The sequence below is a fragment of the Culex pipiens genome, chromosome 3, assembly GCF_016801865.2.
Source record: "Culex pipiens pallens isolate TS chromosome 3, TS_CPP_V2, whole genome shotgun sequence".
Taxonomy (NCBI): Eukaryota; Metazoa; Arthropoda; class Insecta; order Diptera; family Culicidae; genus Culex; species Culex pipiens.
In genome coordinates this window covers 146,284,153-146,355,510 of record NC_068939.1, presented here as the reverse complement: position 1 = coordinate 146,355,510, position 71,358 = coordinate 146,284,153, and the positions used below count along the sequence as shown (strand labels likewise).

The 71,358-nt window shown below is 40.7% G+C and overlaps 4 protein-coding genes across 6 annotated transcripts; all 4 read left to right on the top strand.

Moving 5' to 3' along the window:
* The first annotated feature begins 30,913 nt into the window (after nt 1–30,913).
* Nucleotides 30,914–46,819, top strand: LOC120419100 (dynein axonemal heavy chain 3). Of its 2 annotated transcripts, XM_052709854.1 has the most exons (17): nt 30,914–31,046; nt 31,112–31,626; nt 31,697–31,815; nt 33,093–33,816; nt 33,876–34,846; nt 34,907–35,426; nt 35,491–37,030; nt 37,099–37,470; nt 37,548–38,146; nt 38,204–38,642; nt 38,698–38,812; nt 38,874–39,078; nt 39,138–41,868; nt 41,934–42,063; nt 42,128–44,999; nt 45,057–45,683; nt 46,341–46,819. In XM_052709854.1, the coding sequence occupies exons 1-17, from the start codon at nt 30,914–30,916 to the stop codon at nt 46,641–46,643; spliced, it is 12,915 nt and encodes a 4,304-aa protein (XP_052565814.1). In that variant the 3' UTR covers nt 46,644–46,819. The 2 variants fall into 2 exon arrangements, with proteins under 2 accessions (XP_052565814.1, XP_052565815.1); XM_052709855.1 differs by lacking the exons at nt 30,914–31,046; nt 31,697–31,815 and having other exon boundaries at nt 31,487–31,626.
* Nucleotides 46,820–47,047: 228 nt separating this feature from the next.
* Nucleotides 47,048–47,698, top strand: LOC120419112 (uncharacterized). Its single transcript, XM_039581708.2, has 3 exons — nt 47,048–47,206; nt 47,327–47,410; nt 47,469–47,698. The coding sequence occupies exons 1-3, from the start codon at nt 47,161–47,163 to the stop codon at nt 47,627–47,629; spliced, it is 291 nt and encodes a 96-aa protein (XP_039437642.1). The 5' UTR covers nt 47,048–47,160; the 3' UTR covers nt 47,630–47,698.
* Nucleotides 47,699–55,346: 7,648 nt separating this feature from the next.
* Nucleotides 55,347–68,963, top strand: LOC120419110 (ammonium transporter Rh type A). 2 transcript variants are annotated; one of them, XM_052710264.1, is made up of 4 exons: nt 55,347–55,809; nt 67,095–68,101; nt 68,161–68,254; nt 68,321–68,562. In XM_052710264.1, the coding sequence occupies exons 1-4, from the start codon at nt 55,626–55,628 to the stop codon at nt 68,545–68,547; spliced, it is 1,512 nt and encodes a 503-aa protein (XP_052566224.1). In that variant the 5' UTR covers nt 55,347–55,625; the 3' UTR covers nt 68,548–68,562. The 2 variants fall into 2 exon arrangements, with proteins under 2 accessions (XP_052566224.1, XP_039437640.1); XM_039581706.2 differs by lacking the exon at nt 68,321–68,562 and adding an exon at nt 68,658–68,963 and having other exon boundaries at nt 55,398–55,809.
* On the top strand, nt 60,806–62,953 carry LOC120419109 (tigger transposable element-derived protein 4-like). Its single transcript, XM_039581703.2, has 2 exons — nt 60,806–62,126; nt 62,183–62,953. Exons 1-2 carry the CDS (start codon nt 61,116–61,118, stop codon nt 62,663–62,665), a joined length of 1,494 nt encoding a protein of 497 aa, XP_039437637.1. The 5' UTR covers nt 60,806–61,115; the 3' UTR covers nt 62,666–62,953.
* Nucleotides 68,964–71,358: the final 2,395 nt, after the last annotated feature.

Here is a 71,358-nt window from a genome sequence, read left to right as displayed (position 1 = left end):
TTGGTTTGTCAAAGGTCTCTGGTTCGATTCCCGTTGTCGACACTTTTGGTTTTTTGTTTGACGGATGAACTTTTTTTGCAAATGAACCTCGAGAGAATAGTTCTATCGCCCATCTCGAGCTGTGTTCTCTGCGTCCGTGAATGGTACCACTATTCTCTCGACTCGAGACCATCATTCTCTCGGACTAGCGCTACCAGTTTTGGGTGTAGGGGCCTTTAAAAAGTTGCGAAGCGAGGAAAGATAGCTCCCACTCATCTTCCACGGCTCGTGGATGTAACTTCTGGAGGTCCTGGTCAATAACGTAGTAGCAACTGCGAGTTCAATTTCAGCAACTGCAGATTCAATTTCAATCATGTTTATGGGACCCATACACATCACTACGAACTTTTTGGACCACTTTTGGGATATTCTGGGTCCTCCAAAGCGTCCTGGAATACAGATCTTGGAGTCTACGGCCGTTACGTTACGACTCTACGAATGAATTCGATAAGGGTTGATATTAGAGCGTCCAATTTCCCGTACCGGGAAAAAAATTCCCGGGAATTCCCGGGATTTCCCGAAAAAAATATTTCCCGTTTCCCGGGAAATTTGATTTTTTTGTTCACCGTGACCAAATCGGATGAAAATTGCACTGATATTTTTCAAAAACGGATTTTTTTTAATAGTATTTGAAAAAATAACAGTCTGTAAGAGCGGGGGAGAGTTCATTATGAAAAACTTGTAATTTAAACCAGTTTTTGCAATAAAAAATTATTTTTAGCTAAGCCATTTATTAGCCTGAATACCATGTGACAAAAACTATACTATAAAAAAATAATTCAAAAATACAATTTCGTATCATATGAAAGGTGCCCAAAAAATTTGCAAATTTGTTAAAATATTCGTAGAACTCTTTTAAATCCTTGTGACCCACTGTTCCGGACATCCTCCAAAGAGGCAAGGGGCTCCCCTTCGGCAGCAAGTTGACATTGCCGTAAATTTCTCTCTCGATATACGCTGTCATACAACGTTCCTCCACACAAGGATTGTCGGAACACGTCTGAAAGATGCTGCTGCCTGTCGCCATCACAAGCCAGACCAGACCAGGTACTGTACCTCAGTACAAAATCGTTCTAGTGCTGAATGTAGCAGCAGCCATATGTTTGTGTGTGTGTGTGTGTGTGTGTGTGTGTGTGTGTGTGCCCAGAACGAGACCAGAGTGCACGAATTCGGTTGACGACGATGACAACAGTCGTTTCATTTGGATAAAAACGTTTTCATACGAATTGGTTGTGGGAGTGGGACGGGGACGGACGGGAAATTGGGAGCTCTTAGTGATGGTTTTGGCAAATGGGGGGAAAACTTTTGTTGGCTACGATGATGGCGGGAGCACACGTGCCGGTATAGCAGCGACACGTGGAATCGAGGGAAGTGCTTTTCACTCAGCTTTTCCCGATTACCTCCGGATGGTCTCAGCACTAGTTTGTTGTCTGTCGATCCGCCGGCAGAGGTAATTCTGACAGGGGAAGATTTGTCCAAAGGGACACACCGCCACTTGGTTGGGACTAAATCCATTGCAATCTAACCGAATTGGAGCATTAATTTGGATGTGGTGTGTTTCAAAGTTACAATTTTCTTTGCAACTAGATTTTACAGAGTTTTCGACGTAATGATACTTTTGAAAACATTTTGTAAATTTAAAATATGTCGTATTCCTTTACGTCTTTTTATAAAAAAAAAAATCAAGCGATTCTAAAAAATCTCAAGTGCCATTCTATTTTTTTTTTTGTGATGCATTTCAATCGAGTTTTCAAAGCTCGGATCATTCAATCCACCATTTTTCAAGTGGCCATATTCCCATGTTGGGATCAATCTATTCAACGCTCAAGAGCCGGTCCTGTGGTAAAGAAATTTGGTTGGTGGCTAGGTAAGTATCATCACGTTGGATGAGGTCATCAACAGTTTCGAAGGCTCTCCACAATGCAGATACCAACAAGAATTCGACTCCCAACAGTTGCACGAATGCAGTCAATACGATATGAGGCAAATATGCAATACCACCTGTATGGTCTTTTTCACAGGGAAGGCATAACTTCTGATATCTATTTTTCGGTTTTTCGACAACCTTTGAACCGAGTTTCAAAAGTTCAGTTTGTTGGATCCAGCTATTTTGCAAGTGGTCAGGTTATCGGTTTTAGAGACCTCTCCAAACCAACCGAGCAATTGAAAGGATGCATCAAATGTAGCGATGCGATGTTATTTGCTCAAAAAAATCCACGATTTGGAACAAGGCTGGCACGCTAGATGTTGATTGATTCTATTGAGCATTTCTACCTGGGTCATTCTAGGCCAACTCTCACAAAATAGGAACCCTCTAATTTTTGAACACGCGACAAAACACTTGTTCATATTACATCCTGAAATGTTGATGATTTCGAAATTTAGATCTCGAAGTAACTTTTATGTAAAATTAAACCCCCAATGGCGATGGCGTATTCAGAATTCCGGAAAAACGTATTATTCATTGAAATAATACAAAAATAGTTTCAAAATTCTGCCTTTGTTTGTTACTCAACTGTAATTTTTTATTTTTTTTGGCATTAGACATTTTATGCGAAATTTAATAACTTTTTAAATCTGCAATAACCCAGAAGGGAATAGAATAGATCTTCAAATTTCAAGTTTTTTGTAACTTTGCAGGGTTATTTTTAAGAGTGTAACAATGTTCTACAAAGTTCAAGAGAAGACAATAACAAAAAAATGTGTTTAAACCAAAGTTGTTAACGATAAAATTATCGTCGATAATATTATCGTCTGACGATAATGATAATGGTTATCGTGATCGTTATTTCGATAATTCTATCGGCGATACTCTAATCGCCGATAATGGACGATAACTCATTTTTAAAATCTTTCTTAAATCGATTAATTCAATCATATTTTGTTAAATTTTCAATACTTTTACTAAGAATATATTTTTGAAAATCTAGTAAGTTTCAATGTAAAAAATGTACTCAAAATTGCTCACAAAATACCGTATTTTTTCGAAAGTATTCGAAGCGAAATTTGGTTTGGTTTTTATAAAATGTTTCACAAAATACCGTATTTTTTCGAAAGTACTAAAATTTTCATAATTTGCAATATGGGTATCAAACGAAGCGAAATTTTAAATGCTTTTTCACTTTATTAGAGATTTTTTGAAAGTACTATAATTTTCACAAATTAGCATATTTTTCGAACAAGCTCAAATTTTCAAAATATGCAATATGGGTATCAAACGAAGCGAAATTTGGTATGCTATTTCACTGTATTCATGCTTTTTTTTTTGTAAAAAACTGAAATTTTCATAAAATTCCGTATAGCAAATTATTAAAATTTTAGCATTTTCAAAAAATGTCTGGTGCCAAAAAAAATGTCTAGTGCCAAAAAAAAAATAACAGTTGAGTAACAAACAATGGCAGAATTTTGAAAATATTTTTGTATTATTTATTTGTTACATATACATATTTGTTTAATTTGCTTCGACTTGACGACTTGTCGATCTTTCGTGCGAGAACGAGCCGGGACTTCAAATTTGATGTTCAGTATATGATTCTGTATAAAACCAAAAATTTAATGGGAAAAATAGGGTAAAAATAAGACGAAAAACACTAATATGGCTATATCTCTGGAAATAAATTTTGGAAAAGCTTCAAATTTTGGGCCCAAGCAGTTTATGGCGCATGTTTTCCAATGGATTTTTGTTTGAAACTGAATTCTTTTAATTTGATAGTGTTATCTGTAAAATTGTCCAAAAAATACCTCTAAAAATGGCTTTGACCACATTTATTGGTCGAAAATTGTGAATCGAAAAATAAAATGTTCGTCTCCGACCCCATGGCTACAAATCTGAAATATAAAAATTGTGGGTTTTACGAGCGGTTTTCCAATGATGGAAGACACAAATTTTTAAGAGCGGATACAGACATCGCTCAAGTATTTCAGAAAAAGAGCTCTCAAAAATCAGACTTTGAGTTCCGGGTTTCGGGCCAAAATTCAATCGAAAGAGCGCATTTAAACCTTCAATTTAGTAATAGGATTTTTTTGTGGGACGATTCCTCGCCACGCACGATTTTTATAAGATTTCTGAGAAAAGCGTTTTTCCAAAAGCAAACCTTAAACAAACCTTTCTTTTGTAAGAAAGGCAAAAAGTTTTGAAAACTTGGTAGTCATTGTTCATGGCCATGAGCTAAGCAGGTCCTCGTGAAAAATACAGCTCAAAAAATCATAATTTTGTAACTTGTTGCACAAACTACTATTATATCACAACAAACATGTTCTACCTTTAAGCACTCTTTAAAGGCTGTAAAAGGCATCATTCCCAATATGCCATTTGTCGGCCTTGGTTGTTCAATAAACTTGAGTCCACAAATTGTCCTTAAAACATATATGCCAACTCGTCGCCGTCGTGCTAACTTGTCGTACGTGCATTTTGGGCCAAATTGAGTTAAGAACGCCATTTTGTGCAGCTCACAATGCCTCACCTTTTGACCTTCACAGATCCCCAAAATTCGATTTCAATCCTGAGATATTCAATAAAAACCACAAAAGCACCGCGGATTTTTGTCACTTTTCATATGAAAGAAGTTTGAATCTTGTCGTGCTATCTTGTCACTCCCTGAAAATTTAGGTAAGTGCGACAATTGGCCAAAGGGATTTAAGGTCAGGATGCGTTTGACGCACGTACAAGTGAGACTATCGTAAATATTTGTAATTATAACTCGGGACTCCGGCAACCAAATGCAACCAAACTATGGGACAATGCACAGAATGGTCAACCAAACAAAACGTGTTTTTTATTGTTTACATTGTGTGCTCTCGTTTTTGTTTATTCAAGGTCAAACATTAAAACGCGTTTTTCTCGGAACGTCGAAATGGCGGGTGCGACATGATAGCACGACAGCGTCGAACTAACAAAACATCGCGAAACATCCCGTAAATGCTTGTCCAACTGCTGGAAGCAATTACGTTAATTAATTTCGTTTTAATCACATTCCAAACCGTCGTATTAATAAAGTTCCTCCTGCACAATCAATGTCTATACGCTTGTCCCACGGACCCGGCATTGTTAATGTCACATGGTCATTGTTTTCCAGCAGCCCGTACTCACCTGCTGCTGCCATGTCACGGGGCCCTGTCAGGTCGTGTTGCAAACTTTTCCAATCTAGCCCCGGCAGTTCAAACACGGATAATTTGACGTTCCGTTTCCAATTTTCAACTGTCCGACTCAAGCGTGTCCGGTCCGGACTCAGGTGTACGGGTCCGCTATTGATGTCCGAGGCCACTAACAATGGCCGTGGCGCCGGATCATGTCAAACGGGTGGACTTCATAGAGGAGATGAGTGGTTACCCGCGGCCGAAGGTATACTTTGGCGCAATGGATATTTGACCGCAAGTGCTGGCCGTTTGGGTGATTTCCCAGTGAGTCCGGGCGCGCGCTATATCAATGGACTCTCATAGCAGGTTGGCTTGCGGAAAAACAACGTCATTACTATCGTTCCGTTTCGCGTTTCCGGCGGAGAGTTATACCGCGATGCGGTACCGCGTCTGGAGTCAGGTTCCGAGGGCACTCTCATCCTGGCTATTTGATTTCGGCTCCGTTGTTTGTTATGGTTGTTATTGGTTCATTCGGACCGGTGCTGAATACTTCATGAAAGCTGGTTCGCTGGCAGCGGTAGAACGTGTAACTTGCAATTTCCGACCAGCTGTGTGGGTCATAGTGGGAGGAATCGTGACCATTAATTGGTCAAAATAAGTTATTTTCAATTTGTTATTGATTGTTCAATTTACGAATATTATCATATTATTTCAAAACATTATTAACACAGCTAAAAAAGTAGTAATCCAGCTGCGTGTAAAAGGCCTGGGTGTAAAATAAATATTGCATTATTTTATGCAATCTTATGTGATTTTACACCCTGAAATATGTAGCCCATCAGTATGGGAAACCTACTTGACCGAAATGTCAGGCTCATATATGCGTTTATCCATACAGCTATTCATCGGTCTGATGGCCGAGCGGGCTAAGGCGCCAGTCCTTACTGTTGGTGCTGGGTTTGAATCCCGTCGGTTGCAACTTTTTTTTTTGTGTTTGCAAAAAATGTACATGCAGTGTGTAATATTAAGTGTTTATTTTGACGAAGGTGATGTGCATGCTTTTGCATGCGATTTTACCATCGGACTTTTTGCTGTGAACCGAAACCTCAAACATTCGACCACAGTTCAATTCTCCACTTATCGTTCAGCAACATTGCCAACGGAGAGAGCAAAATTGTTTCGGCAAATCCTGGCGCGCAACGATCTGCAAGCCACGTGTAACCAGCACCCGCAGCCGTAAATCCGTTGCGATTTAGCAGTACCTTCGTGTGGGGAGGAAGAGGTCGGATTCCCCACCATGAGGCCAGAAGCCAAAGCCCAGAAAAGAGAAACGCACATACATTATTTCGAGCAAACCGATATGTGTTGTATGTTGCGTGGAATTAAGCCAACGGGCGGTGTCCTCGCGGCATGGCCCCTCAACCCTCGCGAAAAAGCGCACACTTTTCGTGGCCGGTTTTGGCGCGCATTTCGAGGTTGGCAGAGTAACCTGTGGGGCCAATTGTAACATGGATGGGTTGGGTACTCAAATTAGACGTTAGATTTATGTTACATTTTGGCTTTTTTTTTGGTTGACTACGACAAAATTTGAAAAGCTCGAAAAAAAAATCGAATCAAGAAAAAAAAATCGAATCATGTATAGCAATTCTCTGCATACATGTTAAATTTTTTGAAATATAGTGACTTTTGCAAAAATTCTAAATCATGGTCAAAATACTATTTGGATGTGATATTTACCAAAACCTGAGTGTTTAGTGTTTAGTGGAGTTATGCCCGAGAACCAGCGAATTGAAGTTACATGCGTTGGGCGTTCCAGTGTTAAAGAACATTTAAGGTTGCCAAATCATAATTCAAGGATTTCTTTAATTATTTTTTTCAATTTCGGGGTGATTTATTGCTAGAAAATAAAGTATTAAAAATTATAAGCCAATTGATAAGATAAACATAAAAAACGCCAGCAAATATTTTCAAGATTTTCAAAATTGATAAGATGTTGCAGTGAATTAAAAGCTTTACAAAATAACTTTTCTTACATTGCTTAAATTTTCACCGGAGTACCGCGAACCGGTCCCAAAATGGCCAGATCGGTCTAAAAGTGGTTTTGGGGATCATGGATTAGCACGATTTTGAAAATGATGAAATTTAACATCCATATTGCCCTGTCAAAAATAATTCGGAAATATTCCCGTAATTTGCCATAATCCGGGATTAACCGGCGTACCGGGAACCGGTCTCAAAGTGGCCAGATCGATCCAAAAGTGGTTTTGGGGATCATGTATGAGCTAAATTTGAACATGATGAACTTTGACATCCATATTGCCCTGTCAAAAATTATTCAGAAATAATCCCGTAATTTGCCATATTCCGGGTGTCACCGGAGAATCCGGGACCGGTTTCAAAGTGGCCAGATTGGTCCTAAAAAGGGCTTGGGAATCACCAATGAGCTTAATTTTGAAAATGATGAACTTTGATATGCATGTTGCCTCGACCAAAATATTCCCGAAAATGCTCCACAATAGAGCGTAATCCGGGTTTCACCGGTGTACCTGGGACCGGTTCCAAAGTGGCCACATTGGACCAAAAATGGTCTAGAGTATAATAAATGAGCTTTATCTATTCTTCTGGCATTGATTTGACATAGATTATCATTGAATTTTTACAACTGCATGTAAAACAGATAGTAAAAAGAGGGCTGAAAAAAAGTTGCTCCTATGGTTTCGGGAATAACTTAGGGTAAAAGCCTCTACTTTTGACTTTTCAAAAAAGCAACATTATCTAGAGATCTGTCCGCATCTTTTGCTTTTTAGATATCGAAAATCCGTCCACAGGGAGCCGAGATATACATGTTCAAAGTTGGAGTTCCACCTTTTTTCGCTTGCTTGGTAGTCCGCGGGATAATTTTATGGATGGGAGTTTAGGTGTTAATAATTAGGTAAAAACCGCACCACATCAACTGATTCGGAGCGTTTGGTACGGTATGTCCACGCATCCTTCCTCCCCTGTAGATTTTGTGAAATGTGATCCGTTCACAGAATCCTCTTTGCGGTAAACACAACGCAGTAGGGCTGGCCGCTTTAATTTTTGTATTACATTTTCGGGTGTTCTCGGATGTACTACAATTATTAACAGTGACCAAAAAAAGTGCTTGGTGCGTGATCTAATCACAAGACTTTCTATTGGCAGAACACGTCTTGCAGGGGCAACGAACAGAACAAGAATGATTTATTTAACAAATTACATTTAGTCAATATCAAGTCAAGGCATACTTATGCGTATCCTCAACACTCCTCCTCGCATGAGTATCCCTAACGGCTTCAGGCTTCGTTTTTGCGAGTTCCAATGGTCAGGATCTTCATCTCCTCCTGAATCCTGGACAGTTTGTTTTCGTCTTCATCTGGATCAGCCAATCGACGTGATTTTGGCACGGTTCCACTCCGCTCCACTGGACCCTTTCGTTTGGTTCGACCACTCACACGCCGTTTGGATGATGCTCGAAAGAAGTAAACCGGTTGTACCACATCCTCGTGATACTGGACGGGATCCTCCATTTTCCGTTGACCCAAACTTGGAGCACCGCTCAATGTATACTCAAATACTTCCCTTCTCTTCGTCTTCTTGCTCCGACGTTTGCTTTCGATCAGGACTCCCACAAACTGCGTACCGATCTCCTTCTGTTGTCCGGAGCGCCACCGACGTTGCTTGAGCCGGTACAGTCCGTCGCGCAAAACTGCCACCGCTGCTGTCTCTCCTCGTGACATTATCCGGCAGCCATGTTTGCCGAACCGGATATCCGCTCCCTTCACTATCAGCTTAGCCACCGAAATGAGGTTCATCTCGAGTCCCTGGATGTACAACACGTCCGTCAGCTTGATCACCGTTTGCTCTCCATTGTTGTCCACGCTATTCAACGACACCGTTCCAATCCCTTGGACATCCACCTCCTTACCGTTCGCCAATAGCACTTGTCCTCTGGGGGCAGGTTTCAGCGAATCGAAACAAGCCTTCACGCAGCACACGTGGGAGCTGGCTCCCGAATCCACGATCCATTCTTGCCGTTTGCTGGTGTCCAATACAAAAGCATACGATTTCTTGACACTAGCGCTGGCGTTGACTTCCACGTCGTCATCACTCATCTCGGCTGGACAATCCACTTTCCTATGGCCTTCCTTACCGCATCCGTAGCAGATCAGCTTCCTCTTGAATGCCACCTTATACGCAACTGGCGTGTCACCCGCTTCACCTTCGTTCATCTTGCGCTCCTGGTCCAGAATTTTCCCTTTCACGTAATCCAGCTTAAGATCCTCGTCCTTCATGATCAGCAAAGCAGTCCGGACTTGATCGTAACTCATCGGCAAGCTTCGCAAGAGCATCGCAACCTGTACATCCTCTCCCAGGTCCTTTCCAGCACTCCGTAGCTTCGCAAACAGTTCCTCAAGATCGTAAATGTGTGTTGCAACGTCTCCTCCTTCCGGCAACTTCCGGTCGCAGATCTGGCAGATCAAGGACACACGGGAACACATCGATGTCTTCTGGTGCTCGTTTTTCAGCTTGAGCCACACCTCTTTCGCCGTTCTGAGCTCTCGGATTAGCGGGTGCTGGCGCCTCTCGACCAGCAGCGAAATCGTTGCGCGTGCTCTCTGGACTCCATCCGTCCACTCTTCATTTTCTGGAACCGGGGCCTGCGCGTACTCGACGTACTTCCACAGCTTCTCGCGAATCAGCAGCATTTCCGTTTCGAACGCCCATTGCGCGTAGTTTTCGTTGTTCAGCTTCTCAACTCCAAGCTTCGCTTCCATTCTTCTCGAGAAAATTTTCTTCAAACTTCCGATTCCGATTCCGTTATCGCCTTGGTTACTGGGCCCATAACCTATTGGCAGAACACGTCTTGCAGGGGCAACGAACAGAACAAGAATGATTTATTTAACAAATTACATTTAGTCAATATCAAGTCAAGGCATACTTATGCGTATCCTCAACACTTTCCAGCATGCTTTCATCGGACTGGCTGCGTTTGTGTTAGATTAGGTTAGTTATGAATGATTATGTTAGTTTCGGCAATCCACAATTTTAAATAAAAGTGATCTGTTTTATGAAAAGACAACACATGGAGAATTATGGTGGTTCGTCACTATTGCACAAAACTCAGAAATTGCATGCAATTTATACGAGAGCCGAACTGCACGACGTACCGAACTCTCCATTCAAACTTTGGAACATAAAAACCATTGATGTTTCCATTAATTTGTTTCTGGGGTTCTTCTTGTTTATGCTTCTGCAGGGATTAGGAACGTGCAGAAAAAATGCGATCAGTTAATTGTTTTGATCGCATAAAAAAACCTTTTAATAATTTCAAAAGTATCACAGTTTTATGATGAATTTGATAAGTTTATTTGAAAAGTTGGCATTTTGCCTAAAAGTTGCACAAAGTGCCAACTCAGGACTGCCAACTAGTTAGGGAAACTATACAGTAAAAAACGACGGGAAATAAAATTTTATGAGGTAAATATTTCTTTCTAATTTTTTTTTATGATTATTTGCATATATTGGCAATTTTTTTTATTCATTTGTCAACCAAACTGAAAAAATTGGCTTATTTTTCAAGTACCCCAATTATAATCATTTTGTACAGTGCAAAACCGTAGAATCGCACTTACGCCTCAAAACGACCAGGGGACTTGGTTTAATTGCTTTTCGAACACGAAACCGGCCCCTCTTGTTTCCATTAGTGGAGGATTAAACTCATTTCTCGGAACTATTACTACCAGTGCGACTGCTGGTAAGGGGGGTAGATCTCTCTGGCTCAGCCCGTTCGTTCCCCCCCCCCCTCCACCCCTCCCCTGAATTGCTGCAACACACGCGCCCGATTAGTCCCTGGAGGCGCCATCTAGGCAGCATTTTTTGCGCAAAAGGGAGACGCCGCGTTGCATAAATTTAGGGGAGAATGCTTTAATTGAAACACATTGCCGCGACTTCTTCTCTCTCCAGCGGAGTTGTGTAGAACTCGGCCGACGATTTTCGGGCGGCTTCTAATGAAGAGGCTCTCTCCTTCTGTTGCTGCTGTTTTTCCTAATATAACGAGAAATTATGGTTTTCGACAGCATTTTCATTAAGTTAGCGAGCCGCGCGTTGCTTCTGTTGGAGATAAGTTGCGCAAATTAGCCTTTCTCCACGTTGAATGTTGAGGGGCCATCGACGGCCGTCCATTTGTCTAGTTCGGAACGCGCGGTACGTGTCACTGGCACACACACACCACTCAGGAGAACCACCGACTTCGGAGGGGAAAGGTCAAACACGAATGAACGGGAGCCACGGAATGGCTATTTTTCTTGTTCTACAACTAAATGATTAGTGTTTGAGGAGAAGAGGTTCAATAGATCACGCGATCGCAATGGGGGAAATAAATAGGGTGAGAAGTTTTAACATTAACTTTTTCAAATTGGTGTTTAAATCATACTGAAATTTTAATTTAACAATTATTTGAGCCTATAGCTAATCAAATATTCAAACTGACATATTCTCAAATACAATTTGGGTAATTCTCTACCAACTCACACGAAATCGGGAAAAGTCGCCCCGACACCTCTTCGATTTGCGTTAAACTTTGTCTTTGTCTTGTCTACTATGCTCTCACGCAATGTACTGTTCAAAATTGATGGTTAAGTAAAACATTTGCAATACAAAGCTTTCCAACTTAAAAATGTGATATCTCAAAAAATATTCATTTTACCCTGAGGTTTTGATTGAATTTAATGTAAAAAACTCTCAGCAATCGAATGCAATTGTCAGTTTTCCCGTAAGAGCTCGTCCAAAGGGTTAAAAATTCATTTTAAAACTTAAAGCGCAAAATTTTCATATCTGGCAACACTGTACGTAAATTTTGAGTACTCCATTCGATTCTACGTCAAAAAATCTTCTAATATGCATACCCAAAAGTTCACTTTTTGTATTTTTCTCTTAGCAAAATGCATTTTAAAAATGAGGTTTTTCAAAAATCTCAGAAAAAGAGGGGGGTGCCCGGGCGCTGGGGTGGACCAAATGTCACCAAACTTTGGATTCTTTGTTTTTGGGGCAAAAACAACCCCCATGCCAAATACGAATGGAGTTTTAATTTTTTTCAAAGTTTGAAGCAAATGTAAAGTTTTCTTTAAATATATTTTGAACAGTTTGTGAATACACGAAAGTCTTGCCGAAACTATCTGCGTACCCGGTGAAAATGAAAGAAATTGTTTCGTCAGCGCCGGAAGTGGAAGTGAAAAATCCAAACGTGTTGGAGGAGCTGGCAGCTGTTAGCCATCAAATTCTGACCTAAAGAGGTCTTGCGGAAGCTGGCCAATGTGCGAAACCTCTTGAGCTGAAGATCATCTCGAAGAAACGGTTGGAAATTACCTAGAAACCGACGACGGAGAGGCCGAACTCAAGAATGAATCCGTCAAGATACAAATTACGAAGCTCATCTGGTTACGAAGACTCTGTTGCTTGGTGAGACCTTTCCTTTTTAATACAGAAAACACGTTCATTTACACACACATATTGACAATTCATTGAAGACAACCACGCCAACCTTATTATATACGCGGTAGGGTGTTCCCTTGGTCGTTCGCTGTGAGTTGTGGATTGCCTGCTTCTCTAATGAAGGTTCGACTGAGGGGACATGCTTATTAATTTCTCGTCGCTCCATACCCTCAGTGACGTGATGGGGACAAGAGCGTCTATGCAAAGTGTCCCTACACCCGCTACAAATTTCCGGCGCTTGGGGAGGGAAGAGGGAAACCATTTTGATCTATGCGCCGGAATTTGTAGCATTAAAATTCATGCAAAAAAACTTATGCACGTGGGTGTACAGATTACGGAGTAAAAGATGATCGAATTGTTCACCTAGCGCTCACATGTGTTCCAGGACCAAGTTGCCTGCGGGTATGGGGATCATACATACATACATACATACAAAACAACCCCCATGCCAAATATGAGCAGAATTGGTGAAGGTCGATGTTGAACGCGTGGTCACTTGGGAAGGAATGACCCATAGATTAGACGCCCGATTTGATGGCGTACCGTAATCTGGGGTGAATCGGGACTACAGTCTGAATAGGGACAGCAGTTTTTAGAGCACTTAAAGCTTTTAAATTTGGAAATGAATGTACACATTTTGTTGGCCTGAGTCTGTTCTAATCGAAACCAACCAGAAACATCAAAATATTGTACTCCAGCATGGTTAAAACTGCTGTCCCAATTCGCCCCATGTGTCCCGATTGACCCCAGTTTACGGTACTCGGAATTCCGAAAAAACGTATTTTTCATCGAAAAAAACACTAAAAAAGTTTTAAAAATTCTCCCATTTTCCGTTACTCGACTGTGAAAAATTTTGGAACATGTCATTTTATGGGAAATTTTTTCATTTTTTCATTTTTCATCACCGTTTCAGGCTGCAAATTATTGAAAAACACCTCTTTTTTCGCATGTTCAAAAATGTAAGGGGTCGTACCGCCTCTCCGTCACGAGATATCAAAAAACGGACCTCGGATTCGTGATCAGGGACAAAAGTTACCCCTTAGGACAAAGTTTCACGCAAATCGAAGAGGGGTCGGGGCAACTTTTCCCGATTTCGTGTGAGTTGGTAGAGAATTACCCATTTAATATTACATATAAAGGCTATTCGGTGTCAACATAGTAAACTTTGCAACTTTTACAGCAAAAAGCTTGCTTCAGGTTGCATTTTATTGAGAAATTGTCCAAGGAACTCGATAAAAAAATAACCCTTAAATGTACCTCAATATTATTTTTTACACTTTTAATTAAAAAATATGGTTTAGAATCATTTCCTATTTTTGCTTTTTTTTTATTTTGTTACCGACATGTTCTTCGGACAATTTTACAAAAAAAAAAAACAATGTAAACCTAAAACTAAATTAAACCATTGATTGTCATTGATGAGAAACAGCGATTTTACTAAAAATAAAGTTTTATTTTGTGAAATAATGGTCAAAATGTTAGAAATTGAGATGCAATTGCTTTTTTTTTCTTCAGTAAGAATATCAATTTTTGTTGCCACCTGATGGATAAGTCTAGAATTATATTTGAAAAAGTCCTATAAACTTCAGCTTTTTTTGTAGATTTTAATAAACTTAAACAATTTGATTGGAAGCTGTTTAAAAAAACTGTTCAAACAATTTGTAAACCATACGAGCAATTCTCTACGAAATCGGCCGATTTGACCATTTTTATTTTTGGTATTTTTTATTTGGCTCAAACTTTGTGAGGTCTTCACTATCACCAAAGAAGCCATTTTGTGTCATTGGTTCACCCATACAAATCTCCATCTGTAACTTTTCAAGGATTTTTTTGATTGATTTTGTGTCTTCGGCAAAGTTGTAGGTATTGATGAGGAATATTCAGAAAACTAGGTACCCGGGAAACAAAACTGTGATTTTCTAATTACTTTTTTTCACAAAAAATCAATTTCTTATTTTTTTATATGTTTAAGGGGACAAAACACCTGCATCTTTTTCTTTGTTTTTTTATGTTTTCAGAAGAATGGACCAAAATTTTGCTTGCGAAAAAAAAAAATTTGCGGTGCTGTACATTGAAATTTTACAAAAAGTTAAAATATATTTTTATCGTTCCCAAACATGCTAAGTATGATTTCCAACGCAGGGAAGTGCATTTCAATTGGTTTCCAACTGATTAGACTTCTATTTCTACTGAAATTTTGGAGGGGGTGGGAGGGGGGAGACAAAAAAAGAAATCCGGTAATTATTTTTTTTCCTGATTTTTCATGTAAAAATTTATCGAATTTGCACCGTTTTCAAAATATGGCTATTCAAAGTTAAATTTTGTCAAAAAAACCGTTTCATTTATTTGTTAATAGTGTCCACAATTATCCACTCCTGAAAATATTTTTTCGAAAAGTTCAGAAAATTTCCTAAACAAACAGAAACATTTACGATAGATGTTTTTATCTGTTTTATAAAAATAATTTTTTTTATGTTTGTCCCGGAAGTTCCTTTTGGCCCAACCTTCAAAACATTTGAGCACCCCTGTCTTAAAACATTACCTTAGGCAGTCAGAGTTGATACAGACTTGAGTAGGTTTTGCGAAAACTTTACATACATTTTTGCCTACTCTGAAATTATTATCAATCACAGCGTTTTCTTGTTTGCTCCAATCACAAAATCAACCCAGCTAAAGTTTTCCTTGTCGAAGCTATCACCCAAAAAAAACAGGGGAACGGAGACAGCACTACCCCTAACCAGAATCCAGCCCCATGATTATTGATGAGATTTTCAAAGTTACATTCCATTTCCGATCTGATTTCGTTTCGTTTTTCTTTACTGTTTTCAACAAACCAGCGAGAAGAGAAAACGGTCCGCCGTTGAGCTGATAGAGCCGGATGAAGTGATAAATGTTTTAAGCTTAGTTGACAATAATTCGCAACTCGGCAACTATCGCTAAAGATATTCCAATCCTTCCCTTTTCTCTGGGACAACAGTTTCCGTTTTTTGTTGCAATTCTTTTAACTTTTGTTCCCCCCACGTCGCCGTGTTGAATTCACAAGACAAACTTTTTCCGGGGTTTCTTGCATACTTTTTTTTTTCTCTCGTTCTGAAATTTCCGCTGACTTTTCGCCAAAAGAAAAAAAAATGCCGATGCTATGTAAACTGGCAAATGCTGGCGCGGATTTGGCGCTGCAAATTATAATTTGATTTTCGGCGATTTTACCGGCCAAATTTCCTAGACTGCGGAAAGCCCGAAAAATTTTTGGAAATTAAAAATTTTGCTCACAATAAATCCAATTACCAATTTTATTTGCAGATTCGCCACTCGCGCCGCAACCCTCAGGTGCCAGGGCCAGGAAGTGCCATTTCGCCGGAAGCTGCTTGGCGAGTTGAAAATTTTTCGAAGAAAATGGCGCGCCTGGCAGTGCACTGAGTACTACTGACTGCATGCGCGAAAATCGCTTCTCATTATTTTGTGTGGCACGATTACAAGCCGACAAGAAAATTAATAAGTAAAGTTCTATAATTTAATTAAAAATTTGCACAAAAACACGCTTTGTCAGCGCGCAGTGCTCGAAAGAAAAAAAAAGAAAGAAGCATCGAGAAACCGAGCACGTGTACAAAAGCGTGGTTTTTCTCTTCCGGAACTACGTGGAAATTTGCAGATATAGGTACCTGCTGGGAAGTTTTGCGCCAAGTGATAAAGTCCCGACGAGAGTGTAATGATTGCCAAGTCTAGAAAGTTTTTGTTGGCAAATTTGTGGAACAAATCGAGAGAATGCACAAAGAAAGCATTTCTTTGCATAATTCACTCAGTTAGGAGCGTAATTCAGTTAGATTGATTTCGTGCAAAATCAAATTGAATTTAAAGAAAAATTAAATCAGTAATATCACTTTTGTCCATTTTGACATTACAATAGAAGCATTCCCATTAAAACATTAACTGAAAATTTATGTTACCAAAATAGCTTCTACAAATATCAAATGATAATATGTCAGGTACATGAGGAAATCACAACTAACAAATTTTTAAATTGATATCAGTTCCCACGCTTAAAAAACACCTTAAAATAAACTATAATTTGCTTAATTAAAACATTATCTATTCAAATATTTTGTGAGGCTCAGTTCAAGAAAACTCAAGCTGTATTTTACGAATAATATCGGTCTGAGTGTATTCACATGCACATTTTTTGGTTTAGATCAGGCGTGCCCAACCTTTTTGTCTCAATTTTATTTTTTTTGATCGTCATAACAAAAATAATAATTGCCCATTTTTTCATGGTTTATTTGATTGAATCGGTTCTCAGATGACCAGTGAACATTACTTTGACAAAAGTTTGAAAAAAAATATTTTTGCTCGACGTTTTTATGTAAGTTTTGAGTGAAAAGTTGGTCCTGCCCTCGGGCCGGATTTATTTTTAACGTAAAATGTAGATGAAAACAACTTGCAAAAATATGTTTTCATAAAATAAATCATAAAAAAATTAACAATTACATTTTTGACGATAAAAAATTTGAAAATTGAGCCACAAAAGGTTTGGGCAGGCCCGATTCCCGAGCAGAGGTAAATAACACGGGAATACCAAATTTTGGTATTACTTGGGCAAATAACAGGGACCAAAATGTGCCCTTGGTTGCCCAGTAATAGATGGTAAAATACCATAAAATCATACCAAAGTCTTGTATGTGGAAGGGCACAACAATACCAAACCATGTTATTCCAAAGGTAAAATAATACCTACCACAAAATAAAACCATTTCAATACCAAGTTGAGGTGTTCTGGATTTTTGAACATTGCTTGAATACCAAAACCATGGTTTTGTTTGCTCCTATAGTTTCAGGGGAATTTGATAGAAAACTTCAATACCAAAGTAATACCACAATGTGGCATCCTGACTTAGAAAATTTTCCACAATTTCAAGTCATTTCTTTAGGGGGTATATCAAAAATGTTTAAAATCAAGTTTGAAATTTCCGGTTTTCAATCAAAGCATTCGCTTTGAGACATCATTTTAGCGCAAAATTAATTATTTTGTCAAAATTGGTCAAAATTTTCCCAAAGTTTGATAAATTTGATAAAACACATTAATACCAAAATAATACCAAAATGTGGTGTTCGACCATTGACAAATTCTGCAATTTTTCAATATCAAAACAATTGGTATGAAACCCCATTTTGCTCTTGCAAAATCCTTAAGACAAATTTTAAAGGGTCCAGGAATCTAAAATTTGGTATTGATACCAGAGAAAGGTATTATTGCGCATTTCCCTTGTTATTTACCCATGCTCGGGTTTAGATTGTCACAAGCTTTTGATCAGCCAGGAAATAAGTTCAACTCACTGACATCAAAAAGTCTTGATTTATTCCGTCCATCCAAACTTTTCCATCAAAATTTTAACCCTCTACAAGCCAACCCCGCCTCTAGACGGGCTTCGATTAAAAAAATCGCCAAAAATCAATATTCAACCAATTTTTGATCTTTAAAACGCATTGGAAAGAAGAACTCTTAAAATTTTCGAAGATTTTAGTGTTGGGATTTTCTCTTGTTTTATCTGACTCTGCAATTTTTTTTTCAAATGTCATTAGGGGTCAACTTTGGCTGTATTTTTAAGTAACATTTCCTTGTTTTAAGTAAAAAGAAGTAGTGTCCCCGACTACGCCTCTACACATTTTTTTTACAATTTTAATGATAATAGTTCAATTTTATAGCAGAAAATGTGAAAAACAAGCAAAAATTTGAAAAAGTGAATGTAAAAACATGAAATATTAGAAAAGCAAAATGAAATGAGAGGATGTGATAGAATAGGCCAAATAGTACAAAAGAAACATTAACTATACAAGATAAATGCAAATTAAAATACTAAAAAATCAAGAAAAAGGTACAAGAGAATTAAAGTTTTTCGTAAAACAAGGGAAAAATAAAAAAAATCGAAAAAAAATGGACACTAGAGGGTAATACCCCGTTCGCACGGGCGAGTTATAGCCGGTTTTAACGAAATGGTTATAAGTTATAACCAAGTTAAACCCAACCCGTTCGCACGGGCGCGAGAGGTTTTAACGGTTTTAACTATTTTGACAGATCACAGCAAGCATTGAATATTCTGTGTTGTCAAAGCCTAGGTAAAAGCTTAAAAGTAACCTAAAACATTGATAAATTGATTGTTTTTTTTTTCATGAAAATTTAAACTTTTTCAAGACTTAGAGATTTTTCAAAAAAAAAATTAAGGGGGGAGAAAATCGCTAATCGAATAACTGGATTTCGAATATTAAAAAAAATTGGTGACTTTTTGATTATTATTTTTTCCAAAAATCAATTTCACAAAATCCGCATTTTTTCTATTTTTATTTTTTTTATATGTTTTATGTGACAAAACCCCGCATCTTTTAAGCCATTCAGAAGTATGGACGAAAATTTAGCCGACGAGTTATGATTTGTTTTATTAATGATTTTTGTAAAGTATTGAAATCTTGTACTTTAAATATAATGACCTCATTGTTTAATGTAAAATCGAATTTGCAATCATAAAGCACTTTATTTTTTTATTTTTGATTATGTGCACCGTTTTCAAAATATAGCCATACATAATTTCCTACAATTTCGTCTAAGAAACATTGAAGATTGGACCTCTGGTTGCTGAGATACAGCAAATAAAAAAAAGAAACAGGAAAATTGATTTTTTAGAGTCTCAACCAAACAACCCTCTATTTTTTGAATGTCAATATCTCAGCAAATTCAATGTTAAAATATGAAACATTCGTGAAATTTTTCGATGTTTTCGAAAACAATATTTTGAAATTTTTTGAATCAAGACTAACATTTCAAAAAAGTAAATCTCCGCCAACTCACACAGCAGTTGCCCCGAACCCTCTTCGATTTGCGTGAAACTTTGTCTTAAGGTGTAACTTTTGTCCCTGATCACGAATCCGAGGTCCGTTTTTTGATATCTCGTGACGGAGGGGCAGTACGACCCTTCAATTTTTGAACATGCGAAAAAATAGGTGTTTTTCAATAATTTGCAGCCTGAAACGGCGATGAGAAAGAAATTTGGTGTCAAAGGGAGTTTTATGTAAAATTAGACGCCTGATTTGATGGCGTACTCAGAATTCAAAAAAAACGTATTTTTCATCGAAAAAAAACCCTAAAAAATTTGTAAAAATTCTCCCATTTCCCCTTACTTGACTGTAAAAAAAATGGAACATGTCATTTTAAGGGAAATTTAATGTACTTTTCGAATCTACATTGACTCAGAAGGGTCATTTTATCAATTAGAACAGAATTTTTCATTTTAAAATTTCGTGTTTTTTCTAACTTTTCAGGGATATTTTTTAGAGTATAATAATGTTCTACAAAGTTGTAGAGCAGACAATTAGTAATTTGGGTTTGCTCATAAACATCACGAGTTATCTCGATTTTACGAAAAAAAAGTTTTGAAAAAGTTGGTCGTCGTCGATCATGGCCGTTCATCGTCACGGGCCGACGAAACAAAGAGAAACACAAAAAGTGATTTTTGCAAAACTTTTTTTTCGTAAAATCGCGATAACTCGTGCAGTTTATAAGCAAACCCCTTATGTTTATATTTCTTTTTTTTTTAATTGTCTGCTTCTGCTCTACAACTTTGTAGAACATTATTACACTCTAAAAAATATCCCTGTAAAGTTAGAAAAAACACGAAACTTTAAAATGAAAATTTTTGTTCAAATGATAAAATTACCCTACTGGCGGGTCAATGTAGATTCGAAAAGTACAGTAAATTTCCCTTAGGGAAGGGAAAATGGGAGAATTTTTACAACTTTTTTAGTGTTTTTTTCGATGAAAAATACGTTTTTTTTCGGAATTCTGAGTAAGCCATCAAATCGGGCGTCTAATTTTACATAAAGTTCCCTTTGACACCAAATTTTTATCTCATCACCGTTTCAGGCTGCAAATTATTGAAAACACCTATTTTTTCGCATGTTCAAAAATTGAAGGGGTCGTACCGCCCCTCCGTGACGAGATATCAAAAAACAGACCTCGGATTCGTGATCAGGGACAAAAGTTACCCCTTAGGACAAAGTTTCACGCAAATCGAAGAGGGGTCGGGGCAACTTTTCCCGATTTCGTGTGAGTTGTTAGAGAATTACCCAAAACGAACTTTATTTTTGTTTTATTTATTTTTTCTATTTTTCCAGAAATATTAAATTTGTTTGTAAGGTTTTCTTCAATTGTAGCCTAAAATCTGCCAATAAAAATAAAACAAAACTCATAAATTAAGGTCCGGTTTCGTGCTCAGATTGCTTCCCCAGATTTATCCTTTAAGTGCCACAATAAATTTGGAACAATTTTCCGGAAAATGGAGGCTTATAATGCCCATTATTGCAAGGGCAGCAATGAAAATTGCATTTGTTGGCATGACGATTAAAATCTGCAAAATTCTTCATACCGAGCGGGACAATTTTCGCGCGCAATTCCGGCATACTCGCCTTTATGCGGGCAATGTCCACCGGAAGCAGTCCCACACGCGTGCCCACCTACACGTGGCTCGAAAAACGTAGCGCTGTGTCCGCCGGAAAGATTTAATTAAACGAGCAATTTACACATCACCATATATTTATTGTGCAGAATCGCGATAAAAGCGTTAACCCCACCACACGGACACAGAGTGGTCGACCCCCTTTCCCCTTAACCCGTTGGCACAGTGGAGTTAAATATTGGTGAAATTAATTTAAAAAATTGATATTATTCTTCGACGTTATGTTTTAAAAATATGAGGAGCTTCGAGTTCAGACAAATTAAGCAAAATTCAAGTGATTTTTCCGTCTATATTTATTTTGAAGTCCACAAAATTCCATAAGCCCACCTTGTCCTTTTGATTTCCTGCAAGTGTGGCAACAAAACCTAGACGCGTGCATAAACACCCGCGCGGGGCAGGGAGCAGAATCTGCTCATTGTTTCACAATACACTTTGGGTGGCATTGGGAAACTCGAGGGGAGGTCACCCGGCTTTTCCCATTCAATGCGTCAGCGGATAGTCGATTTGACCGCACGGGACACAGGATATTGTGAAGAAGGTTTTGAAAAGAGCTAAACATTATTTTTTAAATTGAATTTTGTCATCATTAAACTAAGCTTTTAAGAAGAAAATCTACAGATTTTTTTTCCAAAATCACGCCCTTTTCAAACGTAACTCCGCTCGCAATTCCGTGAGAGCGTGCGCCAACAGTCGGAAATGAGGTGAAAATGTGCTTGCTGGTGCGAAACTTGGCCAGCGGAACATTAATGACCCGGAGGTCGGATCACTTCCTCCCCCATCGTTCCTGCCTCGAGCAGGGTCGCAGCATCAACAGCAGAGGTCACGCTGGGGGGAGCGAGGTTCGGTGGGATAAAGATAAACGGATTCGCGCCAAATTAACGCAAGCGTTTTCGCGTGTCGCGCGCCGGCAATTTCTGGCCTTCTCGGGTGAAAGTTGATATCTGTGGGGAGGGGGGGGAGGGAACCAGATCCGTACCCGATGTTTGTTCTAACGTTCAGCATACGTTTTGGGAGATTAATACGAAATTCAGTAGACGGTTCAAATTCAGTTCAAAGCAAAAGGTTAAATAAAATATCGAATGGTGCTGACAGTTGATTTTTGTGGTTTTCGAGTGAATGTTTGAGAACTTGGCTAACGATTTTGCGGTTCAATTTTGTGTTTAGAGTTTGCACATCTAGACAGATCGCAGTGTTATTTTAAGCTTGCACTAGCGTCTGATTCAATGTATACGGAGAGTTTCATTCGGTTGTTGATTTTTGGGAATAAAAATGTAATGTTGAAGATTCAAGTACTGTCATCAGGGGTGACATTGGGTCTTGGGGGTGATATTGGGTCATACAAAAATGCTGAAATTTGTATGTCCCAATCTCACCCTCCAGACGCAATGTCATCCCTGATGACGGTAAATCAAATTAAAATTTCAAAAAGTCATTGCAGCATTCACTAAACACGATATCTATCTTATTATCGTGATCTAAAATAATAAGCGTGCAGAGAATTAATTTTAAATAATTTAAAATAATTTATGCAATAATGTAAAAAAAAAATTTTGCCTTCTATCTGCCTTCGTTCAAAATCATGTTTTTAATGAAACTTATAATTCAATGAGAACCTTATCGAATGATAACGATTGAAAAAATCGGGGTTGTAGAATAAAAGTCGGAGCTGGATTTGGTACTGTTTTAGAGAGCTGCAGTCATAGTTGGCAAATTCTGAGATGCCGGAGTCAGAACCCGAGGTAGGAGTCTCTTCCAAAGTTGTAAAAACAGCAACATTAGCTTTCCTAACTTCCGTTGTAATAAAAAAAGAAAACGTTTGATATTTTTGGCACTCTGATTTCTCAACCTTGAACAGAGTCTATACATTTTTTAAAATTATTTCAATAATTCAAGTTAAAAATAATAAAATCGAAATTCGAAAAAAAATATTTTAAGACAGTATTTTAATTGATTGATAGAACAATCAATCGAAAAAAAATAAAGCGATTTTTTATCGGCAAGTTGCCAGATAATTGGGTGCTAAATTTAAGTTTAAATTTCTGATATTATTATTCACAACGATAAAGCTTATTTTTCTGAGTACAGTGGCTCTTTAAACGACCGCAAGGAATTTTAAATGGATTTTTAATTCAATTTAAAAAAAAATAACTACGGGCCCTCCTTGAAAGAAAACTTCCTACTTGAACAGGAATTTAGGTTCGGGGGGGGGGGGGGGGGGGAGAGGCTGGAAGGAGAAATTTTCATCATCTTTTCTTCTTCTTCCCTCTCTCCCATATGTCTTCCAACAAATCTGGAGGGGGGGAGGGGGGCTTCAGCCCAAATCCCACCCCCCCTGGCTACGGGTCTGTACTTGACAGCTCATTTCAAGGGGAACACTGTTGATCCATCAAAAAAAAATGTTGTCTTGTCAATTTATTTTGTGCATTAAATTGAAAAAAAAAAGTTATCAGAAACGGTTTTTAATCCGTACATCAAAATTTAAATAGGGCTTTAGGCCCCTATTCTGGGAATGCCAGATTTTTCAAGTGTCAGCCAGAGGTAAGACAGAGAGCCGTCTACTTATCTATCAATTCAATTCAATTAGTTTTTATTAGTAAATAATCAATTCACAATTTCGTAATTCTTATAACCTAATTGAGTTTTGGAGTACCTTTCAACTATGATTTGTACTATAGTTCATTTTTATGTAATTGGATATTCTTACAATTGATTTGCCAAGAGAAGGAAAAAATATTTAAAAAAATACATTCGAAATCTACTTATCTTTGCAGACACATACACCATTCATTGGCCACTTCACATGTAGATGGCACAGCGTTTAACTAATGGATAACAAGCATCATTCAATGTTGCACGCAATATTTCTCGCAAGAAATTACCCCTCTTTATTGCAGCCGAATCGAACAACCACCCTCCATGCAAACAGTGAATGAAATACCTGTTGCTTGACCCACCTTCTGCTGGACTGCGTTTGAAACACGCGATGATGTTGAGTATCTAAAGCATTAGTTGGATATCTGTTTGCAAGGATTCTTATTTACTGACAAAACATAAACAATGTGTTGGGCAATTGGTTCCATATCAATTAATTTAACTTTACTAGCAAAACTCGATAGATGCATTAAAATCTACAAATTATGGCAATTACAAATATGGACAGGATTCCAATTTACTTTTCAAGTTTTTTTTTTACGTTAAAAATCGACTTACTTTTTATATTTTAAAACATGTACACTCAAACCCCGATGGTTTGACACCCACTGTTGTCACGTTTTTAGTTTGACAGTTCGTCACTTTTTAGTTTGACTTTGACCAACCAACGGGGTACAAACTAAAAAAGTGTCAAACGAAAAAGTTACCAACCACCGGGGGTTGAGTGTACTTGGGTAGGCCACACAATTCCCATGTACGTTTTATCAAAAACGATTTTTTCTAATAAAGCTAAAAAAAAGTTTAATTGAAAACTGTTAATAAAAAAAACGGGGTGCTATCCAAGTCACTGTTTTTCCTACAAATTTCAGCAAATTTCAAATTAAATTGGTTTTGTCATATCGCCCAGTACATTTCATTTGAAAAATTCACAACTATAAATGTTGAAATAAAAAGATCTAAAATTGATCCTAATTTAAAAAAATAACATTTCATGTTGCTATTTAAACTAATATTGAAGCATGAATAAAAACCAAAATCAAATTTGCTAGTAAACTTGGTCTGTTCAAAACCACTACCAATCTAAAGATATTTTTGAATTCTATTTCAATAACCAGGGCTGAGCTGTAGGTTAGTCGAGGTTAGTCGTCGACTAACAAGTTCTTTAACAAAAATGTCGCCCTCCTTAAACCATTTGGCGCCCTCAGCAGGGCCCAAGAGAAACTTTGCATTTTGCAAATTTGCCAAGTTGCCGATTTGTGCTGCGCCTTCTTGAAAAAGATAAAGCGCCCCCTCAGGAAGCCCCAGGGCGCCCAAAATGCCATTTTTGCAAATTAAAAAAAAAGAGCCTAAGGGAGATCAGGGCTGAGCTGTAGGTTAGTCGAGGTTAGTCGTCGACTAACAAGTTCTTTAACAAAAATGTCGCCCTCCTTAAACCATTTGGCGCCCTCAGCAGGGCCCAAGAGAAACTTTGCATTTTGCAAATTTGCCAAGTTGCCGATTTGTGCTGCGCCTTCTTGAAAAAGATAAAGCGCCCCCTCAGGAAGCCCCAGGGCGCCCAAAATGCCATTTTTGCAAATTAAAAAAAAAGAGCCTAAGGGAGATCAGGGCTGAGCTGTAGGTTAGTCGAGGTTAGTCGTCGACTAACAAGTTCTTTAACAAAAATGTCGCCCTCCTTAAACCATTTGGCGCCCTCAGCAGGGCCCAAGAGAAACTTTGCATTTTGCAAATTTGCCAAGTTGCCGATTTGTGCTGCGCCTTCTTGAAAAAGATAAAGCGCCCCCTCAGGAAGCCCCAGGGCGCCCAAAATGCCATTTTTGCAAATTAAAAAAAAAGAGCCTAAGGGAGATCAGGGCTGAGCTGTAGGTTAGTCGAGGTTAGTCGTCGACTAACAAGTTCTTTAACAAAAATGTCGCCCTCCTTAAACCATTTGGCGCCCTCAGCAGGGCCCAAGAGAAACTTTGCATTTTGCAAATTTGCCAAGTTGCCGATTTGTGCTGCGCCTTCTTGAAAAAGATAAAGCGCCCCCTCAGGAAGCCCCAGGGCGCCCAAAATGCCATTTTTGCAAATTAAAAAAAAAGAGCCTAAGGGAGATCAGGGCTGAGCTGTAGGTTAGTCGAGGTTAGTCGTCGACTAACAAGTTCTTTAACAAAAATGTCGCCCTCCTTAAACCATTTGGCGCCCTCAGCAGGGCCCAAGAGAAACTTTGCATTTTGCAAATTTGCCAAGTTGCCGATTTGTGCTGCGCCTTCTTGAAAAAGATAAAGCGCCCCCTCAGGAAGCCCCAGGGCGCCCAAAATGCCATTTTTGCAAATTAAAAAAAAAGAGCCTAAGGGAGATCAGGGCTGAGCTGTAGGTTAGTCGAGGTTAGTCGTCGACTAACAAGTTCTTTAACAAAAATGTCGCCCTCCTTAAACCATTTGGCGCCCTCAGCAGGGCCCAAGAGAAACTTTGCATTTTGCAAATTTGCCAAGTTGCCGATTTGTGCTGCGCCTTCTTGAAAAAGATAAAGCGCCCCCTCAGGAAGCCCCAGGGCGCCCAAAATGCCATTTTTGCAAATTAAAAAAAAAGAGCCTAAGGGAGATCAGGGCTGAGCTGTAGGTTAGTCGAGGTTAGTCGTCGACTAACAAGTTCTTTAACAAAAATGTCGCCCTCCTTAAACCATTTGGCGCCCTCAGCAGGGCCCAAGAGAAACTTTGCATTTTGCAAATTTGCCAAGTTGCCGATTTGTGCTGCGCCTTCTTGAAAAAGATAAAGCGCCCCCTCAGGAAGCCCCAGGGCGCCCAAAATGCCATTTTTGCAAATTAAAAAAAAGGAGTCTAAGGGAGATCAGGGCTGAGCTGTAGGTTAGTCGAGGTTAGTCGTCGACTAACAAGTTCTTTAACAAAAATGTCGCCCTCCTTAAACCATTTGGCGCCCTCAGCAGGGCCCAAGAGAAACTTTGCATTTTGCAAATTTGCCAAGTTGCCGATTTGTGCTGCGCCTTCTTGAAAAAGATAAAGCGCCCCCTCAGGAAGCCCCAGGGCGCCCAAAATGCCATTTTTGCAAATTAAAAAAAAGAGCCTAAGGGAGATCAGGGCTGAGCTGTAGGTTAGTCGAGGTTAGTCGTCGACCAACAAGTTCTTTAACAAAAATGTCGCCCTCCTTAAACCATTTGGCGCCCTCAGCAGGGCCCAAGAGAAACTTTGCATTTTGCAAATTTGCCAAGTTGCCGATTTGTGCTGCGCCTTCTTGAAAAAGATAAAGCGCCCCCTCAGGAAGCCCCAGGGCGCCCAAAATGCCATTTTTGCAAATTAAAAAAAAGGAGTCTAAGGGAGATCAGGGCTGAGCTGTAGGTTAGTCGAGGTTAGTCGTCGACTAACAAGTTCTTTAACAAAAATGTCGCCCTCCTTAAACCATTTGGCGCCCTCAGCAGGGCCCAAGAGAAACTTTGCATTTTGCAAATTTGCCAAGTTGCCGATTTGTGCTGCGCCTTCTTGAAAAAGATAAAGCGCCCCCTCAGGAAGCCCCAGGGCGCCCAAAATGCCATTTTTGCAAATTAAAAAAAAAGAGCCTAAGGGAGATCAGGGCTGAGCTGTAGGTTAGTCGAGGTTAGTCGTCGACTAACAAGTTCTTTAACAAAAATGTCGCCCTCCTTAAACCATTTGGCGCCCTCAGCAGGGCCCAAGAGAAACTTTGCATTTTGCAAATTTGCTAAGTTGCCAAGTTGCGCCGCGAAACGCTGCCGCGTTTGTTTTGAATCAACTAGCAGTGCTCTTCAACGTGTTCCGTTTTGATGATTCTTTCCTTTTTCTAGATGCTGCTACGTTGCTGTTCGCTCTGTTCACACTGTTCGTTTTATGCATCGCTAGCATACAATGACCGGTGTTATGGTATATCAGGGTCTGATCTGTGTTTGAAATATACATTTTTGTTCGCTGCGATGATTTAATTTATTGCGGCTGGAGTGGCTATTTTTGCCAAATCAATAATAAAATTACCTTTAGTAGGGGTGCAATCGGGTCAAAATGATTTTTTTTATGGAATTTGCAATTCCTCAGTCTTTTTAATGAAACTTAATTATGTTTAAAGGGTAGAGTAGGATACATCCGAAATATTACATTCCAAGAACAAAACCCGCGATTTTGGCAGCTTTATATATGTGGGGTACGGTTTTCACCAAAAATGATTTTTCAAAAAATCAACCTTCTAATATGTTCTTTGAAATGGGTCGATTCCTTTGAAAGAGTAACACTGCTGAGTTACTTGTTTTGATCATTGCTTCGTATTAGAGCATTATTTTAGTTTCAATTTTTAAACGATTCATCAAATTCCATCATATTTTTGGAAAATGTTAGTAAACTATCTTAGATCAATCCTTCGCTTTTTCGCTATCATTTAAATTGTTTTTGTTCGTTAGAAGTCATTAGATTAGATTAGATAGATTAGATTAGATTTGTTCGTAAGAAGTAATGAGAAGTGAATCGTTTTTTGACCCATAGTCAGACAAACTGACGGTACAGTAATGTTAACTTGATAAAGTTTTCAATGTTATTTTGAGATAGAATAATGTTGATGTTAAATGAAATATGTTTGTATGAAAATTGATTACCTTTCCGAATAGGGGATTCATACTCGTACTGTTGCTAAATAACTGTTGCAGTTTGCCGATAATCAAACAACATTTTATGATTAGTGCAGGGACCTAATGGAAAGGGCAAATGGATAAAATTTATGTGTCTTTCTGAAACTCACTTTTTCATTTGCTAACGTAGCTGTTATTTTTTTTTTGTAATCAAAAAACGAACAGCATATTCCACCCCCCCCCCCCCCCCCCCCGCTCATCACTTGGCGCCCCTTGTACAAATATAGGCGCCCTACGAGGAGAAGCGCCCTCGCCAAGAACATTGGCGCCCTAAACCCGCCAACAGCGACTAACTAGTTCAAAATCGTACAGCTCAGCCCTGTCAATAACCCGTAAACATTTAGCTCAGAATTTAGTTTTAGTTGTTCTGAGTGCGGAATTGTTCGATAATTCAGTCCAGTTTCCAATTCAAACTTACTCGTTGAGAAAAACATGACACTTTCAGAGAATTTCAACTATCAATATTTCATTATTATAATCAACAAATTTTTTAAACTTTTGAAAAATTGTAAAAAACCACTTTTTGAGGTACTTTGAACAGTTCTCTACCAAGCTCATTATGGTTGCGTTAGTATATAATTCGTATTTTCCATTTGGCAAAAAATAACGGTAATCAATAGGTACCGAAAAACGGGGTGACTTTGATAGGTTTGCGATTTTTCCGCAAAATGAAGAGTACAATTTAAATACGTACGGAATGGTTTAGAATCATACTGACCGTGGTGGAGAAGTGTTCAAAGTACCTCAAAAAGAACTTTTTATAAAATTTTGGAAAGTTTAAAAGGTTAGTTAACTATAATTTAGAAAATGTTGATGGAAGTCATTATTTTAAACTTCTCAAAGTGTCATGATTTTCTCAATGAACATGATTTTGAATCGGAAAACGGAATGCATTTTCGGATTCTTTGGACAATTTTCCATTAGGAGAAGGTTAAATAAGTTTGTAAATAATAAATAATATGTGTTTTTGAAACACAACTAAAAAAAATCTCCAAATTTATAGGCAATTTCAGTTGAACCAATTTCATGTAAAATGTAAAAACTTGTGATTCGTGCTTCGAATTCAGTATGAAATGCAATTTAAATCGATAGTTTTATAAACAAAACTAGTTTTAACAAATTTCTGGCAAAATTCCGACTTTTTACCTAAATTTTACCTTAATAGAGTTTATTGTTTATTCGTCAAGCTTATGTAGACTACTTACAATTTTCTTACCTTAAATTTATATGTATTTTGTTGAAAAGCTTATAAACTTAGTTAACAAAATATAATCATGGATTTTTTTTCTTAAAACTATATCAGCTACTTTAGTGATGGTACATTTAACGTACAAATAAAGTTTGAACATCTTAAATATGATTTTAATAAGAAAAACTATGACTATCAAAGTCACCCCGGAATTTAAACTAAGAATTTTTAACGTAACTATTTTTCTAAACATTATTGAAAAAACTTTTTTCCAAAATAGTGCATGGACTTGGTGTGGCGTACCCCAGTACATGTTTTTGAAATAATAATCTTGAGAAAAACCTTTTTTTGTTGGAAAATATTCCAAAAATAAATTGAAATCCTATCAAAGTCACCCCGGTTTACGGTAATAATGTATACAATCCAGACTCGGCTATTCGAAGCAGGGTTGCCAGGTTGCCAGATAAATTTAGGAATGCCAGACTTTTCAAGTGTTAGCCATAATAAAGATTCACCCTTCTCTGTGCCAAATATTGACTGATGAGGCCAGTTTTTTTTTTCACTTTATGCTTATTTTGAACAACGTTTTTATTAAATTAACGAATGTAATTGAAAATCAATTTAAAAAAATAGATAGAATGTGTTTATCTTAAAGAAAATGTTAATTCAATATTTTTGAGGTCATGAAATCATCTGTATTCTACAAACTTTTGAATTAATGTATATCTTCACTCCCCTTCACCATTAAGAATTGATAGATTTTCGTCTGCCAGATTTTTCAAATTTTGACTTGGTAACCCTGATCCGAAGCATCGATTATCCAAATGTTTCTTATTATGGTTTATTATTATGTTTTCCATTTCTTTATTTCCTCACTTAGGGATCATACATAAACCACGTTGACACTGTCATTTCCACCACGGTTTCCACCCCAACTAAAACTTGTTGCTCAAAGTCCTTGTGACCCAATTTAAATGCCACGTGATCATATCTCCAAAACACACCGGTTGATATTTGTTTACAATCGAAAGCAAGCAATTCTTGTTTAATAAACATAAACAAAACACCTGTTACACAGCACTTCTTGTTTACAAAACATAAACAAATTACCTGTTTCAGATTCATTCACTGTACACCTGTACGATTGAGCTCAACAGGTGGCCTAAACATGACCACGTGGTCGATCGATTGTCCCCGGTAACCATTGTCGTGGCTACCACGATGCCATTTATTGGCGCTCAACAATATTGTCAAATTTTCACTCGCTTCATTGGAAAATGTCGGAAAAGTCGACTTTTCCAAGCGGTTTGTGAAAAATCGTGAAAAATGTTGCGAAAAGTTAAAAAAATAAAACCAAAAACTAAAAGGCACATTGAAGATGTGCCGTTTTATAAGTTCGTGTACAAGGAGGACGAACTGCCGCTGGATCCTGCCCGGAGCTTCATCGAGGAGCAGATATGTAATTTGGGTCAAAGGTGAACGGGTTCGGTGAACTATTGATTCGAAAATAAATTTAATTTGCAGCGAAAATCAACGTTGTAAAGCCGGCCTGCTTTAGCAAGGACTACAGCCTGCACCGAAATCCTCGCGGCGATGGCCATGGGTTGCGCGAGCTGCTACTTCCGGAAAAACTTTCATCCACCGATAGTCCCGAGTATCGCGTCTCGGGGCCCTCGTCGTCATCCCCGTTGGAAAAGAGCCTCCCGGAAGTGACCACCAAGCTGGTCCGCCTGTACAAGGATCTGCGGTTGAAAATTTTCCACGACCTGCCGCTCACCCGACCCGTCCTGATGGGAAATGAGTTTTTCCGCCGGTACGGACGCGCTAGCCAAGATGGCCGCCGCAAGCTGCCGGCGTTACGCCACAAGAAGCGCCCGAAAAAGTTCCACTTTGATGAGTTTGCGTACCGCACCCCGGAAGAGAACGACGAGGCGCTGCTGCGGATCCAGCGCCATCTGGACCGAATGATTGCGAAAAGTATCCGCGAGGCGGAAAAGCGCCGCCAGCAGAAGGAGGAACAGGCCCGGCGACCGCAATTTGTGAGTGTTCTTTTTTTATTGTTTTCCCTTCTAATTTGGTTTTAATTCATCACACCGCCCGCTCAATTAGTGCACGTCGACTTCATCATCCTCATCAAGAAACAAAAACTGTGTCTACACCGCGAAGGTCAAACGAAAGCGGCTCAGTAATGAGCAATTCATTAAGAAGCTCAAGTCTGACGAAAGTTTGTAAGTATTTGATTTTATGACAAACAGCAAAAAAAAAATGTTTTTCAATCATCGAATTGAATACTAGAAACATGTTATCGTTGCGAGTTGAAAATTCAAATCAGAATTTCGCCGTGATATTAACGTAAATCCAAAATAATAAAAAAATCTCAAAACAAAAATCCGAAGCCAATTACCAATTGATAGAGATTTACTTAAACTAGATAATTTTTATGGCAAAACTTGCAAACAGTATTCGCCATCTGAATCGGATTCTCCCACCATGACAGCCGTCTATTGCCGGCCGTTCCCATCCCCACCGCGCACCAGGGACAAGGGCGAAGCTCCACTTTTTTAAGGGGATAAGGGAAAATCTCCACTTAATATGTTTTGCTTGGAGTTGAAAGGTTTTTGAGGTTTAAGGCATAAAGTAGGCTCTAAACAAGCGTTTCGACCATTTGCATGTATGTATATGCTCATAGTGTTGCCTAAGGGTCCCAGGGACATCACTGAATATGAACCATAATCGGAAACTTGGTAGAATCGTGTTGTTACGGCGGTAGACTCCAAGATCTGTACTCCAGGACACTTTGGAGGACCCAGAACATCCCAAAAGTGATCCACATAGCTCATAGTGTTGCCAAAGGGTCCCAGGGACATCGCTGAATATGAACCATAATCGGAAACTTGGTAGAATCGTGTTTTTACGGCGGTAGACTCCAAGATCTGTATTCCAGGACACTTTGGAGGACCCAGAACATCCCAAAAGTGATCCACATAGCTCATAGTATTGCCAAAGGGTTCCAGGGACATCACTGAATATAAACCATAATCGGAAACTTGGTAGAATCGTGTTGTTACGGCGGTAGACTCCAAGATCTGTACTCCAGGACACTTTGGAGGACCCAGAACATCCCAAAAGTGATCCTCATAGCTCATAGTGTTGCCAAAGGGTCCCAGGGACATCACTGAATATGAACCATAATCGGAAACTTGGTAGAATCGTGTTGTTACGGCGGTAGACTCCAAGATCTGAATTCCAAGACACTTTGGAAGACCCAGAACATCCAATAATGAAATGTAACTTTTTTTGCCTGTTTCTGTTTACTCATGGAAAAATTTAACTACTGGTACCAAAATTGTAGATAAATACAGCTCAGAAAAATTCAGGCCTGAAAGGGTTAAGTGATAAGATTTATTCTCAAGGCATGCAATCAGATGCTGCAGTATACCATTACCAGATATATTTTAATCTAAAATATCTCAATTATTACAAAAATCCTCAAATAAAACTCCAGAAAGCTCAAGTACCTCCAAGCCCTGCTACCCACCCATCCCGATGACCAGAAGCAGAAGATTTTGGAAAAGTACGAGAAACGTTACACCGCGGCCGTAGCCGATTTCGATGCGGAAATGCGCCAGCGCACCCTCAACGTGCTGGACGACCTTGCGGTGGAGAAAATCGAACACTACCCGTCGCATTTGATCAAGAAAATCCTTCCGAAAATCGACGACCGAATAACATACCTCAAGCAGGCGTACAAGTTCATCCTGGAGGAGGAAAAGCTTTGGCCGAACATCCACCCGGAGGTCATTCTGCTGGATTACCTCTTCGATCCGGAACACAACGTGCACCGCGATCAGGCCGTTTATCTCGTGATTCTGCTGATGGACCTACAGGAGGACTACCGGTATCACGTCAAACGATCCTTCCTGCGCTACATTCTCCGCTCGGAGGACGAACGCAAGCGGCTGCAGCTGGCAGTTGAACCGCCCGAATTTCCCGTCTGTACCTTGATCGCTCCCGTGCCCTGGAAGTGCTCGATCCAGATCGCCAAGAATCGACTGGAGGAGGTACTCATGATTAACCATCCGGTCCTGCAAGCCATCAACATGCTCTGGCACAAGCTGTACGGCAACCTGCTGGTGGTCGATCCGGCCAAGTTCTACAGTACGGACATTCCCATGCATGCCGACAAGATCACCGAAACGATTCACAACAGCTGCCGAATCACAAGAGATGTGAGCGAAGTTTGGTCCGATCGAGCTTATCAAAGTTTGTAACGTTTTAAACTTTGCAGATTTTAGTCAACGACTGGATGCCACGTGTTGCCGACCTGGTCGATGTCATGCGAAAATATTGGAGAGACCTGGTTCCACGTAACTCAACGCACGGAGGTCGCGGAACGATCTTTTTCAACTGTATTCATGCGCTGACATCGTACCACCTGCAAGGACTCATCAAGAAGAGCCTGGACAACCTGGTGGACACGTTGGAAGTGTACCGCGGGGGTGATACTGCCGACGGAACCAACGCACCAAAACTGAAAATGAAACCATTCATGACACTGACCGTTACCGTCGTGGGTAAACCGGATACAGAAATTGAGAAAAATACTGAAAAAAGTGACCTTTCACTGTACGAAGCGGACGATGACGATCCTAGCTTGTTGACTTCAGAATCCACTGACGACCCTATGACGGAAGGCGTTGACGAACGTAGAACCTCGTTCATCATGAAGAGTAGCGGAAAGATCATCATCTATCCGTACATGGAAGAACTGCCCGACCTGTTCAAAAGCTATTTGGTAAAAATACTAAAAGTAGGATACAAAATTCCCCGACTGGAGTACTACTTGACACAGGACAAGAAACAGCTTGGCTACCTGCACTACCTGCGGGACGACAACGCCGATATGGAAAAATTGTACGAAAGGGTAAAAAGTATTGTGATTGCCAACCAAACTGGCCCGACAATATATTTGTACCCGATGTATGAGTACTATTTTCCCGTATTGGCCAACAAAATGAAAGCCATCACCGAAAGCATCTTCTCCCAGCGAGACCTCCCTTCACTGGACATTTTCAAAGACCTGGTGGACAAATTTACCGAACTACTCCACGGCATCTACTTCCTGCGTGATTTTATCCCACTAAACCTGTTCATGCTGGACAACAGCCGTCTGAACCGTGTTCTCGAAAATCTCGTAAAAGAACTGAAGGCATTTGTCATCAACTATTTCATAACCCTGAACCAGGTCGAGAACCGAAGGTGAGAGTTGAACCTGAACCCGCAAACTGCAGCTAACATTAAACATGACGACCCTTGCAGAATCTGTGACGAGTTCGAGGACATGTCCCTGCACGCCGGCGAGCGTCCGAAAGAGACTCCGGAAGTGGTCGCGCTTCAAAATTATCTGACGCAGTGCCGCGAAGAGCGCATGTACCAGCTAAAGACCGAGATCAAGCATGTCGCGCAGCGCGTTCTCTTCCTCCTGACCTACGCCATACTCGACCGTAATATGCGAAATCCCGAATTGGTCCGAGATCGTTACACCCTACTGATGTTGGGCTTTATTTTTCCAGAGGAAGATATCAATCTGAACTCGCGTCTGTTTCTTTGGCCGCAGGAGCTGGAGAAAGTGCTTGATCTCAGCGGTGCCCGTCTGGCGGTGGTACGTGAAAATCTGGAAACGGCAATACGCGAACGGCGCGTCAAATTCGATATGTATCTGAGCACGGAAAAGAAAAAAATGGACCACTTCCGGACGCGCGAGATTCGCGAAATGCTCTCGCTGGACGACTTGCGGGAGAAGGTCGAAACTGTGAACGGTTTGATGTTGATCCTGGAGGTATTGTGTTGTTGTACACCGCCGACCTTCGATTCATTTCGCTCTTGATCTTGTCTCGTTTCAGAAATGCAGCAAAGAAGCTAGGGAGATCAACCAGGACGAAAATTTGCTCCAGATCGAAGTGTCCTTCTTCCCGGCGTTGAACGAGATGATTGACAAAATGGCCCCCATCGAGAAACTCTGGCACACGGCGTACAAGTTTGATTCCTGCCACGAGGTGTGGTACTTTGGATCGTTCAAGGAACTGGACGCTTCGGTTATCAGTTCCGCCGTGGAGGAAATGTTCAATTCCATCACCGTACTGCTGAAAGAACTGGCGGGTAGTCCACAAGCGAAACGGGTTGCCGAGCAAATCCGCATGAAGATCGACAAGTTCAAGGTGTACCTTCCGGTACTGGAATCCATCTGTAGACAAGGTCTTTGCGAGCGGCACTGGGCGCAGATATCGAGCGAACTCGGCCAGGAAGTGAACCCCGAAGTTCAGCACTCGTTGGGCTTGATGGTGGACATCGACATCATGAAGATCCTGAATCGTCTAGAAGAAATCTCCAACGCTGCCGGCAAAGAGTACGAACTGAACATTCAGCTAGTCAACATGCAGGAAGAATGGATGGACGTCAAGTTTGTGTGCGCCTCGTATCGCGACTCCGACATGTCTATTCTATCGTCGGTTGACGACATCCAAACCTTACTGGACGATCACATTCTCAAAGCACAAGCCATGCGAGGATCACCGTACATTGCTGCCCTGGGAACGAAGGCCACCAACTGGGAAGACAAGCTCATTTCCATGCAGGACATCATCGATAGCTGGCTTCAAGTGCAAGCCACGTGGATGTACCTGGAACCGATCTTCAGTTCCGAAGACATTATGCGACAAATGCCAACCGAAGGACGACACTTTAAAACCGTAGACAAGCAGTTCCGCAAAGTTATGCGCCACACACTGTCCGACCCCCACGTCATCCAGGCCACCGACTATCCGGACCTGCTGAACGTGTTAAGAAATGCGTTCAAAGACCTTGAAGACATCCAGCGTGGTTTGAACCTGTACCTGGAGAAGAAACGGCTGTTCTTTGCCCGATTCTTCTTCCTCTCGAACGACGAGCTGCTGGAGATTCTATCCGAAACGAAAGATCCGATGCGCGTGCAGCCTCACATGAAGAAGTGCTTCGAAGGCATCCATTTCTTGCAGTTTGATGCGCAAATGGAAATCACGGCGTTCACGTCAGCCGAAAAGGAACAGATTCCATGCACTAGGAAGATAAATCCAGCTATGGCAAATGGACTCGTTGAGAAGTGGCTCAAGGAGGTCGAAACGGTTATGTTGGAAAGTGTCAAGGAGCAGATTTGGCAGTCGTACGACTCGTACTTCAAGGATGCCCGCAAGGTGTGGGTACTGAACTGGCCCGGTCAGGTCGTCCAAGTAGTGTCCTGCTTGAAATGGACCGAGGAAGCGGAGGAGGCCATCAAAGACGCCAAGCTGGAGGATTACTCCCGCAAGTGTACTGCACAAATCGGCGAACTGGTCGAGTTGGTCAGAGGAGACCTCAGTACGGGTGCAACGATCACCATCGAAGCACTGATCGTCGTCGATGTTCACGGTTGCTTGAAATTTTGTTTTTTTTACATGGTTTATCATTCTTTTAAAATATGTTTTGTAATTTTTTAGGCCGCGACATAATTGACCTGCTTATAAGCAAGAAGATATCGGACACCGGTGACTTCAACTGGTTCTCGCAACTCCGGTACTACTGGAAGATCGATGACGACGACAAGCAGAGCTATGTTGCGTGCAGCATGGTCTCGACAGAGCTCAAATATGGCATGGAATATCTCGGCAATACGGGACGACTGGTGACCACACCGTTAACTGATCGTTGCTTCCGAACTCTGATGGGCGCGTTCAAGCTTAACCTTGGTGGCGCGCCAGAAGGTCCAGCAGGAACGGGTAAAACCGAAACCTGCAAGGATCTCGCCAAGGCGGTTGCCAAGAAGTGTGTGGTCTTCAATTGTTCAGACGGTTTAGACTACAAGGCCCTCGGTTTGTCTCTTTGTTTAATGTTTATTTATTTGCATGCCCTTATGTATAGGTCTATGTGTATGTTTTCCATCCCCTAGGCAAATTCTTCAAAGGTCTGGCCCAATCCGGTTCATGGGCGTGTTTTGACGAGTTCAACCGCATTGAGTTGGAAGTGTTGTCGGTGGTTGCACAGCAAATATTAACCATACAGCGAGCCATCGCTGGCAAAGTAGTCAAGTTCATCTTTGAGGAAACGACGCTAAAGTTAGACTCCACCTGCAACATCTTCATAACCATGAATCCCGGATACGCTGGCCGAACTGAGCTACCAGATAATCTGAAGGTCCTGTTCCGAACTGTGGCCATGATGGTTCCTGATTATGCCATGATCGGTGAAATTACGTTGTATTCCAATGGCTTTGACGATGCTCGAGTGCTAGCCCAAAAGATCGTACACACCTACAAGCTATGCTCAGAGCAACTGTCGTCCCAATCCCACTACGATTATGGTATGCGAGCAGTAAAGTCGGTCCTAACGGCAGCTGGAGCACTCAGACGATCGCATCCGGAACTCTCGGAGGCTCAAATTGTGCTGCGTGCGATCATAGATGTGAACCTCCCCAAGTTCTTGCAACAAGACATCCCACTGTTTGAAGGAATCTACAAGGATCTATTCCCTGGCGTGGAGCTACCTCCAGTAAGTCTTTACACTATTTGTACGCTATATCAACTGCTAATAAAATGATTGGTTTAGCCTGCTCGCGAAGACATCGTACGATTGCTGCTGATCGAGTTGGTGAAGCGCAAGCTGCAGCCAACTCCCTGGTTCATTGAGAAGGTCATGCAGATCTACGAAATGCTGCTGGTGCGGCACGGTCTCATGATCGTAGGCGATTCCATGGGTGGTAAGACAACGGCGTACCAGATACTAGCGGAAACGCTGAAAGAGCTACGCAAGGAAAAGGGTGTCGCTTCCGACGAGCAGGGCGTTTCGTACCGCATCATCAACCCGAAAGCCATTTCGATGGGTCAGCTGTACGGAAGCTTCGATCCGGCGTCGCACGAGTGGACCGACGGAGTCCTGGCCAACACGTTCCGCGAGATGGTCTACACGGGCAGCCTCGAACGTCAGTGGATTGTTTTCGATGGGCCGGTGGACGCGGTTTGGATCGAGAATTTGAACACCGTTTTGGGTAAATTTGATGGATATTTGAAAATTCAGTTGATCACATTTGAAAATGTTTTCAGATGACAACAAAAAGCTTTGCCTGATGTCTGGAGAAATTATCCAAATGACCAAATTGATGAACTTGATGTTTGAGCCGGTAGATCTTGAACAAGCATCACCTGCCACTGTGTCTCGGTATGATTTCTTGATTCTGTGTTGGCTGACGGTTACTAAAATACCCGCTTTCCTCCCCCAGATGCGGTATGATCTACATGGAACCATCGCAGCTCGGGTGGATAGCTTTGCATAAGTCATACCTGCTCTACCTGGAGGAGAAAAACGTCAGCGAGATCAACATAGGAGTTTACGAGCAACTGGCTGAATGGCTCATACCGCCCGCACTGGAGTGGCTTAGGACGTTCGGAAGTGTTCTTAAAATTTCAGAAATGCACCACTATTCTGCAAGGATTACCAGTTGTGCTGGAAGTTCCTGTTATCTTACCTTATTTTTTCATTTCAGATGTTATCCAAGTTCTTTTCAATATTTCTGTCGCGCACAAACAACTACAACCAGATATGGTTCCAGCAAGTATTCCTGTTCTGTTGGGCTTGGGCTTACTTTTCTGCTGTAACGGTTGAGGCTCGCAAGATGATCGATCCTCTTTTGAGGAAAATTCTCTACGGAGCTAACGAGGATCACCCCAAGCCCAAGCACTTCACCCTGAACCGGGGTCAAATGTACCCGGAGAAAATGAACTTTCTCGATTACCGCTTCGACGAACACGAGACCTGGTGGCCGTGGTTAAAGTCGGAGGAACTGTCCCTACCAGAGGCCTGTATCGTTTCGGAGCTCATGATTCCGACCAAGGAAACCGGCTACATTCTGTATTGGACGGAAAAGTGTGTTTCCGCCGGTATGCCCATTCTTCTGATAGGTCCTACGGGTACCGGCAAAAGCGCAACCATCGCAAACTACATACGCGAGCTGCCGAAGGCAAAGTTCATCTCCAACATAATAAATTGTTCGGCGCGCAGCACTGCCCAGCAGATGCAGGACACCATCATGTCCAAGCTCGATCGTCGCCGGAAGGGCGTTTTTGGTCCACCCGTTGGCAAGCAGTGCGTTAACTTCATCGACGATGTCGCGATGCCTGCCCGGGACGAGTACGGATCGCAACCACCGCTTGAGTTGATCCGACAGTGGCTGGATCACAAGACTTGGTCCGACCTACGGGATACATCCAAGATAGAACTGATCGACCTGCTGTTTGTCGGAGCCATGGGCCTGATCGGTGGTAGTAACTGTATACCGCAACGCCTTTACCGGCACACGTTCGTTGTGTCCGTAGATTCGTTCGAAGATTCCACCTTGTCAAGAATATTCTCATCGATAGGGGAGTGGCACTTTGCTAAAGGATATCCCGAAACAGTGTCCCGCTTGTGCAAGAATCTCAGCCAGGCCGTCATCTCCGTGTACCGTGGTGCGATCGAGAACTTTCTTCCAACACCTGCAAAGTCACATTATCTGTTTTCACTGCGAGACGTTACCAGAATCTATCAGGGAATCGTGCTGGTGCCTGCGAAGCGACTCCCAGATCCCGAGAAACTTGTACGCCTGTGGGCTCACGAAACTTATCGCGTGTTTTACGATCGCTTGATAGACGAGCAGGACAAGCAGATCCTGTTGCGCCTGGTTGATGAAGCGGCCAACAGTCAGCTCAGAATGAAGCTTGAAGTGGCTTTCGGCGATCGCTTGGAGCCTGGTAAACGCGTGACGGATAAGCACATGCGTGACTTGCTGTTTGGAAACTACATGGAACCGGACGCGGTCAGTCGAGTGTACGACGAGGTGGACAATTGGACAAAACTGGAGAAGAATATGAACTTCTATCTGAGCGAGTACAACTCACGGTCAAAGTCACCGATGAACCTGGTGCTGTTCCGATTCGCCATCGAACATATTTCGAGAATCTCAAGAGTGTTGCAAATGCCACGCGGACACTTGCTGCTCGTTGGCCTGGGTGGAGCCGGAAGACGCAGTTCGGTTAAACTCGCTGCCAATATGGCCGATGCCGATGTGTTCCAGGTGGAGGTCAACCGTAGCTACTCGATCAACGAATGGCGCGAAGACATGAAAAAGCTTCTCATGAATGCCGGCAACGAAGGAAAGCCAACCGTCTTTTTGTTCAACGACTCGCAGGCTAAAGACGAAGCGTTCGTTGAAGATATCAACTCGTTGCTAAACACGGCAGATATTCCCAATCTGTTCCAGTCCGAAGAGAAAGCCGTCATTCTGGAGCAGATGCAAACCATCGTCAGACAAACGAATAAACCCATCGACTCTACAGCGTTATCCCTGTACAATTTCTTCGTCGAAAGAGTTCGTGAAAACTTGCACATTGCGCTAGCGTTTTCTCCGATTGGGGACTCGTTCAAAAAGCGCGTCCGCATCTATCCATCTCTGATCAACTGCTGTACGATCGATTGGTTCACTTCGTGGCCGGACGATGCGCTGCAGAAAGTCGCGGAAAACTTTATACGATCGATGGATCTCCAGCAAGACACGCCGCCATCGGCAGATCCGTCTTCAACGTCTGTGCAACAAGAAGAAAAGGAACAAACAGACAAACAGACTCGAAAACTGAACCGACTGGAGAAGAAGCTGGTCGAGCTGGTGATGGTGTTCAATCGTGGAGTTGTGGAAAACTCGGAACGATTCTTCCTAGAGCTGGGCAGAAAGAACTATGTCACGCCAACGTCATACCTGGAGATGCTGCGCTCCTTCAACACCCTGTACCGCAAAAAGTACTCGGAGATCATTTCACAACGAGACCGCTACACGGTCGGGTTGGAAAAGTTGGACTTTGCTGCCGGCCAGGTGTCGGTAATGCAGGACCAGTTAAAAGATTTGCAGCCACAGCTGAAGCAGACTTCCGACGAGACCGAACGCATCATGGTGAACATCGAGCGTGAAACGGCCGACGCGGAAAAGAAGAAGGAAATCGTCGGAGCGGACGAGACGGCAGCCAACGAGGCGGCCGCTTCGGCCCAGGCCATCAAGGACGACTGCGAAAGCGATCTGCAGGAAGCGGTTCCAGCACTTGAAGCAGCACTCATGGCGCTGGATACGCTCAAACCGGCCGACATTACGGTTGTCAAATCGATGAAGAATCCACCGTCCGGAGTGAAACTGGTGCTGGAAGCGGTTTGTGTAATCAAGGGCATCAAGCCCGATCGCAAGACGGATCCATGTGAATCACGCTAAAGCTTATTGTTAAAATACATTGACTAAACTGCACAATTCTACCAATTTCAGCTGGCAAAGTGACGGAAGACTACTGGGGACCATCGCAAAAGATGCTGGGAGATTTGAAATTTCTCGACAGTCTCAAAACATTTGACAAGGACAACATACCGATACCGGTGATGAAGAAAATTCGGGATGGGTAAGTGTGCAACCATTTACAGCTCTAAACAGATCTAACACTCAGCTGCCGTGCCGTTGTTTAGCTACATTGCCGATCGCGAGTTTGTGCCGGAGAAGATCAAAAACATTTCGATGGCCTGTGAGGGCCTGTGTCGATGGGTACGCGCGATGGAAATTTACGATCGAGTGGCGAAGATTGTCGCGCCCAAGAAGGTGGCCCTGGCCGGTGCTGAAGCGGAACTCGCAATGCAGATGGAGAAGCTCAACGCAAAACGGGCCGAGCTGCAGGAGATCTTGGACAAGCTGCAAAAGCTGAACGATTTCTTCGCGGAAAAATCCCGAGAGAAAAAGCGATTGGAGGACGAGATTGACAGTTGCGAAAAGAAACTGATTCGCGCCGAACAGCTCATCGGTGGGTTGGGAGGAGAGAAGAAACGCTGGTCCGAGTGCGCCAGTAGCTTGCATAAGTCGCTCGAGAACGTGATCGGCGATGTGCTGCTAGCGGCCGCTTGCGTTGCATACCTGGGATGTTTCTCCACGGAGTTCCGGAGTAGCATCATCTGCGAATGGAATAAAATAACGCTGGAAAAAGAAATTCCTTGCTCGGAAAGGTTTTCCCTACAGGCTACGCTGGGCAACGCAATGGAGACTCGAAGCTGGTGCAATTGGGGTCTGCCTACGGATAACTTCTCTGTTGAAAATGGTATCATTGTGAAGCACGCTCGCCGTTGGCCGCTGATGATCGATCCAGAAGGGCAGGCAAACAAGTGGGTCAAGAACATGGAGAAGGGAAACAACCTGAAGATCATCCAACAGATGGACCCGAACTACATGCGAACGGTAGAAAATGCTTTGATCAATGGTTATACGGTGCTGCTGGAGAACGTTGGCGAAATAATAGATTCCGGGTTGAACCCGATATTGGAGAAGAACATATTCCGGCAGCGTGGGGCAAACTTGATCAAGTTCGGTGATGGTTTGATAGAATACAATGAAAATTTCCGCTTCTACATAACGACCAACCTGAGAAATCCCCACTACCTCCCGGAAATTGCGGTGATGGTGACGCTGATGAACTTTATGATAACCGAGCAGGGACTCCGATCGCAGCTGCTCGGAACCGTCATCATCCAGGAACGTCCCGACTTGCAAGAGAAGAAAGAATCCCTCATCATCGAGTCCGCCCAGAATCAGGAAGCTTTGTACAATGCTGAAGCGAAGATACTGCAGGTTCTTTCTTCATCGGAAGGAAACATTCTGGACGATGAGAATGCAATCAACATATTGACCTCCAGCAAACAGCTTTCGGAAGAGATTCAGGCTAAACAGCTGGTCGCTGTGGCTACGGAAGCGGAAATTGACGCCGCCCGACAACTCTACATTCCGGTTGCACGACATTCAGCAGTTCTCTTCTTCTGCACCACCGAGTTGGCAAACATCGATCCGATGTACCAGTTTAATCTAACTTGGTTTTTGAACATCTTCGTGCAGACGATTATCAAAACGCCCAAATCGGAAAGCTTGGACGAGCGGCTCCAGCTGTTGATTGACTACTTCACCCACGCAATCTATAACAACGTCTGCCGATCGCTGTTCGAGAAAGACAAGCTCATGTTCTCCTTCGTTCTATGCTCGGGAATACTACGCGGAGAGGGCAAAATCGACGACCAAGAGCTTTCGTTCCTATTGACCGGTGGATTAGCGCTAGACAACCCCTATCCAAATCCAGCCCCGGAATGGCTTACCGATAAAGCATGGACGGACCTTGTCCGGGCGAGCTCACTCAAGTCACTTGAGAAACTGCGTGACTCCTTCACGGCAAGTTTGGACGAATGGAAGGAATTTTACAACCTGAGCGCGCCAGAGCAAGCTCCCCTTCCGAGTCCGTACCACGAGCGTGAAGATTTGGTGAAGCTCATCATACTGAAATGTTTACGCCCGGATAAGGTCGTGCCAGCATTGCAGCAGTTCATCATTCAGAAAATCGGCCATTCCTACATCGAACCTCCCCAGTTCAACCTGCGAACTTCGTACGATGACAGCTCACCGCGAATCCCTCTGATTTTCATGTTGTCGCCAGGTTCCGACCCGATGGATAACTTGTTGTTTTTCGCCGGTGACAAGTACATGGGCGATGATTGTCGCGTCATTTCACTGGGTCAAGGACAAGGGCCCAAGGCAACAAAAACCATTTTGGATGCCATTAGGCTAGGCCAATGGGTTGTCCTGCAAAACTGTCACGTAGCAGAGTCCTACATGGACGAACTGGAGAAGTTGGTAATGGACTCGAGCTTGTACGAGCAGGTACATCCCAAATACCGACTTTGGTGCACGTCCTATCCAAGCAAGAAGTTCCCGGTGTCAATCCTTCAAAACAGCGTCAAAATGACCAACGAAGCGCCCAAGGGCATGAAACTGAACATGATCCGAGCGTACCAGTCGGACCCCTTGAACAACACAAACTTCCTGGACGACGCGTTCGAGGGTGACACCGCGCGGGTATGGACCAGGGGTGTCTTTTCGTTGGTGTTTTTCCACGCGGTTGTCCAAGAGCGCTGCAAGTTTGGTCCGCTTGGCTGGAACATAGCGTACGAGTTCAACGAGTCTGATTTGAAGATCTCTTTGATGCAGCTGAACCAGTTCCTGCATCAGTACTCGTACATTCCGTTCGAAGGGCACATCTATCTGACTGGCGAGTGTAACTACGGCGGACGGGTCACGGACGACAAAGATCGTCGCCTGTTGATGGCACTGCTAGATCGAATTTACAACGAAAGGACCGTCGATCAGGAATCGTTCAAGCTGTCCGAGTCGGGCATTTATAAGGTGCCGATCAGTCCTACCCGTAACGAAACCCTGGAGTATCTGTCGACTTTGCCACTAACAGCTCATCCGGAAGTGTTTGGTCTGCATGAGAATGCTGATATTACGAGAAACATCGAAGAAACTAATTCGGTTGGTATTGGGAAAGCATTAGATCAACTTGTTACCTTAACAGCTCTTTTTCCACAGTTACTCAATCGAGTTTTGCTCACGCAAACTCAACTGCTCGCTGGAAAGTCCACCGGAAGCAAGGACGAACAGGACATCGATCCGGTGCTGCTCATTTGTACTGAAATCATGAAAAAGCTCCCAGATCAGTTCGACATCGAATCTACCGCGGAGAAGTTCCCCATCATGTACACCAACTCGATGAACACCGTGTTGCGCCAGGAGCTCATCCGCTTCAACCGTCTCCTCGGCTTCATCAAGCATAGTCTGGTCGACGTACAGCGCGCGATCCAGGGCCAGATTAGCATGATTCCGGAGCTGGAGCGGGTGTATCGAGCGATGAGCATCGGCCGAGTTCCGCAGGCATGGCTTTCCAAGAGCTACCCGTCGCTGAAGCCGCTGGGAAGCTACGTGAACGACTTTGTCCAGCGCTTGCAGTTCTTCCAGCGCTGGATCGACGACGGCGAACCCAAGGTGTACTGGATGAGCGGGTTCTACTTTACGCAGTCCTTCCTGACCGGGGTCATGCAGAACCACTCGCGCAACTTCAAAATGCGCATCGACGACCTGGTAATGTCGTTCGAGGTGTCCACCTTCGAGGTGGAGGACAAGACGCACTTGTTTGCGGAAATTGGCACTTTTGTGAGGGTAAGTTGGATGGATTTTGTATAATTTTGTAACATTTATTATCACTACACTATAAACATACATTTCTTAACATTTTCAACACAAATTCAATGCATCATTCAAAGGAGCGTCGGGCGAAAGATAAAAATTTCGTCGCATTCGATGTGAGTAACGACAGACAACCAGTGATGTCAACCATCGCGGCGCTCATTTTTGGTTCGCGGCACATTTTTCGTTTGTAGTGCTTTTCAGTTACGGAATTCGACAAAATGGTATTCGAAGCACTTGTAGAACTCACCAACACCAACATTTCTCCAGAACATTGTATAGCTGTAAAATGCATACGCAAAAAGTTACAAGAAGATTTCAAACCTCAGGACCAATGGTTCGCGATGCTTTTGTTTGCCTAACGCATTTTTGGTTGTAACTTTTTTTGTATTCATCAAAAATCAACACTATGTTCAGCAAAGTTGTACGATTTGGTGTGTTCTACAAGTCCTTCATACACAACATTGTCAAATTCCGCAACTGAAAAGCACTACAAATAAAAAATGTGCCGCGAACCAAAAATGAGCGTCGCGATGGTTGACACCACTGCAGACAACACAACATTACATGAACACGCAAATCTCATTTTTCGAATCGGTTCATTACAATCGTGTTGATTCTAACCCGCAGGGCCTCTACCTGGAAGGTGCGCGCTGGAACCGCGAGCAGAAGAGTTTGGATGAGTCACTGCCGCGCGTGCTGTACGACAGTCTGCCGATCGTCTGCATGACTCCAACGCCCAAGGAACGCAAGCGGACTCCGCAGTACTACCGGTACGAGTGTCCCATCTACAAAACGAGCGAACGCCGCGGAGTGCTGTCCACCACCGGCCATTCGACCAACTTTGTCATGTTCCTGGACCTGGACAGCGTTCAACCGCCGAAGCACTGGATTCTTCGGGGAGCTGCCTGTCTCTGCCAACTGGATGATTAACTTGAAGGATTTTTTGTGATTTTTTTATAAAGTAACGTTTAGCGAGTTTCGCACACTGAAGCGCACTTGCAAGATATTGAAACGAGTGCTGTTATCATTCACCGACTTAGTTCCACAGTAAAGACTGCAATTTTTGTAAAGGTAGAAATAAAATTTCTCTTGTGTGTGATATGAAGGGTAAACAGTGTACGTTATTTCATCACAACTTCCCAGCTAGTTGTGGATCGCGTTCTTATCTTGACCGTTTACTCATCGTTGCAAACTGTTTCCATCTGGTCAACACACGCAGACACTGTTGAGTTCCCCCATATCTTATCTTATCAGTAGCGCACCTGATCCACTAAGGGCGAACGAACAGGTTCCACTATGTACTATCCATGGAGGCAAGTATAGTATTTGTGCGACTTTGGGAAAAGCAGCTACGAAAATCGTAAAACGTCGAATTGTTTGGGATAATTCCATTTAAATTTGATACACTTTGACCTTCATTCATCAAAAGAAATTCAAGTGATTCAAAATGCAGCTGTTCAAGAGGAAAGCCTTCTATTTCACAATACTTCTTGGTAAGCAAACTTCTTCGAGTATGGCATGTTTGTACTAACACGCCTTTCAAATGACTCATCACCAGTGATACCAGTCAAAGAATGTGTTCTAAAATTTCAAAACCAACCTCACTTCTACAGTGGTGCTGAGCGTTTGCCTAGAGGAGACGGAAGCCAGACGTAAGATTCTACGTGGTCGACGAACGATTACCAGAACCTACAAACGTGAGTAAACCATTCGAAAGAAATTTCTCGAGATTGAATGCTTATTTCTACACTTTAGGCGGTACGGCCATCCCGGCGTGGGCCATCATCTCTCTGGTCGGCATCGGTTACATACTACTTGGAGGAATTTCCTATCTAATATTCAGGAAAGTGATCCTCCAGACGCCCATCGAGAATGTCAACTCGTACACGCCCGCCATGATGCAGGACGATTCGTGAGCTGGGGCAAATTTTTCAACGCTTTAATTTTAAGTTGACGGGTGGAATAGTTTAAGTAAGAAAACACAACTCTTTCAAAAATTAAATATCAAGAAATAAACTCTGAACCAAACCAATCTATACTAATAACAAGCGAAATCTGCTTTAGCAAACTTCAAATGAATGCAATAATCGACGTCAACCTCTCAGTTTTGTTACCATCCAATACCTGTAAAGTTTAAACAATAAGCATCTCTAATAAACACTTAAAAAACAAACGAAAAAGCTTGTTTAAGATTCAACCAACTACCTTTTCCAAGAGTAACCACCTCCTGCTCCATAATACCAACCCATTATTAGAGTTAACAATTTAATTAGGTGTGAACAGTTGTCACACAAACTCTGCAAAGTGTTATAAAATGTTGAACTGTACTGCAAGATCACATTTGTTGCTGAGTGCTGGAAACTACAGCAGAATTTTGATCGTAGAGCGAACCCCTTTACTTTTTGGGCTAATATGCAATATTAAGACATACAATTTCCAAGCAAGTGGAATTAACGAATATGGCAATATTTCTGATCAAATCGCCATTTAAATATTTAATCGAAAAGTTTCACAAGCTGAATTCTATTACTTGGAATATTTCAACCCTCTGGGCATGACATGAGCAATTTTTTCAACTTTTATTTTTTTAATCATAGTGTCTTTTTTCATATGCTCCATTCAGACAAGATAAGGTCTCAAGACTGGTTTTGATTACAACATTTTTCAAATATAGTTTATTCGAAAAGATCTGAAAATTTTACAAATATTTCATTTTTACATTGAAAATATGACAAAAAGATGTGGGACTCTAAAAACTTAAATTTTCTTGTTTCTTTTCCTTTTATTCGCTGTATTACAACAACCAGAGGTCTGATTCAATTTCTCTTCTCAATTTTATTTGAAATAATGCTAAGTTTTGAAAATAAATGTCAGGAATGGACAGATAAAAAATCGAAAAACTGAGATTTTTCAGTAGAAATTTAAGTTTAATCACAGAGAACAGATGCACAGAGAACAGATGTACATCTTGGCTCTAACTTGTGTGTAAACCGTGTAAACTTAAAAAAATGCGTTGCATACAATCTTGCATCAAAGAAATTAGAGTGTGCAGGATACGCTTGGCGGCGCCACCGTCGCGGCTGAGAACACTTGGCTTAATTTTGGAAATTAAATATGTCTTTATTGAACATTCTTATAATAATTACATTTCATTTACATGCTAAGTGGTATGGCCTAATGCTCTTCATCTTTGTTGTTTTTTTCGTTTTATTATTAACTGATCACATTTATTTTATTTATTTCAAATTGTTTTACATTATTGCATTGAATCGAATACATTTGGGTAAAAAAGAAAAAAAAATCACTTTAACAACTAATCCTAACTTAGAACTAAAAAAAGTAAATTCATTGAAATATTTAAAATCACTAGAACGAGTAAACTACGAACTGTATTTTAAGATAAATCCTCCAAGCGTTCTTACTTGTTCCGCACGAGTTTTGCAACCACGCAGTGTTGTTGTCATCTCGATGAAAATGTTCAAAAGTTCTTGTGGTGAAAACAGGTCACTACTGCCTTCACCCGTTGATGCTGGTTGATTTTCCCTCGGTTGCTGACTGAAGCCTGGAGGTGTTGTATTCTCTGCAACTCTTTGCCGCTGATTCAACGGCAATGGCTGCAGATTTGGAACCACTCGAACAGATCCTGCTCCTGGTGCCGCCAAAGCAGGAAAATCCACGTCCGTGTATGCTGGTGGTGTTTTGCGACGATTTGGTTGGTGCCTCGTCGTCGCTTGCTGCCGAATTTTTACAAACTCAGCTCGTTTTGGGCAGCTTCGATTCTTGGTAGAATGGTCGCCGCCGCAATTGAAGCATTTGGCTTCGATGTTCTCGTTGATTGTTTCGCAAGCCTGAGTTTTGTGCTCACCTCCACAGGTTGCACAACGACTCTTGATGAAACAGTTCCTTCCACCATGTCCAAACTGCAAGCAGTTCGAACATTGTGTCACGTCACGGTGCACTGGACGATAACGTTCCCAAGTCACGATGATGTTGAAAATTGTCCGAACTGCTTTCAGCTCAGACGGCGATGTTGATCCTTTCTCGAGATGAACCAGGTACAGTTGATCACGATACTTGATGTCCTTGTTGTGTCTCGTCATCTTGAAGACTTCAATTACGTTCAACTTCAGAGTTTTGAGCTCTTCTTTCAGCACACTCACATCCATGTCGTACAGGCCTCGGAGGACCTGTTTCATGGGGCGTTTACCTGGATCGTCATGGCTGTAGTATTCAATCTTTGTGTTGTTCAGGAAATCCCGAACGTAGTTGTAATCCTTTCTGGTAGGTAGCAGAATTTTGAGTCCATCAGCACACAAGCGAATGAAATCTCGTAAAGCACCAGATTTAATAAACCCGGTCAGCCACTTTCGCACCGAATCCGATGACGATGTTTTCACAAAAATGGGTGGCAACTTTTCCCGTCGTTCAAATTCTTCCTTCTCGCTCACGTCCACAGGGAGGGTAGCGAACTGGTTTTTAGACGAATTTTGAGCGTCCTTGCTCAAACTGCCTGGCTTTGCAGGTAGCGCTTCGGCATTCTTTAGCTTCTTCAAATCTGCCGATCCTGCTGGTGAGGACCGCCTCTTTTTCTTGCCGTGAGGCATTTTTGCACTTTTAAAGCACTTTTCAGGAGCTAATATCCAGGAGTACCTCACTGATTGGTGTTCCACAAAGGAATGACACTTGGCTTAACAATGAAAAAGGCTCAATAATTTCGAAAAAAAAAATGTTGACCTCGTTTAAATATAAAATTCACTTCAGTATAATTCCAGTTGACTAAAAATAATGCAAAAATGCATTATTATTAACGAAAACATATAAGAAAATTCATTCAAAAATGATTTTTCAAGCGACAACTTGAAATAGTTCCTTTACATATGTTATGTCCGATTTCGTTTTGTTTACCTTCTTTGGCGCTCTGATGAAGGGCAGTCAGACATTGGTCTGATGTCGTTCGTACGGAATGTTTTATGCAGTGATTAGATGGTCCAACGTTCTGCTACTGTAGGGCATCATGATTTTGTAAGTGGCGGATGGTGCACACCCTAGCTCTTTTCAACGTATTTTGGTTTGAATTTTTACACACGTTTTTCAATGCTGTTTGTTCAATGATATACATCTGTTCTCTGTGGTTTAATTGACTATATCTTGAAAACGGTGCCCTTATCGAAAAATCTGTTAGGTACTTCCGATTGCAAATTTGATTTTACATTAAAACCTTACTTAATCCACCCTTAGGTGGTTGGAGCCTCCTCACATTTAGAGGTTAATGCTATCCAAAATAGACATAAAAAGGCGGATTTTTCAGTGATCTATCAATTTGACTCATTATTCATGCCATCAGATTGGGTAGTCAGATCATCATAATCCAGGGCACTTATGTGCTTACAACTTATGATAGGGTTGTCAGTTCTCCAATATTTAGGGCTCGTTGGAAAGGTATTTTGATTACCTATCCCATGATAGATCCGGACATATGTTTTCGGTCGCAGAAGTTCTGCAAAATTTTAGGATCATCTAGACATTTTTACAAATCCCTCAAAACAAGAATCGTCCCGATTGGTTGAGTTATGCCCGAGAACCAGCGAGTTGAAGTTATACCGTTCCATCTTTTTTGGGAGGCTTGGGTGTTCCAGTGTTAAAAAGGTCTTTTGAATACCTTTTCTTCTTACCTTTCTGTATGACATGGGGTGGGGTTTCTTTCAAAGGACAAAACAGACAAAATCGGATGAACCAGTGCCGAGATAATCCAGTGCAATTTTTTTATCAACAACCCACCACACAAACAGACATGTGCTCAGAATTTGATTCTGAGTCGATTTGTATATGTGAAAGTGGGTCTAGGTATTCAAATTAAGAATTTCATTTTTCGAGTGATTTTATAGCCTTTCCTCATTGAAATGAGGAAGGCAAAACATAAGTAAAAAAAAATCGAATGAACTTCTCTACACTGAAATAAAAAAAAAGTACAAAATTCCTAAATTCTAGGAATTTTGCCTCCTTTCCTTATTAAGTAATCCTTAAAACCCGATTACTAAATAAGGAAAAGAGGCAAATTCCTAGAATTTAGGAATTTGGTACTTTTTTTTTATTTCAGTGTATGACCAAAAAAATAAAAAAAAATAGTTTTTGGTCAATTGTATTTTTGTAAAAAAAAATTATTCAAAAATCGGCATTTTTTTCCGTATGCCATTTTTCTGAAAAGTCCTCATCAATAACTAAAACTTCGCGGAAGACACCAAAGTGATCGGAAAATGACTTCAAAAGATACAGATTTTCAAATATTTACGTACCATTAGTGTGTCCATCCCGGAAATTCCCGGGACAAAATTCCCGGGATTTTTCCAAAACCGGGAATTCCCGAATCCCGGGATTTTTCATATTTTGTCCCGGGAATTCCCGAAATTGAAAAAAAAACAAATTTTGGTCTGCAAATTTAGATTTGGTTGAGGAAATAGATGAACAGTTGAATACTGAGTAAACGATAAGAATTTTAAAGCATTAAAATTTGTTTCGGCATATATCACCATAAATTTAGCTAATTTAGGAAATTTGTTAAAGTTTAAGTTTACAGATCCGCAAAATGGCTAGTGCTTAAAATATTTTCTACTTAATTTTAATATTTTTTTTTTTAAGACTTGATATTATATTTACACATATTTATGATTTCAAACATAAAAAACATCATATTTAATTATTTTTCATCAAACACCGGCATCTGGAGCAAATCAGGACAAAAGTAACGAATTAAGACAGCTGTTTAGGCCAAATGTTTTGATTTTTTTTATTGATTTCGGTTAAAACAGGAACAGAACAAAACAATTAGTACACCGATTTCCAAATTTATTGCTCTTAAATCTCCTGTACCTCTTCAGACTGTAGTCCCGATTTTCCCCAGTTGGCGGTAGTGACTTAAAGATAACACAGTTCAACAAAAAATCAAATGTTTCTTGTCTCTGAGACGAAAATATGTGTTCCTAGTAGATTTTTGCCTGCTGAATCCGAATCCGGGTCCAGAATTGCTCCAAATGGTCCCAATTTTGAGATACACCCGTTTGAAATGTTAGTTTAGTCCAAAATAAGCTATTTTGTCGACTATTTTACAAAAGAACTATTGAATAAACAACTAAACCAATACATGTATCTTAAAGATCACGTTTTCCCCTTTCTGAAACACCCCTGGTTTTTAAAATTTGATTGTTTCTACGCATATTTAAAGCCATTTTAAAATTAGAATTTGACTTGCATGCAAGTTGGAAAAACTTTAATTAGAACCAACTGAAAATATAATTTTAAAATGGCTATAAATATGCGTAGAAACAATCAAATTTCAAAAATCAGGGGTGTTTCAGAAAGGGGAAAACGTGAACTTTAAGATACATGTTTTGGTATAGTTGTTCATTCAATAGTTCTTTTGTAAAATAGTCAACAAAGTAGCTATTTTTGGCCTAAACTAACATTTCAAACGGGTGTATCTCAAAATTGGGACCATTTGGAGCAATTCTGGACCCGGATTCGAATTCAGCAAGCAAAATTCTACTAGGAACACATATACTCATCTCAGAGACAAAATCTTGTTGGACTGTGTAATTTGTAAAATATGTTTTGCATAAAACATAAAATTCTAAACTTTTCAAATAATTTACATTGGCTGTTATCATTTTATTTATTTTCGTTTCTTGTTTTCTTATAGATAGTTTCAAATATGTTGTTAAAGCTTTCTAGTCATGTCATTGAAAAAAATCAATAAAGAGATATATTTATAAGAAACTTAATTAGTTTGAATCACATTGGTTTAAAAATTGTGGTTTATTTGAAATCCAAAGCACAGCAATGAACAAAAACAATCAATTTTTAATGTTCTTTAAGCTATTTAAATTTGTTATCTACTAGGATTGAGATCATTCTATGATTTTCAGATAGAAAACATAACAACTATAATAAAAACATAGATTTTATGACTGTTTCAAAAATTTCCCGGGATTTATAAAATATTTTTCCCGTTTCCCGGGAATTTCAAAATCCGGGAAAATTGGACGCCCTACGTACCATATTTCCATGGACAGCTGCCAAAATTGTATGGAGCCTTGTATGGGTGAACCAATGACACATAATGGATTCCTTGGTCATAGGGAAGGCCCCAAAAAGTTTGAGCCAATTAAAAATATGAAAAATATCTATAATTCTGGTTACTTTTTGTTTCGTCATCCGTGTCTGTCGCAGGTGACGATGAACAGCCATGATCGACGACGCCCAACTTTTTCAAAAAAATTTATAAGTTAAATCGCGATAACTCGTGATGTTTACAAGCAAACCCCTTATGTTTATATATCAAATTTTTAGTAATTGTCTGCTCTACAACTTTGTAGAACATTGTTACACTCTAAAAAATAACCCTGCAAAGTTAGAAAAAACACGAAATTTTAAAATGAAAAATTTTGTTCTAAATGCAAAAATGACCCTTCTGGGTCAATCTACATTTGAAAAGAACATTAAATTTTCCTTAAAATTACATGTTCCAAATTTTTTTTGCAGTCGCGTAACGGAAAATGGGAGAGTTTTTAAAACTTTTTTAGTTTTTTTTTTTTCGATGAAAAATAGGTTTTTTCGGAATTCAGAGTAAGCCATTAAATCGGGCGTCTAATTTTACAAAAAAGTCCCTTTGACACCAAATTTCTATCTCATCACCGTTTCAGGCTGCAAATTTTTGAAAAACTCCTCTTTTTTCGCATGTTCAAAAATAAAAGGGGTCGTACCGCCCCTCCGTCACGTGATATCAAAAAACGGACTTTGGTTCGTGATCAGGGACAAAAGTTACCCCTTAGGACAAAGTTTCACACAAATCGAAGAGGGTGCGGGGCAACTGCTGTGTGAGTTGGCGGAGAATTACCCAGATGTGTACCCTTAAGACGACATTCTTTCCACGACATGTAAAATCTCATCAACCTTGTCAAAAGTGACAATAATAGCCGTTGGTAAAATGCTCGCTGCACTGCCACCTAACATCAATTTTTAAAACCAAACAACAGTTTCCCACTAGAAGGTGCATTCTGTTTGTTTTGCTAGCAATTTTCCCCCTCCTTGAAGTGATTTGATTGAAACGATTCTCCCCGCAAATTAAAAATTCATCGTAAAACCCAGACCCGGTCAAGCCGCTTGATAGAGGGAACGACTTTTGCTCTTGAGCAACAACAAAAAAATACGGGCCGAATTTTCAAGGATGTGTGATATACGAGCCAAGTCGATAGCCGCCGCGACTGTTTAGGAAAAGCTTGAATAATTTATTGGAAATTTCCTCAAGAGCACGAGACTCAAGTTCTCCCACGATGCTTCAAAAATTGCCTTCGAAAAAAACGGTGTCTGCTAGGGTACGGTGGGCAAAGTTGGACTCAGCTGATCCTCGGGGTCACCCGATCTCACCGAGTTGAGCGAGCTGATTACGGACGATGGATGCGGTTGATAATCCGATCAGCAGTGATAAAATCAACTACCTGCGAGCAAAACGAACTCTGTGCAGCTTCGCGCTGTTTGCATAATCTGTTTACTGGCACATTTTTAGCACAATTTCCCCCTTCTCGTCGCTGGGGGGAGCAGTTTTGATCTGCAGCAATGCTACTAGCGTCAAAGCCGGGCCCGAATTCAAGGGTAGGCTTGTTTACCGTACAATTTAGAATTAATTTATAACACGCAGGAGGGGAGGAGTCCCGCTGGAAACAGATAATCCACTTCAGAAAGTTGGTACTGGCCAAGCCGATCGAAACAAGTGCTTTTTTCGGGGCTTGGCCGTGATTTCCGTGGACCGGCGACGCGCAGATCAGTCTTCAACGAAACGACAACCGGTGCGGATCGATCCGGAAAAACCTCTGAACCTTAGGAATAAGTTGTATAGTGGAGTGTTGCTAGGACCACAGGATGCATACGCCGGGATCCTCAGTGGCCGGTTACGGGCTGCTGCTGGTCGTCCAGATTGTGTTCGTGATTGTGTTTGGATTCTTCACCGACTACTCGAAGGAACTGCTGCCGAAGAATGTAACCGGCATCGGACTGGAGGCGTCACATGGAGCCGCGGAAGAGAAATATCTGCCCAAGTACCCACGTGAGTGAGAAAAGATCTTTGAGTGCAATTATGTAATGAAGAATGCGAGCGTGATCGCGTTACAGTGTCGTAATCGTGAAATGAAATGATAAGAACGGACTATTTATTTGATAATGTGTAGTTGATTTTATTTATTTCAAAGCAAAACTATTAATTATAGGTGATTTGTAAATGAAAACAAAACCGAAGTTACAAAAAAAACTAGAGTGTTATTAGACAAGGTCGTATAAACATAGGGAATCCCTATAAGTCCTTTATAAACGAAATCCAAGAAATATTGATTGATATTGTTTTGATATGCTTTTTACACTAGTCCGGTTGATTTCAATCATTTTCATTTCATTTAAAAAGTATAAATAAAATATTTTTTTGCTGTACGTCGGAATTTAAAAAAAACAAAACATGTCTAAACGAGCCCAAACATGTAAAATATGATTATATCAAATCAGGAAAAAGAATTTCAATGTATTTTCAGTTGATTGGACATTATATCTACTTAAATTTTGAAGCTTTTTGAAAAAAAATATTTGTTTTGCCTCCTGGTTGAACTGAAGGGGGCGACATAAATTTGAAAAAAATTTGCATATTAGAAAATTTCTCCCATTATTATATTTTTTACCTAAAATTTTTTTACCAAAAATCTCCAAGACATTATTGATAAATATTTTTTTATATAAAAAAATGATTTCAACATAAGGTAACTTTTAATAAAATTTTCACAAATAACTGGAAATGTTTTTTTTAGTGGAGCTTAAAGCCGTTGCAATTATTTTTCAAAGATTATGTCGCACCTTCAATACTGACTCGAAAAATCAGAGGAACTTTTGTGAAAATCGTTTTTTTGTGAAAAAATTACGTTTAGGTGATTTTTTAGAGTGTAACCATCGAACCTTTTGAAAAGGTCTAGTATAGATCCTTATTTCATGTTTTGGACCGAATCATAAAATGTTAAAAATATTGATATCGAAAAAATCTCAAAATTTCAATTTTCCCATTGAAAATCATATCAATAGTTTGCGGGAAATCGTCAGTTGAAAATTACAGGCTAATTAGGTGACACTTTGAGAAATTCATTTTCATCGATTCGACTACTTTGTGAGGCTGTAACTCAGAAACTAATTGCCAGATTTTCAAATTACAATTGTAGGAAATTTTCTCAGCTTTTTCATCTATATTTTTTCAGGGGTGCTTTGCTTAAAAAAAACCTTCAAAAAAAGAAAATGTCCCTAGTAACTTTTCAAAAGGGCGAAAATTTGGATGTAAACAAACAGTCTGTCCTACTTGCTCTAGTGACAATTCACGTTGAGTAAGAGTGGGATAGACTGTTTGTCTACATCCAAGGTTTTGCCCTGTTTAAAATTTACTTTCCTAAAAGAAGCTACCACTTGATAATGGTACATTTTACGAAAAAAAAAGTTATAAAAAACTTTTCGACTGCATGATTTAAAAACAAAATTGTTCAGCTTTTGATAATGTCCAAAAAACACTATTTTAAAAAAAAATCCTAAATCATATCTCCTTGAAATTTGAAAATTAAAAAATACGTATTTTGGGAATTCAACTGTTTTAAAAAATAAATAAATAAAACTGATTTTTTCCGTGCATCTATTTTTTCTAAGAAGTCCTATTTATAACCTACAACTTTGCCAAAGACACCAAATAGATCATAAAATTCCTTCTATAGATACTGATTCTTTGCAGAATTTCATACATGGGTACTGACTCACACGACATCGAGAAAAGTTGCCCCGGCCCCTCTTTGATTTGCGTGAAACTTTGTCCTAAGGGGTAACTTTTGTCCCTGATCACGAATCCGAGGTCCGTTTTTTGATATCTCACGACGGTACGGTACGACCCCTTCAATTTTTGGATATGCGAAAAAATACATGTTTTTCAATTATTTTGCAGCCAAAAATGGTGATGAGATGGAAATTTCGTGTCAAACAGACTAGCATGTAAAATAAGACGCCCGATTTTATGGCGCAATCAAAATTCCGAAAAAACGTATTTTTCATGGAAACAACACTTAAAAAGTTTAAAAAAAATTGCCATTTCCGTTACTCATCTGTAATTTTTTTTTAATTGTCTGCTCTACAACTTACACACAAAAAAAAATTCAATGAAAAGTTAGAAAAAACACGACATTTCGAAATGAAACATTTTGTTCTAAATGAAATCATGCCCCTGCGAAGTCAATGTAGATTCGATAAGTACATTAAATTTGACATGTTGACATGTTCCAAAAAATGTACAGTTGAGTTACGGAAAATGGCAGAGTTTTAAAAATTTGTTTAGTATTATTTTTGATGAAAAATACGTTTATTCGGAATTTTGAGTAGCCATCAAATCGGGCGTCCAATTTCACATATAAGTTCCTTTTTTTACCAATTTTTCATCTCATCACCATTTCAGGCTGCAAATTATTGAAAAACATGTCCTTTTTCGCATGTTCAAAAATTGGAGGGGTCGTACCGCCCCTCCGTCACGAGATATCAAAAAACGGACCTCGGATTCGTGATCAGGGACAAAAGTTACCCGTTAGGACAAAGTTTCACGCAAATCGAAGAGGGGTCGGGGCAATTGCTGTATGAGTTGGCGGAGAATGACCCACATTACTTTTGTTTGACCAGCCTCCAAAATTGTTTGAAGACTTGACTTGAGTGTGTATGTGTATGTGGTCCAATCCAATACCCGCTAACCGGTAGCGAAATTATGGGAAAGTATAATTTGTATCAGACTGTGTATATGCCGAATGCTGATACAGCTTATCTCAGTCCCGGGTATTAGGTGGTGACAGCCCTCGCGCTGCTTCCAACGACCCATTTCAGAATGACAGAGCTCCTTGCGGTCCAATTCCGAGGTCGCTGGGCATTGTTTGGCCCCGCCTAAACATAGAAGCAAGCATCTGAAGGAAACTCGATCTATATTTAGACTTCCAATCCCCTCAGGCAAATCAGGGATCAGCGCGTATTTAATATGAGAAGATAACATGTTTCAACACTACGGAACAATTCACAGCTAGATTGTAAACCTTCTGATGGTCGACTGCTTAGCGTCCCAGACCACCAATCCAAAGGTGTGAGTTCGAATACCACCTGATTTTATTTTAGTTTTTATTCATACTCAAATTCCTGATTCCAAATTTCAAAGGTACCGACCGGGATTTGATCCCTGAACCTTCTGCTTGGGAGACAGAAGCCGTAACCATTAAGCCACGGAGCCGGTTGAATGGGACGTGGTTCTCTGTATGGTTTTTGCTAGATGAGAGCAGATGACAACAATCATCTCAACGTTTCCACTTTACCCGGGCTAACGACCGGCAGTTCCAGTTCACGATGATTTCCCTTCATATTTTAAAAACCACTTATGATTTTGGCACATATTCCGTTTGTCAGCGTTTCCTGTCATTACTGGCGGGAAAAATCTACGTGGAATCAGCTGTGCAGACCTCATGTGTGACAGGAATGCAGGTTGAGGTCCCACGGGCTTGTTTGAAGACTTTTTTTTTTTTTTTTTTTTTTTTTCTAAAACATCCTTTATTTTTCTATTGCATTGTATCTTTACAAAATGCAGGCACCACACACGACGACATCAATTCCCTAAGCTTTTTTAACAAATGTTCAAATAATCCTCAAAATACTTCTTCACAAAACCTTTCGAATTCCATCTAAACTCTCTTATGCTCCTCTGGAAAATAAACAAATTGAAACGGGGAAATTTATCCACACAGTAAGCGACAAAGTGTACAGCAAGCCACATCGCAGCCCTTTGGGGAAAACTTTCTGTATCAATACGCCAGAAAAACAGATCATCGATTTGCTTAGCCGAAACTGCGAACCTTTTTCGAAAAATTCCAAAAACCCAATCACGAATTTCTTTCCCCGCTAGACAACTACGAACTCGATGCAGATTAGTGTCAATCTCACCACAAACTTCACAAATTTCATTTTCCACTCTTCCTATATTATAATGCAATAATTTGCGCTTGTTTGGTACAAGATCGTTGAAAAGTAAATAAAGTTTAGATTTATCATGTGACAAAAAATATGGTTGATTCATTAAATTCCAAAGTATGTTCCAGTTTATTGAAGGAAACTCTGTTTCAATACGTGGTGTAAAATTGTATTGATCAATGAAAGTACGGTATAGTTGTTTAGTACATTTAATTTGAATATTATCGTTAATCAGCCTTTTTGATTCCTCAATCCATTCCTTGCCATTTCTCGTTAATCTTTGTAAATGATTAAAATTCAATAAGTATTTTTCATTCTGAGAGTTATCATCTGTTTCTTTTAAAATATTTTTTATAAATAAAGCTTTGCACTTGGCTTCTGGATCAATGAATCCCAATCCACCACGGTCCATATCTAAATACAGCTGTCTTTTATCAACTCTAAAAATATAACCTTTCCAAAGAAACATTCCCGAAATTTTCCTAATTGAAGCAATGTGCTTATTTTTTGGTGGTAAAACTTGTGAGAGATACCACAACTTAGATAAAATAAATGTGTTCAAATACCAAACTTTTTGAATTAAATCCATTGTTCGAAAATTGTTCAAATTGATCCTATATTTTATCCCATTTATTAATTTTTCGTAGTTATAATCAATAGTATTGCTCCAATTGCTCTTAAAGGTCACGCCGAGCAAATTTAAATTTTCTGTTTCTTTAACCATAAAAGGGCCTCCCTTACAATTATTAATCCTCCAAAAACATGACTTATCTTTGTTTAACTTTATTTTTGAACATTTAGAGAAAGAGTCAATAATATTGAGGACAATATCAAACTCTTCATTGCTTCTAAGAAACACATTTAAGTCATCAGCGAAGGCAATTACTCTGAGAAACTTATTAAACGTAAGAACCCCGAGTATGGCCTGATCAATATTCCGAATAAGAGGTTCTATATATAAAACAAATAAAATCATACTTAAAGGACAGCCTTGACGGACCGAACACTTTATTCTTATCTCCTCCGTAAGAAAACCATTGAACAATACAGTCGACTCTCTGGCTGTCGATCTTCTCGATATCAATATTGCTCCTGCTGTCAATAAATTTTTCAGTCCCTTCAGTTTGCATACTTTGATTTTCTTCATTCCTCAATATTCTCTTTTGTTCGACGACCCTTTTCCTCGACGGTCCCTAGGAACATGATTGAATGAAAATTATATTCTGGCTATCGATATGGTTACGTGTCATGGCCTCCAATGATGTGATTATCTAGAAGCGAAGTTTTACGAACATAAGTTTGACGTTTGTGCTGTGTTCCGGTTCGAAGTTGTCTCCATCTCTTATCCCGAAAATGTCGCCCCGGCCAGATACTCGGAGGAAACTAACGGTTTTGACCGTTCACGAGCGGATGAAGATTATTGAAAAGCACGCAGCTGGCTGGAAGATCGGTGCAATCTCGGAAACTTACGGCGTCCCTCAAAGCACCGTGTCCACTGTCGTCAAAAACAAGGAGAAGTGGATTGCGATGCAAGACAAGGGCAATCTTCGAAAGCCACGAGCCGTCTCGAACGAACGCCTTGAAAAGGCCATGAAGCTGTTTGTCCAACAAGCGCGGGAAAACAATCTGCCGCTTTCCGGGATCATGATCCGTGAAAAAGCTAAGGATTTCGCCTGTCAGCTCGGCTTTACTGAGTTCAAAGGAAGCGCCGGCTGGCTCTCAAAGTTCGCAAAACGGCAAAATCTTGCGTTCAAGAAGCTCTGTGGCGAGAGTGCCAGCGTTGATACGAACATGTGCGACGACTTCAAGCAGAAAACGCTGCCGGATCTGGTTCGCGGCTACGATCCGAAGGACATTTACAACGCTGACGAAACTGCCTCGTTCTATAAGTGCCTCCCCGATAAAACCTACACGATGCAGAGTGAGGCGTGCCACGGCGGTAAATACTCCAAGCAACGAATCACCGTCCTGTGCGCCACCAACATGGACGGCTCGGATAAGTTACCGTTGTTGGTGATCGGTAAGAGCAAGAAGCCGCGTTGTTTTAAAAACGTGAAATCTCTCCCCGTAATTTACGAGAGCAACTCGAAAGCCTGGATGACTTCACTCATATTTGAGAAGTGGTTGAACGATCTTGACAGGAAGTTTGGAGAAGAGAATCGGAAGGTGCTGATGTTTGTCGATAATTGCACCGCTCATCCCAAACGCCTTCAAGACAAGCTGATAAACATCAACTTGCAGTTTTTCCCGCCCAACGCGACTTCAGTGCTGCAACCGTTGGACCTTGGAATCATAAAGAATCTTAAGCATTACTATCGCTACTCTTTGGTTAAGCGCAGATTGGATGAAATGGAGCAGAAAAAGGTATTTTTTTAAATATTGAATGAAAAAAAATGTATTTAACTTTAACTTATTTAAAGGATTTCTCTGACATAACCGTTCTGGATGCGATAAAGTACATGTCCAAGAATTGGGCAGCGGACGTGAAACCGTCCACTATCGCCAATTGCTTCGCCAAAGCCGGATTCGTCTGTCCGGATGCTGATCAACAATGGAATGAAGACATCCAGGAAGATCTTCCCACCATTACAGATGATATGATGGCGCACTTGTCCGAAGGTGTCTCATTTTCGGCGTATTGCAATGTTGATGACGATTTGACCACTGCTGAGCTGATGTCGGACGACGACATTCTCGAATTCGTTACTGAGCCAAAATCAGTAAACGGGGAAGACGTCGAAGATACGGAAGACGACCCCCAACAGCCATTGGAAGTGACCAGCAGCATGGTTCGTAACACGCTGAGCGCTATGAACAACATTCTGGCGGCTACTGAAAATGTTCCTGCTGAAATGTTTGGAATTTACTATGCGCTTGAACAGTTTCTTCAGCAGAAGTACTGATCGATTTGTTATTGTTGTTGCTTTCTGAATTTATGAACGATTAAATAATATAACTAAGCTTATTATTCACAAAACAAGAAGCAGTTTTATTTATAATTGAATGCGACCTAAGAATACATCGAAGATTTAACTAAACAATTAATTACCTTTGACTTTGTTTTGCTGACAGCTGTACTCCACTTTGCACATTTACAGTTTTAATCTAGTACTCATTTCGCACTGGTTCTATAATTTGATAACTCTTTTCCTCGACGGTCCCTTCAATATTGACAGCCAGAGAGTCGACTGTATTTTAGAAGTAGCCTTCCCATATAAACACTTCAAGCAACTAATCAATTTATCTGAAAATCCAAACCTTTTTAAAACTATCCAAAGAAAATCATGACTTACTTTGTCAAAAGCTTTTTCGAGATCCAAACTAAGCAAAAACCCTTTGAAGCTCTTACTTTCAATAGATTTTGTTAAAATACGTCGAACATCATTAAGATTATCTGTGCATGAACGCCCTGCAATACATGCACTTTGTCCTATATCTATTAAATTTCCAACTTTTGATTGTATCCTATTAGCAATTATTTTTGTAAAAAGTTTATAATCTGTGTTTAATAAGCTGATTGGTCTTTGATTCTGTAAAAGAGATGTATCACCTTTTTTAGGTATCAAGGTTATTATTCCTTCTGAAAATTCTTTTGGGGGAATCAATTCTCCACTAAGATATGCATTAAAAAGTTTACAAATATCAAATTTTAAAATTTCAAAGTGCGTTAGATAAAATTCATAAGTCAGCCCGTCCGGGCCCGGCGACTTTTTACGGTTGCATAATTTTAAGGTTGCAGCGATTTCTTCAACACTTATGTACTCTTCCAAACTTTGTTTTTCCTCAATCGTTAAATTCTTGGTTACATTTTGTAAGATGTCATCTGCTTCGTCTTGGTCAACAAGATCTGAAACATTATTATACTGTTCCGAAAAGTAGCTGTGCACCATGGGGCCGATTTTGGCACTTTCAGTAACAATATTCCCATTTGAAATGTCTTTCAAACGTAGACCGAAAGAACTTCCACGATGTATCGAATTTGAAAGCTGATAAACTGTCATTTTTTCCCCCTCCGCAATTGTGCTCGACGCCATTTTTTCCCCAAGATTTTTCAACCGATTTTGTTCTAAATTCATTAGTTTAGATTTAACAATACTCATTTCATCTGCCACATTTTCCCCTTCAACTAAACGCTTCGATAAATTGTTTAGAGAACCCAAAAGAGCCGACTTAGAATTCCTGACAGTAAGATTTAAATTGTAACTTTCATTTTTATAAAATTGTTTTACTTTATTTTTAAAATGTTGATTCCACCACCTGTTAAAGTTATAATTATATACATTCCTTTCCTTAAGATTTTCATACTCTTGTTTAAATTTTTCAGTTATATTATTCATTGAAAGTAAAGAAGGGTTGACTTTCCAATAGCCACGCCCTTTTGTCAATAAGTTCCCATTTAAATATTTTATTTTAATTACAACAGAGTGATGATCCGAGAAAGCGAGGGGCAATGTAGAGCAAGCTACAACATTTTCCACCAAACTAGAAGGCGCATAAAACCTATCTAGTCTGGAGGCGGAATCACCTCGATAAAAGGTGAATTGGTTTTCTTTTCTAAGTTTAGCAATATCTTTATAAGCAAATAGATCAATCAAACTTTTTAATCCACAAGAAAAATTCTTGTAGGGCCCTTTAGTGTCGGCCGCGTCCAAAATACAATTAAAATCTCCCCCAATCAACGTTGATGCAGAATTAGGTTTGTTTAAATGTACAGTCAAAGCTTCAGTAAATAAATTATCCCGTTCCTTCTTCATATTACTTCCAGAGTGCGCATAAATATTTACAAAATTTACATTATTTACAATTACTGAGATAACTCTACCAGATGGATCATATATACAATCAGAGTAATCAAAAGTTTTCCTTATAAGTATTGCTGTTCCCTTACGATCTAAACTAATATTTACTAAAGCATTATGTGTAAAAATAAAAGAAAAATCCTCATAACTAACTTCTTGCAAAAAAATTATATCGATGTCGTGGTTATATACAAAATCCTTCAATAATCCCTTGTTAACTGTCGTGTTGGTGCTGTTTAAATTTATGGTAGCAATAGAATACGAATAGTTCATTGTGTTAGTGTGACTTGAGTTAGTAATATCAGTATTAGTATATGTTAGTATGGTTAGTATTGGTTAGTATTGGCGTATCGTTTGTGTTAGTAAAGGTGTCCGAAGAGAGTCAGTGTACTGGTGGGCAAAGGTCATATCCGGAAAAGGAGTGTGGGTACGATGAAATAGTTTACTTGTTGTCGTGTGGTGATCGTTGCTCGGAAGCCGATCTCGTTCGTGGTCCCGTCGGCTTCGGCAGCGCCAACGCCGCCAGCAGATCGGCACCTTGGGCTGGCACGATGAACTGCTTTCCTCCTATCGCATCTGACTCGGATGCGTCCGACTCGATGGGCTTTCGTGGACGACCACGCTTCCCCTTGCCCTTCTTGCCTTTACCCTTCGCCTCAGTCCAGGCGGCGTCCGTCTCCATCGAAGCTGCGCCGTTTGGCGAAACTTCTCCTTCGTTTTGCTGGTTGTCGTCGTCTTCGTCCATGGACTGATCGCCGCTCTCCTCCGCGACCTCGTCCCCTCCACCCTGCGGCAGCGCAAGCTGCTCTGCAGGAGCCGTAAACTCTGGAGCAACAGGCTCCACGTGGTCGTCGAGGTTAGGTTTGCTGATGGGTGCTGGGGGTTTGGGGTTAAGTACCACCATTCCAAATGCGGGCGATGCGTCCACCGGTTCCGCAGGTGTTCCGTTTGCAACGATGCTAGCAAAAGATCCGCCAGCTGGTGTCGCCGCCGCGGCCAGCCGCTTGTTGACACTGTTCCGTTTCGGGCAGGTCGCCTTCAGGTGATCAAGTGCCCCACACCCGAAGCATTTGTTCTGCAATCCGTCGTAGTAGATCCTTGCCTTGCAGTGCTGGATTGTCAGCTGCGCAGGGATCTCCGACACCAGCTCGATGTGGAGGCCCCTGACCCCGTTCCAGATCGGGAAACCAGTTTCCACCGAATACCGTTCCCGCACCAACTGCTGGATGGCACCGTACTTGGACATCGTCGTAACGATGTGCCGATCGTCCACTTCCGGGGGAAGTCCGAAAATCCGGACGTACTTGAACGTACCTGCGGCCGCCTGTACTTTTACTTCCAGGGAGGTTCCGTTGTCGTAGTCGAACTTGACCTGCGGCCCCAGTTTGGTCAGGGCATCGCGCATCATCGGTTCCGTTTTGAACCGCACGAACACGCTGTGGTCGTCGCGGTACATTGCGCTCAAGTCCTCGCTGGTCCATCCTTGTTTGTTGAAGAACTTGAAGATTTCCGCGTTATTTGGATTCCGGGCCTCAGCCCCAAACCGGAGCTTGATGGTGAATTCCCGTTTCGGTTCCATTTTGGGTGCTACGCCCCGAAAAATTCCACAAAGGAAAAAATCCCTGGCAAACAATGCCAGTCAAACAATAGCTTTTTGCTTTCACAGAAGGCACAATATGCGTTAGCCACTGGAGAAACACTTCTATCTCGCTTGAAGTCTGTCAGCGAACTGATTTGAGACTCGAAAATTAAAAAAAAAAATGCGAACTTTATACTAGCAGGCTAACGTCATGATTCGAAATCCGGACACTTAGTAGCATATCATTTTTGTTATAGCTGGCAAAAAATCATGTAATAAGTTGGAAATGTAGAAATATCATCAGGATGTAGTATAAACAGTCAGTTTCAAGAAAATGCTTGCAAAATATATCTTTTCTAACAATTTTTCATCAGAATTTGAAAATTAAAATGCCTCGTTGTGCTTCGAATCCCGGACACTGTTAAAAGCTGATTCGAAATCCGGACACTTTTGCTTCGAATTCCGGACACTCGAATTTACTTATGAATCGCACAAATTTGGACTGAAATGTTAGTGGAAGGCATTCTTTAGGTCTCAAATAAGCTGTTAACATCAAAACAATCGAAAGTTTATATAAAAATTTGCTAGAATTTAAGAAAATCGAAACCATAAATTTCTGCTTTGCCTTCCCGGTGCTTCGAACGCCTATGAAATATTTCAAGTGAAATGTTTCGCATTTTTGGTAAACTTATAATTTTATTGTATTTATTTGTTTCGGCATTAACTACAGCGTTCAAACAAACTTTAAATAAAAGTTGATGTTGGAATTCATCAAATAACACAGTTTTGACATTCATAATGCGAACATATATCCAAATAATTGATAAAACAAGATGAAGTGTCCGGGTTTCGAAGCGTCCGGGAATTCGAATCATGACGTTATATCGCATCCAATAAATTACGAATAACAATTATCCAAAACAAGCGTTCTAAAGCAAAAACAACCCATTGCAGACTTCCAGGACATTCACGTGATGATATTCATCGGTTTCGCGTTCCTGATGACCTTCCTGAAGCGTTACGGATTCAGTGCCTCCGGGTTGAACTTGCTGGTGGGCGCCCTGGTCATCCAGTGGGCCATCATTATGCGCGGATGTTACGAAATGGAGGACGGCCGGATTCCACTCTCGTTGGACAATCTAATTGGGGCGGACATTGCCGCGGCAGCTGTGCTGATCAGCATGGGAGCACTGCTGGGCCGGACGACTCCGATGCAACTGCTGATCATGGGAATCTTTGAAATTGCGATTTTTGCGGCGAACGAGTATTTGCAGCTGGATTTGATGAAGGTTGCGGATGTCGGCGGTTCAATTACGGTGCACGCCTTTGGGGCTTACTTCGGGCTGGCTGTTAGCTTTGTGATGAGACCGTCGAAGGAGAACGCCAAGGCGGGACCGATGGAGGGTTCTTCGTACAGTTCGGATATCACTGCCATGATCGGAACGATCTTCCTGTGGATCTTTTGGCCCAGCTTCAACTCGGCGCTGGTCGACGGTGCCGACCAGGAACGTGCCATCATCAATACGTATCTTTCGCTGGCGGGAGCCACCGTGACTACGTTTGCCATTTCGGCGTTGGTGTCCCACGAGAAGAAGTTTGACATGGTCCATGTCCAGAACTCGACGCTGGCAGGTGGCGTCGCCGTCGGATCAATTTGCAACCTGATGATTCATCCGTTTGGAGCGCTGCTGGTTGGAGTCATTGCTGGGGTGATCTCCGTTTTGGGATACCGATTCTTGACTCCGGCGATGCTGTCCGGCGGCCTTCGACTGTCTGACACGTGTGGCGTCAACAATCTGCACGGAATGCCAGCCCTGCTGTCGGCGATCTTCTCCGCCATCTATGCTTCGATGGCAACGACCGAAACTTACGGTAGCTCGTTGACCACCATTTTCCCGGCCATGGCACCGGCAGTTAACTCGACAATGGGAGGTCACGAAAGTGAAGAGTTTGTCATTGGAGTATGTTTACTTGTAAATTGTTATTTTTGGGTATGTTCTTAAGTTACTGAATCTTGCAGGGATTTGGACGCACTGCAGCGAAGCAAGGAGCCTACCAACTGTTGGCCATCCTGTTGACCGTCCTGATCGCAATTGTTGGCGGATTGTTTACAGGTAACGCGCCCAGCCCACTAACCCCTTCTGACTAACCGATTCTAACACTCCCTACTAACACCCGAGGTCTCGTATTGCGATGCAACCTGTTTGGAGCAGTGCTGCCAGCGCGACACCAATTTCTGGACGATCCCTGGTGGAATGTGGAACCGTTGGAGACAACCGTCGAAAGTGTCGTGACCGTTCCGCGAGCTGGACCTCCACCAGTGGCCGTGACTAGCAAACAGGTTCCGTTTATCATCCTCAAAGCGGATATTATTTTCAAACGAGCAAAGAAACGGTTTAGCAAGTAATTGGAACTCTTCACTGTTTAAATCGGTAGTTTGCTTGTTAATCTTGTGCACTGCAAAAACATGTATATCAATGTTAGATTACCTAACATTAAACTTTTCAATCTTTGCAGGGTTAGTTCTGAAATCGCCGTCGGTTCGCCAGCTGGAAAAGGATGAACTCCACAAGGACGAAACGTACTGGGAAACGCCCTCTGAGGCGAGCGGTGCCACCACAAACACCGCCATCCCTACCGTTGCCAGCTCCATCAGTTAGTTGCCGTTGTGACACGTGTTTGAATGTTGAAATTTTCACACTAGTTAGAAACTGGGTTCAATGTCCGCTACTCAGGCACGAATTAAAAATTCAGTGCTTTTTATTTGAGGTTCATAACCTCAACTGGCACCAATTTGTGAAGTAAAAGATTATGTTCAGAGTACACTTTTCTTCCTTTAAAAGTTATGATGACATCATAAACTCTGTTATTTATAACTCTGCTGCCAAAGCTCTTTATTTTTCAGTGACCCAGATAAAGCACACAACTTGAACAATAATTGCCAATCTGAGCCACCAGCAATGGACATTAATCCAATTAGATGCTGACGAACACCAGGTATGCGGGTTACACACCTATGTTACTGGTGTGCGCTTAGTGGGAACATTAGTACAGGATTGGCCCGATGACCTCAGGCTTCAGGGCGACAGGGATTTCGACAGTGTATTTCACGCGACCTACAACAACAGCCACACGCGCGCGCTGACAACCACAATCCGGCGAATCGATAATCTACCCCTAGCAGGAAACGGTATTGCTGGACAACTCTGGGCTCAAATTACAGAGGAACCTTGAATTTCCAGAGTGAAAATCTTTCATTTGTTTAAAACATAATTACATTTGAAATCATTCCACGTGTTTACACAATTTTGAATCCAACACTTTTAGTTTCGACCACTTCTGATGGGAAAAGCCAGAAAAGTTGGGCTCGATTCCCAATAATGGCAAGCAAATGGGTTCGCAGAATGAGCAAACGGGTATGGCTGAGCAAACAAACAGCTTGGGCGAACTGGACTGGGCTGGAAGGAAGCCCTAGCAGTTGGTGCTAATTTTCTCAATAACACACTTGCCCAAGATAGAAAAAAATGCCATTTGCGAAATGAGCGGATACAGCGTCGTGTTATGGGCTACGGAAGAAAGGAATTCCTAGAGCTGCAAGGAAAAAAGCTAAAGGTAAGATTTGCATTTTTAAGGCAAAAAATTGAAAAAATATGTCAAGAAAATTTATTTAAAGGATTTTTAGGAAATTTAGGAAAGAAATGTAACATTTGTATTTTGTTCAATGCTTTCTGGTACTATTAATATGGAATTGTACAAGAGTGCACAACATTGTTGTTTTAAAATAGTTTTTTTTTTGTTTATAAAAAACATAAGATTAAATTCTTCTATTATGTGTGATGCTTATTTTTATACAATCATAATTATTTCCGATCTGTGATTCAAAAAAATAAATTCTTTAAAAAAATTAATTGAAAACTGAAAATATCTCTTAAAATTTATTTTCAATAAATTTCATTAATTTACAATTTTTTTTATTTCTTTGTATTGTCTGTAAATCGTTTAAAATAGTAGTTTATGCAACAAGTTGCAAAAAGAGGATTTTTTCAGCACGAGTCGTACATTTATCCGACGAGGTTCACCGAGTTGGATAAATACGACGAGTGCTGAAAAAATCAAGTTTTGCAACGAGTTCCATACAACATTTTTCGCAATTCCGAAAAACACCCATTGAGTGAAATTTTAAGTCAAATTTTCATGTATTTTGTCAATAAATCGTTTAAATCAAAAAAATGTTGAAAAGTGTTACTTTTCGAAACAAGTGCTGAAAAGTTAAACTTTTCAGCACCCATTTCAGTGCTGAAAAGTAGAACTTTTCAGCATTTATTTTGAAAAGTGTTGCTATTCGATTCTGGTATTTTTGGTACAGAAAAGTAGGCTTTTTCGTCGTTCAGGAATGACAGGAAAAGTAAGTAGTTTCACGACGGAATATCAAAAAAATATTTTTCTTTCTGATTTCTCTAACAAAAATATTCATTTAAATTTGCACTGCCCTAACCAGAAAACAAAAATTTGCTTAAATTTGATAATTTTATTAAAGAATGTTGACGGTGCTGAACGACAATATGTTCTTCTGCTTATGAGCAATTATCTACGAAATCGACCGATTTTGTGCCTTTTTATTTTGCTGATTCTTGAATTGGCTCAAACTTTATAGGGGGCCTCCTTTCTTATTACCAAAGAAACCATTTTGTAACATTGGTTCACCCATACAAGTCTCCATACATTTTTGGCAGCTGTCCAACAAAAATGATCGAAAATGTTTTGAAGTATTGAAGGAATTTTCTAATCGATATTGTGCTTATGGCAAAGTTGTTTTAGTAAATTATGATTTGTTGAAATTATTTGTCTTTTTATGGAAATAGTAGAAACCTTGCCCAATAAATTTTTTGACTACTGCTTTAAATGCAAAATCAAATTTTCACTATTTTTTTGAAAAGTTCAGAAAATCCAAAAAATTAAAAAAAAAATACAGCATTGATTGATTGGACCATTTGGGACCATTAGTTGCCGAGATTTTGGCTTTTAAAAAACTGTAATTATTAAGTTAAAATTAGAGTGGCCATACCTCGAAAACGGTGCATTATCAAAATTTCTTAGGTAAGATTTCTATTTTTTCCTATAGGTGGTGTTTATTTTAGTTACTCTTAAAAGTAGCACTTTTAAAAAGAACACCCATATTTGAAAGAATGGAAAAATTCCAGAAACATTACGACGGTCA

Coding starts and splice junctions, on each gene's coding strand:
- LOC120419100 (XM_052709854.1), top strand. CDS start 30,914: ATGTTGCGAAAAGTTAAAAAAATAAAACCAAAAACTAAAAGGCACATT. Junction 39,079..39,137: donor CAGAAATGCACCACTATTCT/GCAAGGATTACC, acceptor TTTTCATTTCAG/ATGTTATCCAAGTTCTTTTC. Junction 41,869..41,933: donor CGATCGCAAGACGGATCCAT/GTGAATCACGCT, acceptor TACCAATTTCAG/CTGGCAAAGTGACGGAAGAC.
- LOC120419112 (XM_039581708.2), top strand. CDS start 47,161: ATGCAGCTGTTCAAGAGGAAAGCCTTCTATTTCACAATACTTCTTG. Junction 47,207..47,326: donor CTATTTCACAATACTTCTTG/GTAAGCAAACTT, acceptor TCACTTCTACAG/TGGTGCTGAGCGTTTGCCTA. Junction 47,411..47,468: donor GATTACCAGAACCTACAAAC/GTGAGTAAACCA, acceptor TCTACACTTTAG/GCGGTACGGCCATCCCGGCG.
- LOC120419110 (XM_052710264.1), top strand. CDS start 55,626: ATGCATACGCCGGGATCCTCAGTGGCCGGTTACGGGCTGCTGCTGGTC. Junction 68,102..68,160: donor GTGAAGAGTTTGTCATTGGA/GTATGTTTACTT, acceptor TGAATCTTGCAG/GGATTTGGACGCACTGCAGC. Junction 68,255..68,320: donor TGTTGGCGGATTGTTTACAG/GTAACGCGCCCA, acceptor CTAACACCCGAG/GTCTCGTATTGCGATGCAAC.
- LOC120419109 (XM_039581703.2), top strand. CDS start 61,116: ATGTCGCCCCGGCCAGATACTCGGAGGAAACTAACGGTTTTGACCGTT. Junction 62,127..62,182: donor ATGAAATGGAGCAGAAAAAG/GTATTTTTTTAA, acceptor ACTTATTTAAAG/GATTTCTCTGACATAACCGT.